General features: G+C 37.4%; 4 protein-coding genes across 4 annotated transcripts; 1 reads left to right on the top strand and 3 right to left on the bottom strand.

Moving 5' to 3' along the window:
* Nucleotides 1–4613: 4613 nt before the first annotated feature.
* LOC115443728 (suppressor of hairless protein) lies at nucleotides 4614–18703 on the bottom strand. The gene is made up of 4 exons (XM_030169256.2): nucleotides 17352–18703; nucleotides 16412–16656; nucleotides 7777–8002; nucleotides 4614–7180 (listed from the first exon to the last, which is right to left on the bottom strand). The coding sequence occupies exons 1-4, from the start codon at nucleotides 18183–18185 to the stop codon at nucleotides 7004–7006; spliced, it is 1482 nt and encodes a 493-aa protein (XP_030025116.1). The 5' UTR covers nucleotides 18186–18703; the 3' UTR covers nucleotides 4614–7003.
* Nucleotides 18704–18884: 181 nt separating this feature from the next.
* On the top strand, nucleotides 18885–23701 carry LOC115443726 (DNA repair protein complementing XP-G cells homolog). The gene is made up of 7 exons (XM_030169254.1): nucleotides 18885–19174; nucleotides 19248–19423; nucleotides 19993–20201; nucleotides 20349–20544; nucleotides 20610–22488; nucleotides 22590–22873; nucleotides 22955–23701. The coding sequence occupies exons 1-7, from the start codon at nucleotides 19087–19089 to the stop codon at nucleotides 23648–23650; spliced, it is 3528 nt and encodes a 1175-aa protein (XP_030025114.1). The 5' UTR covers nucleotides 18885–19086; the 3' UTR covers nucleotides 23651–23701.
* An 849-nt stretch (nucleotides 23702–24550) lies between these two features.
* LOC115443727 (transmembrane 9 superfamily member 2) lies at nucleotides 24551–34946 on the bottom strand. The gene is made up of 10 exons (XM_037442040.1): nucleotides 34856–34946; nucleotides 34126–34376; nucleotides 33327–33722; nucleotides 31749–31904; nucleotides 28498–28836; nucleotides 27730–27822; nucleotides 27166–27371; nucleotides 26650–26809; nucleotides 26114–26275; nucleotides 24551–25878 (listed from the first exon to the last, which is right to left on the bottom strand). Exons 2-10 carry the CDS (start codon nucleotides 34249–34251, stop codon nucleotides 25537–25539), a joined length of 1980 nt encoding a protein of 659 aa, XP_037297937.1. The 5' UTR covers nucleotides 34252–34376; nucleotides 34856–34946; the 3' UTR covers nucleotides 24551–25536.
* A 2794-nt stretch (nucleotides 34947–37740) lies between these two features.
* LOC115443734 (venom serine carboxypeptidase) lies at nucleotides 37741–50640 on the bottom strand. The gene is made up of 9 exons (XM_037442105.1): nucleotides 50525–50640; nucleotides 46768–47023; nucleotides 46284–46458; nucleotides 41507–41619; nucleotides 41103–41270; nucleotides 39544–39711; nucleotides 38893–39152; nucleotides 38215–38343; nucleotides 37741–38038 (listed from the first exon to the last, which is right to left on the bottom strand). The coding sequence occupies exons 1-9, from the start codon at nucleotides 50551–50553 to the stop codon at nucleotides 37843–37845; spliced, it is 1494 nt and encodes a 497-aa protein (XP_037298002.1). The 5' UTR covers nucleotides 50554–50640; the 3' UTR covers nucleotides 37741–37842.
* Nucleotides 50641–52251: the final 1611 nt, after the last annotated feature.

Raw genomic sequence — 52251 nt, 5'->3', positions numbered from 1 at the left:
ATGTGGTATTCAGATTTCAAATAGGTAAACCTATTGCAATCGGTGTTATTGTACTGAGCAATTTATGAACGTCAAAATCTCAGGGGGTTCACTATAGTACAACGTAATAATTAAGGTATGATTTGTAATTTCGAGTAGTGTTTTTATATTGTATAAACAGTCACCATGACTTGCTTATACGTGCCTACTTATCATGTTAAAAAACTGTCTCTAGTGGTTGCAATAAAGATATCACAAAGAAAAATATGTACTGACTACCCAATGAAATCCTATATTTATTTGCCTACAGAAGGGACTAGAATCTCTAAAGCAGTTACCAAATACAAATGTTCGAAGTTAATTTTACCATTCATTGTTATTGCTTAATCTTTTTTTTGCTCTGTAAATGTGTAAGATGTAGGTATTTAAAAAGAGCACTATAATATAAAGATAAACCATGATAACTTTAGACAAAGATCAAAGATATACGATTTGCGTCACATTATAGAGTCATAATAATAATGGTAGAAAACTAAAAAATAATAGTTTTTTCAATGGCAAGTGTGTAATTCTTAAATAAAAAGTTTTCTTAAATAGAGAGATAATTTTTCAACAACAACAAAAACAGCTAGTGGGTTTCTTTAATTGTTTTATAAAGTCATCTCGCAAATATCTCTCAATAATTACTGCTCCTAATTATTGAGAGAGATTTTATACTTTGCGTCATGAACAGAAATAAACATTGCAAGTATAGGTGTTATTACTTCTATGTAATCAAACCACAGCCATAGTAGATTTAAAAAGCTGTCTTGAATATCGATTGCCGATCTTAATATCTAGACAATATTTGCTATAGCAAATACCACTTTTTATAGAAATGACTAGACATTTATTATGCAGGAAGTCTTTCTTTCACAATCTCAGAAGAAAGCCAATGTTATTCAAATCCAACTAATGACCTGCTCGTCGACCATCATTTTGAACTCCTGATTATTTTAAAAGATTAATATAGAGCAAAAATTAAAATGTTAAAAACAATCTACATTGGATCCTCATCGTAATAAAATTATCTAAACCCAACTTCCACCTTTATTTTGTGAACCTTGTAGCTTGGTTATCCACCAACCAACACTATGCTCAACCCTCGCATAATGGAATGAATGTAGAGAGCATTGCGCAGACGTAGAATCAAGAGACTAGTTAAAATATATAAAACTACTAATATCAACAAAAACTAAGTATTTTATACCTCTGGAACATTCTAAAACTCGTTAATTTAACCGTAATGAATCTGTTTATGAAGACTCGTTCGAAAACAATTGAACATAATATTTTAATTACAAATGTTAAAATTGGGAGGTTTCCTGCGCTCAGTTCCCACGGTCGAAGATGACATGTTGGAAAACACGAGCACCGCCTCAAGTTCCCACACTCTGCATATCTCGGCTCCATAGATCAAGCTGACAGAATGTAAAAAATCAGACAATGATACAATTGTGTGCACACAGCTTTCTCACAGCACAGATATAATCGTCATACGGTTAATTGGTGCAGGTAAATGACCATCTGTCCTAGGGTTTATTTCCAAAAAGGATGCTGTCATTGGAAATCGTAATGTGTTTTCCCCAATCAGTCGATTGTCAACCGGATGCGTTACATCTTGAAGATTTTTTTAATTGATAATGTCTTTTTTCTTCAATGAATGAATGGTTACGTGCCCATAAGAATTCACGTCATAATTTCTTGTGAACGTCACCGATTGAGAAATAATGCTTTTAGTCACGCGAGAGGTTGTTAACAGTTCAAAGAATTCTTGCCGAGTCTAGCTAGACATTGTTTGTTTTACTTCTATACACAGAAAATTTGCAACTAGATCAAGTTTTTCCGAAAAGTCCTGTCTTCTGTATATTTTTTTCTGTCTATAAATTAGAATATATGCACATTTATAGCATATTAATAGGACAAGAAAGAGTTGATCCTCTTTTACTAAAGTTCAATTTGTTAGTCTGAAATACATGAATTTCCTAAGATCGCAATTTGTATCTGGCTAACTGTTTTATATTGGATGGAAATCACAGCATAGATGCACTAGTACTACTTCCTAATTATATGCAACGTTAGCTTAACACTAAACAGTACCTACAAAATATGATTATTCGCAGTTTATTCTCCCCATATTATGTAGTACCTATTTCGATGACCATTGTTGACGCTGTTGTGATGCTACATTCAACATGAAATGATTAACGACTTTAAGAATTCCTCTTATTAATGAGTAACAAGACACAAGTACGAGGATTAATCAACAGATATATAAGATTATATAAATTGTTATACAATAGGTTGCTAATAGGGTTTTCCGAATCCGGGTTGCAATTAGATACTGAAGTTTTCGTAACTTATACCTAGTACCGGACAACGAGATTGAAGATTGCCGCTAGTGTAAACCCATCTGGAAGTTCTTACGCAATATATTGATGTGAGATTTTACTAGTCAAACCTTAGCTTTGTCGTGATGCAAAGATCGAAAACTTCCTATAAATGTTAGTAACTATACAGATTTTACAACTGCCAGGCTCATCGTCCTTAGGTCTTGAGTGTTAAGTTTTATAATGCAGGATCATTTTGACATTGCGTTCCTAAATGAAATCACGTATTTATCTTCATGCACGTAACACTTTATAACAAGTTACTTGAACCGTAGATGTAAAATAAAAAAGTGTAAGTTTCGAACGAAATAAAATTCAATATAGAGTAATTTAAATTTTAGACGTAGTAATGTCGTTACTACTACTCTAAGAAAAATCGTCGCTATGGCAACATCGGACTTACAGTCAAAAATATATTCACGCAACCTCCATATTAGCATTAAATTACTATAAAAAAAAATCAAAGAACTAAAACTGAGATTTTTGGTCAAAATATTCATTATCCATGGATGATTTTTGGCAAAATATAAGCACAGGTAAAGGTGAGAATATGGTTTAATTTATTAACGCAATGTCAAAATCACCCTGTATAATTTATTATGTTAAAAACATATCGAATGAACTGATGGTACAAGATTATATAACTCCTCTAAACATGACTACCTGCTACGTACTAGCAACCCAGACGAATTTTCGCTTCCGAAGGACCTAACATGTATAATATATCTACATTTTCTAGAAGGAACTCACACTCACATGTAAAACTCCAATAGCACGATCTATTATATTCTCACACATGCCACTGTGAGTAACAGTATCGGAGGCGTCACTAGTACGAATACGAAATCAAACTATGTAGTTGAGACGTACTTTAACGTACTAACTAACTAACTAACTAACTAACTAACACTAACTAACACTAACGTACTTTAATTAGGCTAATTGCTAGGTTAGTGTTGGTAACTTAAACTTGTGTGGGAGACAGAAGGCTCACTATAAAATTAATAACTAAATTGTTTAATGACTTATACGGATTACATATTACCTATACCTACACTACCTACAGTGTTTTCTTTTCCAATCGATTCGAAACTATTTATGTTTATTTGTTTTTTCATTCACTGTGAAAAAAAATGTCACTCGGAAGTCGTTCCTCGCTAATATTTACGTAAGATGGCAAAAAACAACTCAACTTGCAGTTGCTTGACTTTTCTCTGCCGCTTTGTCTTTATCTTTACTCAGAACAAACTACCAAAAATGCGCACAAATTGTTGCCTAACTCATTATGTCGATACAACCACTTTAAATGTTTGATAATTAATGGTCAATATATCAAAAGTCCATCAATTTCTGCAATAAATTCGATAACAGAATCTGGATGATCTGAAAATTTTCCTAAGGCTAGCCTCTCGTTATTTAGACTGCAGGAATAGGCCCGTTTTCAAAGCGAATCTATTTGATATCAAGGCCTTGTACAATTTATTTCAATTTTTATCCCATCCTGGTCAATCCTGTAATTAAATAAGAGTTATTTTACCCTAAAACAGTAACGAAGTGGTGACAACCAGATTCTCGTCGGTGTTAACATTTTCTACCATTTAAATTCATTAAATAATAATCCATCTTATGCAGCAGTCATCGGATGGATACTGCACGAGGCGTTACCATAGATTAGCGTACAAACTAATTAAGCTGTGGTCCGCCTCTGGCCCGCCCAATTACACATTTATGATACACTACAATGATCATATGTATTTAATATTGCTTTATTATGCTGAAATCTCGACTAACAATGGCGGATGGGTATAAACCTGTGATAATTATCTGAGGTCAAAGTCGACGGAGCGGAACTGTATGTAGGGGAAGACACTTGTTATAATCATGTGAAGAGTTTTCGTAGACGTTCCCACAGACTTCGAGGCTCGGATTAATTCTGATTCATACGTAATTAAACATGCTCAGTTTTCCGCAAACAATATCAATTCTATGTTCACTTGAGTACTGACGCCTTGATGGGTTAGTATTTCTTGATTTTAGATTTATATTGTGTATTTATTGATATTAAACTATTCAAGCGTATTGATATGTCTGATCTTAAATTTTTGATAGACATTTTACTAAATATGTTGTATGAGTAACTTATATGTCTTAAAACATGTGTGTTAAAATGCATTAGAGTATTTTAGGGCTCAATAAAAATCTGTAAATATTTAAATTCAATTTTATTAAAAATATTTATATTTCAAAATCCACTGCTCCGTATGTTCGCTTAGTACACAGAATGTTCACAATATTTTTGGCGAGCATTTATTTTACATCATTTACAAATATAGAAATACCAAATGTAAAATCATAAAATGTAAAAGTAAACAATTTGTCATATGACGTGTTGCTTATTATTTTACACAAATTGACGTATTCTTTAAGTCAAGTTAATACTAATTTCATTGTAATACTGTAACTTTACCAATTCCATAATATTACATCGTATTTAATGTTTCGCTACAAAAATATTGATATTTTTTGTACTTCATATTACACTTCCCACATGGAATGTACGAAATCACACATTTCTTTTAAAATTACACATCAAACTCATTGTTAAAGTGTAAACATTTTATAAAAACAAATTATTCGTGTAAAATAAATATGATTCCATTCGATATTTGAAACAATGTGTTAAGAGTCTAAATACTAACTACAACCTATATTGTTCATTAAAATCTCGATAAATATACATACGTACACAGACACAGCTAATGTCATTGATCGATCCTTGATCAGTATATTATCGCCAAGAAAAATATTTAATAAATTGTGCAAATTGAGACTAACTCCAATAACTGACAAATTGAAACGGTATAATTAAATAAGTGTAAGACACGGTTACAATAAGGGGATATTTTGAGTAAAATAATAACTTATTTGGTTTCTCCTTACAGTTGTTAATATGACTTAAGTTTCTATTATTCTTAATTTATACAAAATTTATAAGAAACGTACAATGCTAAATCAATCTCTCTATGAGTCTTATATCATTACCCAGACGTAAGCTTATTATTTAGTTATCGTAAAATTAATAAACGCAATGGCTTGTCATGGTTTTATACAGCTATTTGGCCCCAAACAAATCCGAGACAAAGAGATCTCATTCCATGGAATTATTTATAAAAACATTATATTTTATAGGCGTAAAAACGCTGTTATAGGAACATCTCCTTGAGTAACTCTTTGACGTCAGCCAAAAATATACATACCAGTACAAAGTTGGTATTTTGTGACTAAATTCATGTCACAGATAAAATAGGGCATAGACAACACAATCTGTATTTATTAAATCTCGTAAGAATAAAAAAATGCGCAGTGTTGCAAACATAGACGTGCAAAACAATGCTTTAAATATGGACATATAGTCGATTTATAATGTAAAATAAAAGATCTTTTTTCAACATAAAAGCTATTTTTACAAAATTACATTATCCTCTGGAGGCCCGGGAAAACATTGTCAATAGTACATCTTATTTTTATTGCCAAAAAAGTTTCAAATATATTTCATGAAGCTTCAAATCTCTTAGAGAATACTACATATATCTGCAAGTAAATATGTTAAGAAAATTGATTCAAATATATTTCATGAAACTCATTCGATTCCAAATCCCTTAGAGGATACCTATATATCTGCAGGTAAATGTTGAGTATTTAGCCAGGCCCTAAGAGTAATGTAACGAAGGTCGTGTGCCGGTCACACCGCGCCACGCGGCCCGTCTGAACACCGACGCCTTCTCTTTATTGTACTTATACATGCTCGTTTTACCTAAAACTACATTTCCCAAGCAAACTAATAAAATCTCCATACATCCGAGTCATTAAAAACAATTCCCACGATATGTTTTATTGTTCTCTTAATAATAACATTTTGGTGTCATAATTTCGGTAAATTAACTCGTAAACGACATTCGGACGAATGCCGGTTCCTCTTCCATTAACCATTTTTCATAAGCGAAGCAATTGACTCGCGAATGTTACCTACATATAATTATAATAAAGCTCTCTATATTCTATGTATTATAACATGATCTTTAAAATTTACATTCCTAGATTATATAGTTTGACACATATTTTTTTATTAAATAAAATCTCTTATCTGCCTTTTACTAACGCTATCACGATCCCGAAAACAAAACGATTGCTAAAAAAACCACCTTAGCTAGAAGCTACACTCAAATACCACATCTTAAAATTGATTCTGTGTCCTTTAAAACTACAGTTTAAGCTTTCACGCTAAACATCAAAGATCATGCTATGAACAATAGACGTTAGGCACTATAGAATCTAAATTACAGTCACTCACCACGGTACTAGTATAAAGTCTTTCCACTAATTAGTTCACAAATCCACGGGAGAGACGCACACGTGTCACGAATGCTTTGGACGAGTTTCTGTGGACACAGGCAATGTCGAAAACCTACGTGGCTCCACAGGAAATTACTGTAGACCACGTGTTTCAACTCAAAGTATCTGATGAGGCACAATTCTGACGTGTACAGGACACGGGGTGTTCACTGCAGGCTGTCGTCAAGCCTGCAGTCCATGGGCTATTGCAGCGTGTTGTCGGGCAGGCGGTGAGTATCGTGGTGCCAGCCGGCCGAGTCCGGCCGCATCACGTCGTCCACGGAGGGACATACCGGCCTGGGGCCAGGCTCCGGGGTGTAAGTGAATGTCAACCCTGTGGCGTAGATTATACCGTCGTTTCGCACCAGAGACACTGGCACCTGAAGTAGGAGAGATCATGTTGTCATTGTCTTTAAGGATATTTAAAATAAATAATGCTATGTTCATCTGGCTGGTAATTAACATTCTTATACTTATCTTTCATAATCCCGCACACATAAAAGTCATTCATAATTACACATTAAATTCCGTTATAAATCCATTAGAAAACAATTATTAAAACTATACAATTTATTTTGCGTCTAAAAAAATGAATACGTTAAAAACAACGAGCAAAATAGAACGTGGAAAAAAGCTAACAAATGCCCGTTGACATACACATACTCGTCTACAATATCTTTGACGATATACTTGTACCCTCTTATTCATAAACGTTATTTATCGAAGGACACAGAGCATTGCTGTGATAACAAGTCTGTTTTATCTGACAGCTTGCAGTTTGTTCAGCTTTGTTTATCTGACAGCCAATTAGATTAAGTTGTATCTCAATATTAGCCAATCACAACGGCCCTTTGCCTACGCACTACGAAGGCTGCTATGCCGTCAGCACTGAAAAACAGACTTGTTATCACAGCAATGCTCCGTCCTTTGATAAATAACGTCTACGAATAAGGGGGTTAGTCTATAACCTTCTTACCTGCGTAGGCTGTCGCACCCAAAGCCACTGGCCCCTGAATTGCGATATATCTGGCACTACGCACAGCATGGATTCTGCGCAGCGGTACATCGTCTCCGCTTCCACGTCTCCGAACCACACCTGCAGCGAGGGCGTGAAGTTATCGCCAGCCAGTTCTAGCATCGCCACATCACCTCCGCCGTTCAGGTTTAACGAGTGTACTAGTGGTACTGGCGTTACTGGCGATCTGTTGACAAGGTTTAAGTAATTAATATAATAGCAAAGAAAATTGTCATAGTTTATTCATAGACAATTACTTATTAATTTTAATAGTAAAATCCGCAAGAATCGCTATAGCCCACAACACCATCGTCGCCAAAGTAAAAGCCATAAGATTTTTTACATCAACTTTATAATTTAGACAGAAGCAACAGTAATTTTGACTATTACTGAACCTGTGACAGAGAAGATGAAATTACATACAAGCAGCCCAATTTTGAATTATGTTAGTAGAATCTGGAAATAAGGTCCGGGAGAAAATAGACATATTTTTTAAATTATGCGTTAAATCTATCTAATGCATACAGGAAGAGATAGTTGAAATACGAGTGGTTGTTTGTTTACATTTAATGTTTCCTTTTTGAATATGCATTAAGTTCTAAATTTTAATAAATTTATGAGCTAATGGTGAGTAAAAACCGGCATATTATTTTATTTGTTGTGGCTGTGCGAGTGCAATTCTCATGAAATAGAGTTTGGTGCTGCTCGCAGATTGGATTTGCGGGGAAAGGCGGCTTTAGGGAGAGACGAACCGGGCAAATGCCCGGAGCTTTGCGTTTACAGGGGCCTCCCACGATGCCTTGGAGGACCTTTTTTACCATTTTACCGGCAAAACTGTTAAAACCGGGGATCTTTTTTTTGAATGCTCCGTGCAGGACCTAACGTCGTTCATTTTGCTTTCGCCTGGGGCCTCGCGTTGTTAAGGCCTGCCACTGTTGGCAGGGTTGATCAGATAAGTTTGATATCCGACACGAATGGTGACACTTTTAAGAAGGAAAACTACTCTTATGTATATTATGATAATATGCGAAGGTAAACCAGTAGAAGTCGTTTTTTTTGGGATCACCATATTTATTAATACAAATTTATGAAAATTAAAGCTATTACGTATGACACGTTTATTTTATACATAGCGCCTTCGGTCTTATGCAATCGGATATATTTTCCTAGTTTCTCTAGTTAATCTAGACAACACGGGGCCTATGAAATGTTAAGTTAGCCAAATTCGATCTCTAGATGGGACAACTCAGTGTCTGTAATAATATTTGCGTAGTATCGAATTGAAATGTTTACGTCAGTACATAAAAATACCCTATATGTAAAGCGATATTACGCGATACAATGTGATAAGGGAAGGAAATTATTTACAGAATACTGGATATAGTCTGTATGGAGATATAATATACCATAATATATCAAACATGGGACGAAAAACCCGGCATATTCAGGATCGTTCCGAAGAAGCCAATGTATGGACAGTGGGACAAGCGGGCATATTTATTGCGACCTTATTCCGCCTTTACATTTGTTGGTCATTTCGACCATATATATGAACATACTAGCTTTTGCTCGCGGCTTCGCCCGCGTGAAGGAGTTTTCCGAGACAATTTTTTTCCGACTTACTTGATTTGTATCGTTATATCATGATCAAATTAAACAACATCATTATAAAATTGTAGCCTATGTGTTATTCTGAAGTTAAACCAATATTACTGTAAAGTTTCAACCAAATCCGTGCAGTAGTTTTTTCGTGAATGGGGAACAAACATAAATCCATACATCATCCTCACAAACTTTCGCATTTATAATATTAGTAGGATATTTAAACTAAATTTACATCCAGAAACAACATAATCATTTGCCTTTCGTGATAAAATCCCAATTATTATTAGATCAACTAACGCACATTTTTATATCTTAAATTCGCACACGATAAGAGTTGACGATCTGAACAGTTTCGTGGTACATTCCCACATTTAACACGTCACACAGTTATCACTGTGGGAAGTGATACAGGCGCATTACACATTATTACACCAATGACATGCGGGTATCCCCACCGGTTGACGCTTCCTGGCATGATAAATATGTCCAGGTCATTTAGATATCGTATGAAGTATAAATCCGTTTTCTCACGAGATAAACCAGCTTCTGGCCAATTCTAAGGGGTGTACAAAAATTTAGTAATTACCAAATCATTGTTAAAAGGCACCTGCGTTACCATCAAACAATATTTAAAATTGTTAATAAAATAAAACATTTAGACTTAACACTCATTCGCGGAAAATAGTAAGCGAGAAGTTGAACTATATTTATAAATCTAAATAAAACTAGTTTTCAAATTTTATCCCGGTTTTTTCATTATAACAACTGACAAACATGTACTCAGTCTCGCGAAAAGCTAATATTCCACAAAACCCCATAGAAACTATTTGCTATTTTCGTAAACAAGTGCTCTGTGATTCTATTCTTAAACTACCCTATTTTTTTACTAAGTTATAGCGTGGCAGGGATAAATTACTATGTAAACCAAGAGGTCTCTGGTTAGATCTCAGGCTTAAGGATTTTGTGAAGTTATTATACAAAGAAGGCAAAGAAGTTAAACGTGAGAAAAATTGAATTACTACAAGAATTTGGGTTCTGTGTAAACTGTAGTCTACAAAATCGAAGTCTGGCAAAATGTTACAAATATTACTTCGAAATTAGTAGAGCAGCCTCATGTCTAACAATAGTACAATTCAATACAAAGCTTATAAATTCAATCAATATTCTGCAGAACGTATCATTACTTGAATATAGAGAATCGAAGGGCTAGTAGCCAATTAACGACACGCAAGACTTATAGTAAGGAGTTATGCTGTAAAATAAGAAAGTACTTTTGCGATAAAGAATTTTATCATGAAATGCTTTAGAAGGAACATGGAGCCAATCGTCCCCGTGGTAGCTAGATAAAAAGTTTTGAAAACTGGTGGTAAACCATGATATTTACACGGAGACAATCCTGCACTTCGCTACGCTGCTGTTTCTATGGATAAGAGAGAAGGATTCTGGAGTAGTGGCGAAGGGTCCATATAATTCGACTCCTTCCGTCTTCCTTTTATGTACAATTTATGTGGAATCTAATTATCATTAGAACAATATGCAGACCTCATTTATGAATATTAGTGCCTATATGTTGTGTCGGGTTCCCTTTTGGAAATTTTCACCTTTCGCGACTGTTGTGGAGTTTTTGGGCATATAGCAATTGCAGAAAGAATTTAACGTATCTAAATACACATACTTTTGCGAAACATATATGAGTGAGATTGGATTGTCAAAGCTCATTCGTGTTAAAATATTTACATTTTTTTAAAATAGGTTTTGACATTTGGATAAGGTTTCCAATATTAAATTAATTAAAATTATATTGAACAAATTCACTGTAACCTAATTCTATTTAAAATTTCACTTGCTTTATAAATTGGAAATATAATCAAGTACGTAAAGCGTTCGTTTATCAATCAGAAATAGAAAAAGGAACAACATAAATAAAAGTTTATAGTAAAAACAAGTTATAAACTAACCACAGGGGAGCACTACGTGCTGTCAAATTCAATTGATAGCGACAGATTTTGGACACAGGAAGAATGTGGTTTGCGGTCGCGATTGCGCGTGTCAAATATAAATAATAGATAGGTTCTTATCACAACACCAGGTTCTAGCGTGAGATAAGTTATTGTTATAGTCTCATTAATAAAATGTATATTATTTCTTTGACAATTTCATTGTGGATGAAGTCTTATAATTTACTACCTTTTACTCGCATCTCCGCTCGCGTGTAGTAGTTCTTCCAGGATATAAGACCCGCTATATATTTTTTCCCGGGATGGAAAATAACCTATGTCGTTTTCAGGGTCTCAAAATATCTCCAAATTTCTTTGAATTCCGTTGGGTAGTTTTCGAGTTAATTACGTTCAGACACGCAGACAGATGCAGCGGGAGACTTTGTTTTATAAAACATTTTTTAGAACTTTTAAGAGGAACAATTCCGTCATACATAATTGTTGAATAACTTTAATCGTTTAGGCGGTACAGGCAACGGAAGCGCTTAAAATAAATAAATTTTGCTCGTTTTTGCTACATTTTCATTGATGCTCCGCTCCTACTGGATTTGTTATGATGTTATATAGCCTATAGCCTTCCTCGATTAACGGGCTATCCAACACTTAAATTTTTTTTCAATTCGAACCAGTAGTTCCTGAGATAACCGCATTCAAACAAAAAACTCTTCAGCTTTATATAATAGTAGAGAGTAAATATAGGTAACTTTTGTACAATGATATTCTCTATTCGTCTATGTATAATTTTCAAAGCGAAATAATGATTGTAGCGGTAAATATTAAACTAAAGCATGAAGACAGTCTCAGGTTATTATTCATGCTAATTTGCTAGAATCGTCTTTCTCTTTTTAGCCGATACATAAAAATCCTAATACGTATTATATATGCAAAAACGCAAATTATACCTTTTGCAATTGATATAAAAAGTATGATCAAAGAAGGTGAAATAACAAAGAAATGTTTCAATGCTCAATTATTACAAGGATTATAATATGTCGAGTATATGCATCTGTTTCTATCGTCGATGGTTGTTTAAAGAGGTCGATAGAGGAGCAATCGTTCGTGCCACTGAGAGCTATTCAGCCGTCAGCGCCAAGTGATAAGTGACTAAACACATGTTAGGGCGATCTCTGTCACAGTTCCCTTTCGAAGTGGACGCGGTCCGTTTATATTCGGTGTTAAAATGACTTGAACATCTATTTACTATGGTTACAATAATGTAAATCCTATTTCTCTAACAGAGGAATTGTTGCTTTTGTCTGTTGACACCATAACAGTATTTTTATCATTTCACTGGTTAACAAGGATCTATGTTAGTTTTTACTTATGACGGAAACATTTGATTAAAATTTTCCATATTAGTAAAAAAATTGCTTGATTCATGTTTTATTTATCTTTCCAGATTATTGGATTTTTTTTCTGTAAAGATATAATATATAGTCTTGTGAAAAATATAATTAACATTAACCTTGTTACAATATGTAAGATTTGCGAAGCATAATATTATAAACTTGACTGTCTGTAACCATTGAATTTCATTGGCAGACTCGCGTGCTTTTTTATTGTAGTTTGGATAAGTAACGTATGGCGAGAGCGTGTGTCGGAGTAAGAAGGCAAACACCAAGACCTCATATCTCTCGTTGGTCAGTCGCCCGATATAAACCTGGCTTTACTCGATAACCCTAGAGAGATAATCTATTAGATATTTTAAAATTGTTTTCTGGAAAATTTTGGGATCGACCATTACTCATGTATATTTTATAATTATATAAAAGCTAGTGAAAGACTGGTAGGTTAGCTAGGTTAGGGCTTTTATTGTCCTCACCGGTGAGGCTCCCGACGCGTGTCTCCCTTATTGTTTATTTAAAATTACATATATATACATCATTTTATATCTTCTTTCCTGCCAGCCCGAGCTGGCTTCTTTGTTTACTATATTTTTCATTTATTTTATTTTCAATATAAATTGTCTTTGTTTATATAAGCTAATCTAATTAAGTAATAATTAAATATTCTCATGTACCTTGACTTATCATAAGTGCAACCATGTTCACCTACGTGATGAATAAAGCATTCTATTTATTTTATTTAATTATATACTCCAACATTTTTATTATAAACAAAACCTATTGGGAATACAATTCACATCTAAAGGTGTTATCTATCGATTTCCAATGTCTATTATTAATGGACCCTCCTGAATTAATATCGTTTTTATAGCGATTAAGTTAAACGATTGATTGAAATGTTACGATATTAATTAATTGCTTATGAAACAATGTGCATTTTTTATATATTCTCGATAAAGAAATACTGAAATTAAAATGTCGAAGTAACAAGTCAGTTAGAGACTGCGAGACTTTTATAAGCAAATGTTGCGTATTTGAAAACTATATGAAACACGACGCAATTAGCAATTAATATATTGTTTTTTATTAGCTTATTATACAGACACCTGATGGAAAGGGACTTTTTTATTGCTTTGAATGACGAGACGAGTTTGCCGTTCGTCTGATGGTAAGCGATACGACCGCCCATAAATAGTAGAAACACCATCCAACACTTTGAATAAGTATTGTTTGGTATCACACTGCGCTCGCCACCCTGAGACGTGAGATGTTAAGTCTCATTATGTCCAGAAGTTACATTGGCTACAATGTCCTTTAAACCGGAACACAAAAGTGACTACACACTGCTGCTAGGCGGCAGAAATAGACATTGCGGTGGTACCTACCCAGACGGACTCACATATGAGAGACCTACCACCAGTAAAACTTTACTCCCATAGTGTATAGTCAATGGTACTTTAGGAATGCCAGAGACACAACAGACCCGCTGCCTGCTGAGAGGTGTTAAACATAATTTTTCAGCGTCGTTAGGGGATAGAACACTCAGGGAACAATGAAGCTCGCTCTTCAATTCCTATTAGCACATGAGAGGAAATAATTAGTTGAAAGTGAACCGTAAAGAGTACCAATAAAATACCACCTTAAAATTATCAGTAAATAAGTACATTAAATAATACCTTATTTTTGTTAGTATTTGCTTAATACGTTTATTAAAGTAATCGTTATTATTTATAGACTGCCTCGGTGGCGTAGTTGTACTGCATGCGCGGTACGGCAGCGCTCTGAGGTCCTGGGTTCGAATCCCGGCTCGGGCAAAGTGATATTTGGGTTTTTCTGTTCAGTATCAGCCCGGAGTCTGAAATTTGTGCCCGATATGGCGATAGGCTCGCCCCCTATCACATCATGGGACGGAACAAACTTGGCGAAAAGTGGGTGCCATGGTTGCGCCTCTGCATACCCCTTCGGGCATAAAATGTGTGATGTTGTGTGTGTTGTGTGTGTGTTATTATTTATTTATTTAGCATTTTATAAACTAATGTAAACAGGTAGGCTTAATGCGATGTATTTTTTGTTAGTTGTTTTTCCAAGTTTATTATGGTAAATAACTTTTAATTTGATCTTCGGACTTGTTTGTGCAATTAATTTGCTATTCGACTAAATGTCGATTTATAAAGTAGGGATAATTCTTACGAATTTCTGACGTAGGCTGTTTTGTTGCTATCCCCGGTGTTTTTAGCCGAATTGACAACATGTTATGCGATAGTTATTATTCGATATATGCGATAGTTTTTATTCGTTAAAAGTATTAGGATTACGATATAGCTTTGGTTTAGTTGTCGATATAATTCGATATAATTCTTTATTCTTCATGGTGGACTTGACGCTCTAATGTATTTTTTTTTATTTATTTAAGGCCTGGGTTCCTAATCTGGGCGCAATTAGCCCCGCGAGGTTTACAGGTAATTCACAGGGGTAACAAAGAACCTAATTATAGGATCGTAAAATAAAAAAAGGAACAGAGCTGACATTAAAGTTGTAAGGCTGTTGCGCAATTTATGATTAATGAAGATATTCGAATTTGCTTGTATTGTTTTGATAACATGTTGAAGGCAGCGTGAAACTACTTTTCCACATAGAACACAGGGGTAATAATATTAAAAATATTAGGAGCCCCTGACTTAAAGTCTTTGTAATGAAATTTGATTTTGGACTCATGGCAATATTTCCATTCAATTCACGTAATTATTGTGTTTCCTTGTTCTAATTAATTAATTTATTTATAAAACTTTCTAGAGCGATTCACTCAGTCTGTTGATGTTATTTGTGTAGCATTTTAAGAGCTTTAGTTACAACAGACAACCAAATTGTTATTTATAACTGTTTTATTTTTATTGCTTTGAAGACGAGCTTGCCGTTCGCCTGATGGTAAGCGATACGACCATCCCTTAACAGTAGAAACACCATCCAACACCTTGAATTATAATAATTGTTTGGTAATCCACTGCGCTCGCCATCCTGAGACATGAGGTATTAAGTCTTATTATATCCAGTAGTGATGGTAATATTTTAAATGTGTGTAATAATTTGAGGCTGTGAAGCCACCAAAGTAATGTTTAATGCGTAATATAATTAGTATTATGTGATTTACTAATCTTGCGTATTATTAACATTAACACGAGTTTATGAAAACTTTTGGATGTATGTAAAATTTTTTTTTTTATTATTTGACTGGTGATTGATACATCTACAATCAAGTGTTAATATGATGTAACCGTTTATTTTTTTTTACAAATAATTAATATTGAAGTGGTAATAGCCTAGTTGGGTGTGGTACGGACTTCCGAAACGAATGTCCGCAGGTTCAAATCCCACACATCTCTGATTTTTCTAAAGTTGTGTGTATTCTTCGTGAATTATCAATTATCACTTGCTTTAACGGCGAAGGAAAACATCGTGAGGAAACCTGCATACCGAAATAATGTAGAATTTTTGAGAGTGTGTGTAGTCTACCAATCTTCCCTAGGCTAGTGTGGTAGACTAAGGCCTAATCCTTCTTAGTAGTAGAGAAGGCCCGTGCCCAGTAGTCATACAGTATATAATACAGCTGATATTATTATTATTAACATTATTAAATGATAAGATACATACCTAACAGGTCCCATTCCTTCATAAAACTGATATTCTGCTTTATCGGTGGATATGATGGTCCAACAAGCACCATCGTTGATCATCTCTTTGTTAGGTTCTTTGGGACATGGAGTCGCCTGGAACTGTATGATCCTCTCCTGAGATAGGCAGAGATACATCCGCTCCGTGTCTTTCATGTAGAATGCACACTTATGCAGCTGGGAAACAGGATCATCTGCCTCCAGGAGAGCCATTTGTTTGTCCACCTACAAAAGTATTTATATGTTTATAGCCTTGAATATGAAGTCTTCATATCTTAAAATGATTAATAAAGAAATATTTTCTTTATTGTACTGTAATGTATGTAAAATATACAATATTTCTATGGTTCTATACTTTAACATATAGTATTGTTCAGAATCTGACTTTTAAAATTTCTGGAATAAAACCATTTTTTATTAATGTAATTATTTTATGATAACATGAATGCAATGAAGGTTCATTTTAAATAATAAGGGACAAGTTTCTCTATATAGTGCTCAGCCAGGGCAACAAAGTGGCTAGTGCTTAGACTTTAATTTCTATTGGGTTATATGGTATCCAACAACTAATCATTTCTGCATATATAGCAAGTCAAAATACTTTGTTATCAGAATCATTTCTTCTTAGAGCTTGAGTGATGGGTAATTTATTACTTGTTTGTAATGTAGCATGCTGTAAGATGGGATTTTTAATTAATTAAAAAATAAATAGTATATTACATTTTCCAAAAAATCAAAACAATCTTTATGCACATCTTTGGTCAGTTGTAATATAATTTTTTAGGAAAGTTTCTGAGTTGCATATTTATTTAAGCATGGCATTTTTAAGATTTAAAAACATTAGATTGTAGTGGAAAAAGGATTCCATACCTAATTTGTTCCAATAAAGGATAATTTTATTTGTATATTTGAATATTTACCTTCCTTATTATGAGCCTGGGGAGAGCCATGCCAGTTACAGAACAAACCAACTTCACAGTAGAGCCGTAGTGGACATATCCATCCCTCACGGCAAACTCCTCCGATTCACTCTCATTGTCATCCAGTAAGTGGATAGTGAACGCTCCCCATTGTGTGGATGATGCATGGAAATTACCATTCTCCACATGGAGGTACCTCGTAGACACCGTCTGTGATCTCAGTCTGTTGAACAGAGCAACTTTTGTCCCACTAGCAATACACAAGTCAGCATTTTTCAATGACTGCTTCTTCTTTGATGGCTTTGAAATTACTTTTATTCTTTTGCTATTAAATATACCAATATCATGCCCATTACCATAGAACATTTTGACTGACAGCATGAAATGCTTTCTTTTATCAGAATCTGATATGTACAAAGTTTTAGCGGCACAGTACTGCTTGCCATTGTTAAGGTCCAGTTGCTGCATGTCCTGATCGGAGTTGCCGATGCCAATGAAGGCGCACAGTTGCGCCGCCTGCTCGGTTTCACCCTCGCGCAGCATGCGCTCGCGCCGCAATCGCCAACCGTCACCAAACAAATAGATGCACGGCGGCGGGCAGAAAAACCGCTTTTCATTACCGTATGATTTCTGGGCCACTTTGGCATGCAAGATAACGACCACCATATCGGAACGGTCTCGTAAATAGCGCTCCATGGCCTCGCGTGTCAGGCGGCGCTCCTCGGGGCGGTAAGCGCCGGCTCCGGGCCCCGCGGCGCTTGCGTATCGCGGGTAGGCGCCCGCCGGCGCCGGCGGCGACGCGCCGCCCGCGCCGCCGCCGTACTGGTGCGGCATGCTCGCCACGGCTTCGTCTCACCGCGCGCTTGCCTTCATAGCCTCGCAGCCGCCCACGACCTGCCCCTATCTCGAGTGCTCGACCCTCTTGCAAAGCATCATTCTTTTTCACGAATCCGAGGGGAGCCGCGTTGCGTCCGACCCTTGCTGATTGCAAACGCAGGAGGGTCGCTCTCGAAATCGATCGCCGATCGATTGATACGCTTTTCTGTTATTCACGCTACTAAAAATTAATTACGGTGAGAACTGGCACACATTTCATTCAAAAACACCTGTTCGACGGCGGAATTTTCGGACGGCTCCGCGTTGCACTGTGCCACTTTGTTCTTAATTTTATTTTCGCGCACTCTTTTGTATCGTTTCTTAGCAAACTGTCGTTAATAATTTTTCACTTGTTTTTGCCTGAATGTTGATAAAACTTGTGTTTATTCAAGCGAGTTTATGTACGACAACGCCAGATAACCGAGCTGTCAAAAGCGACCATAGACACAAAGCGCGATGCGAGCGTGTTGTTGACTGCACGCGCGCGAATTAACAATGAAATCGAATCGGTTTGATGCGAGGACGCTCGACTTCGGTGCGCCGACTGACAGACGGCCGGTCGTAGGATGTGGGGTTACGCATGGGGCGTGAGAAAATAAAGTGTGGGAAAGAGTGGGCGGTCGCGACGTAGTAAAACATTTGATATGTTGTAGTGAACCGCACTCCGTGCGCCGCCAGTGGCGAACGTTTCCGTTGTGGTTGTGTGCGTTGTGAATACAGTGAGTTCACAGAGCGAAAAGGTTGCGATGTGTGAGGAAGAGACCGACGATTGACCGGAGATCTCGTGGGAAACGACCTTTGTTATGTATATATACATTAGTGTAAACAAAAAATCTGTTCTGGAATTTAATCACACGCCATGGGAGTCACTGGACTGTGGCGGCTGATAGAGCCGACAGGGAAACCCGTGCCGGTTGAGACGCTGGAAAACAAAGTTCTTGCTGTTGGTGAGCCTTCGCCATCACTTTAGATAATTATCGACGAAAAATTGATAATCAACATAATTAATTATACCAACAGATATTTCGATATGGTTGCATCAGATGGTGAAAGGATATCAAGATGCAAAAGGAGCTCCTATTGCGAACGCACACCTAATGGGATTGTTTCAACGCCTTTGTAAACTTCTTTACTTCAGAATAAAACCTGTATTTGTATTTGATGGTGCATTTCCAGATTTGAAAAAAGAAACTATTGTAAGTTTTTTTTTTACTCACCTACCTTCTGATTATAATTTGTGACAATAGGTATTCATACATACCTACCTAATCTTCACTGAGTAATCCTGAAATTCCTTGGTTATGAAGAACATGAAAACACTTCATGACTAAACTCAGTTTAAGATAGGTATCCCCTTAATTCTAGGTTGAATGTCCAAACACATAACATCTTTTTTGTTATTAATATAAATGAGATCAGCGAATTTACAGTAACCTAATAAAATGAATAACTTCTACTTTAAAGAAAGGAAATATAGAAATTCATTTCATGACTGCACATAATTTTATCTTTATTATCAATATTTCAAGGATAATTTGTATACATAATACCTATATGATGCCTATAAATTTAATAAATATACACTGTTGAGTATCTTTTTTTGTTGGTCTTTAAACTATATTATATTTGTCATATTATTGCAATTGATAACCATCATATTTATTACCGTCTTATACAAATATTGGATATAGCATTGGCACCTTTTGTTAATGGTTTCTGTTATATATCTATATTTTATTGATCCACTCTTCTTGTATCATTTTAGGCTAAAAGACAAGACAGTAAAGCAAAATACAATTCAGAATCGGAGAGACTTAAAAGAGAGCTGGCTCTTATTTTGAGCAAGAAAACGGCTATTGGAAATTTGCTAGGTAAACAAATATCACCAAAGAAAAGCAATAATGTGGCACAAGATGCAGATGATTTATTCAAGTTGCCTGCATTACCAGAAAAGGAGGAAGAAAGCGAATCTGAGTGAGTTGATGCATTTACAAGACAGTAAAAAAATTGATTACTACAAATGAATAAATGTTAGCCATATTTGTTTTGATGATGTGATAAGCCCCCATATAATACATTTACTTTATATTTTAAGTAAATTAATTATTTTTTTATTTTTAGATCTGAAGATGAGCAGAATTCAAGTGGATCAATAATAGACCTGCATTCAGTTGAATTGGAATCGGAGAAGTTTAAAAATTTGCCAGTTAAAGAAAAATATGATTTGCTCATAGAATTAAAGGAAACAAGAAAAATGAATTCATGGGGAAAGCTCCACGAATTACCAAAACAGAGTGATAATTTTTCTGATTTTCAAGTGTGTAATTTTTATTGATAGTTTTTGGTTTATTTGATATCTTTCTGTACAGCGGTTTGTTACAGATGCAGAGATTACTTAAAAGAAGAAAGCTACAAGAATGTTTAGAAGAAACAGAAAAAGAAATGGGTGATGGTGGAATGTCCTTAAATGATCTTGAATCTTTATTGAATGAAGAAGGAATCGACACCAAAATAGAAACATTACCAACACGAAGAATAGCCTCAAATAATAATACCAGGTTTATACTTATTAATAATGTTAAACAGGCTTTAGCAGATGCCAAAAAGAAAAAAGAAGAAGAAAATAAAGCTAGTACAAGCAAAATTGAGGAAGTTAAGGCAGAGGTCACTACGACCAAAGCAACACTTAAAAGGAATGAACTAGACGAAGATTTAGAAAGAGCCATAAAAATGTCTTTAGAATGTGTCAATGAGGCTGATGTTAGTGTAACCACTTCTAAAACTGATGATTCTTGGACATCGTGTCTTACAGACTCAGATTACTCGGATTCTGATGAAGATGATGGAATGGAACAGCCAGATATGTCATCAGCAAAAGCGTATATCATGCAATACAGCGATTTCACTAATAAAGCCATTGATAAATTAGTAAGTGGTGGTAAAGTTAGCGAGAAAACTAAAATCAAAATACCTAAGATTGATGAAGTCTTAGACGAAATTAATAGAGAAAAGTCTGTCATATTAGATAGAATAGAGGTATTATCTGATGATGACAATACTAAACAAAATAATGAGATTGTAGATATCCAACAAGATAAAGTCGTTGAAGATAAGATTGCTATAGAATCAAATATTACCGTAAAAGAAGTCAAACAAAATAAGTATTTTAATACAAACGACACAATTTTTTTATCTGACACTGACGACTATGAAGATAATAAATTAGATCCTAAAGCAGATGAAAAGCAAGATTCAGGTTCAATAAACTTACATACGACGATAAACGTAGAACCTCATTTAAAAGATACATCATTGGATGAGACTCAACTATCAGTTATATGTCTCGAAAACAAACATCCAGAAGTTGTAACTTTAGACAGTAGCTTAGAGGAAAATGAAACACAAAATTCACTGATTATTTCGAGTAATAAATCTGATTCCGAATCTAGCGATGATGATTTCGAAGATGTTAGTGAAATGGAATCAAAACCGGCGAAGACTATTGTGCAACTAACATTAAATACAGATGCTGTACTTGATGATGATGATATATTTGCTGATGTTTTTACGAACACTGAAAAACCACCTGGAAAAATATTCGAACACGCGGAAGTCAATGAAGAAATAACGATTACAAATACTGTGAACAATGTGAAGGAATTAGATGTTGTAACGGAAGGTGAAACAATTATTACAGGCACAGAAAAAATAGTAAAAACTTGTGACACAATGCTATCAGAAGTTGATAACGAAATAAAAGATCAGATTGTTAAAAACAAAACTCTATCTAACATAGACACAATAGAACAATCTAAAAATGTAAATCCATCCATAAAACCATTAAGAACCGACGACAATACTTTGGATACCACCCCTCCAAGTCATAATGACAAAGTGATTACTACTACAAAAGAACTGATATCTAAGGAACAACTTAATTCTATGGCCAAAGAAATCCAAGTTGTGGAAGACAATTTGATACAAGAAAAAGGTCGTTTGGATCGTGTTGGTAGGAATATAACAGAGCAAATGACGAAAGAAGCTCAGGAATTGCTTCAGTTATTCGGTATTCCATACATAGTAGCGCCAATGGAGGCAGAAGCTCAATGTGCGTTTCTCGAAAGTGCAAAATTAACGGATGGCACAATCACAGATGATAGTGACATCTGGTTATTTGGTGGAAAAACTGTTTATAAAAATTTCTTCAACCAAAAGAAACATGTACTTCAGTTTTTAGCCGATAGAATAGAGAAATCTTTTAGTGAGTATTTTATGATTTTATTGCTGTATATTTTACTTCACGTGATCAATGTAATGTTACAAATATTAATTACTTTTAATGATTAAAATCATTGTTAACAGATTTAACTAGGGAAAAGTTAATATTGCTAGCTCTACTCGTCGGAAGCGATTATACAACAGGAGTGTCGGGAGTGGGGCCCGTAACAGCTCTGGAGATCTTAGCAAACTTTCCATTCAACAAAAAACAGCTGAATGAAAGTGTTCAAAAAAGCCGCTACGCAGAAATGGTCACTGGTTTGGAGGAATTTAAACGCTGGGTTAGAGGTGGCAAAAGAACTGATAACACAAGCCTCAAAAAGAAGTTAAAGAATGTCGCTTTGACGGAAGACTTCCCGAGCGTGAGGGTAAGTTGACCGATATTCATTTTCGATTTAATCCATATTTTCCAAATTTTCCAACCGTAGCTAGATGAATTATATTTCCAGGTGGTCCAAGCATACCTGGAGCCGAATGTAGAAAAAAGCGATGAGAGATTTTCCTGGGGTGAATTGGACATTACAATACTTCGTGATTATACCAGAGCAAAATTCGGATGGTCCCAAAACAAATTGGATGAAATTATTAAACCTGTCCTAAAAAGGATTACGGAACGCAAAACACAAAAGAGCATGGATGATTATTTTAAACGAAAAATAGAATTTGAGTCGCTAGAGGATCAAATGAGCAAACGGGTTAAGGCGGCTGTTCAAAGAATGGGCCCAAGCTTGGACATTCCCATGGAGGGACAAGCTCCTACTGAAGAAAGTCAAAACGTAGGAAAAAGAAAGCTATCAAGAACTCAGAGTGAAGGTGGTCGAAAAATCAATGTCAAGGCGGGACCCTCTAAAGGTAAAAAGAAAAAAGGTTGTGAAGAAAGTGTACTTAACGAGCATGGCGTTAAAATTGTAACGGATGATGTTGAAGGTAAATCAATTTTCGACATCAAAATCCCGAAAAGTGATCGCTTCCAGGAGATCATTCCTCAAAGGGAAAAAGATAAAAAGCATTTGCTAGAGAATAAATTAAAAGCAATTGAGATGTTTAGGAAAACAAATATTGATCGTAAAAAGAAAACCACCAAGAGAAAACCAATTCAACCAAAGGCAGATGCAGAACTTTCAGAAAGCAGTGATAGTAATTAAGATATTTATTTCCTATAGTTATAAAAATAAAATACCATTTTAAAATAGTCACTTTATTGTTTACATTTATAGTTTCAAAGTAACCACAGTATTATGGTTTTTAGTTAGGATAAAATGATATTAAATTTAAAATCATGCGATTTACAAGCTCAATGAAGTTTTAGTAAACTAAGATAAGCAACTTCATAAATGCTTTTTATCTGTGTAAGACTGAAGGCGCAAGCGCATATTTAAATGTAACGGTTTTGACGAAATACGTTTTCCTACCTACACGTTCACCGTGCGAATACTTTCAGAAACACATCACAAACTAAGACACAATTTATTGCTTTATATATAACTTTATTACCAACCAAAATGTTTCCATCAAACAAATTGGAACTAATCACTAGTTGACTTTATAATGCAAAGTAAAAAATGAAAAGACAAGCATCACGGATGTAGTAATTCAATTTACAAATATTCAACTTTAATAGAAAAACACCTCTGTCTAAATATTCCAATGTGATAGTTACGACTGTAACACACAAATTTCATACAAAACGAGTTTAAACCTTATTTCATAAGTCATAACTATTTTTTACAATCCTTTTTTTACCGAGGGTCACATTTAAGTACTAATTTTGCTAGTAACCAAATTCTAGTCTGATATAACCGCGATCTAATCCTAAAAATATTGTGCAATACTTGATATTACAGAAGACAAACAATAAATAAACTAATAAGCCTTCCATTCACAAAAACTTATAATACAAATAGCGACTAAAGATAAATATCGAGGAGCCTATCGTTCCATGGCCATGCTAGTAACTTCATTAAATAGTATTGCCCATAACAAATTCCAATTTGAAAATGTTGCCAGTCAATATGCACCTCTATAGACAAAAAATACAATTAAAAGACGATCATGAGACTATCAATTTATTTATAGATATATTTTATACAATTACATTAAATCACGTGGGCAGTCGCTGACTGCCGACATTCATAACGAACCAAAATAGGTGCCAACAGTAACCACTAGGCTAATGTTACACGTGTGCGATATATTTATACCGTCTTAACCGTAGTTACCGTGTGGCGCCCAGCAGTTCATTGTGACTGGACTCACAAAACAGCACATTCGCAGAAGCATTGGTACGTAAATCTCATACAACCGCGTCCATCGCTACATTAAACATGTAAAGGAGGATTTCAATATAAGATTGTAGTTTTCAATGGGTCACAGCATCATAATTATAGATTCAACTCTACGATATATTTGTTAATTTCGGTGATCAGAAAACTAATCTTATAATATTTTGTTTACTTTATCGGATTGTTTTTATTTGGAAAGAACGCGATGAAATATAGCGGATATTTATGAATCACGATGAACACATAACATCCATGTGTTTTCCTTTGTCCTATATTTACAATATAATTCAGTAAGTTCTACTGGTCGCTTATTTCTTGTTAACTTTCTTTGGAAATCTAATCTTGTGCAATTTATTGATTCACCTTTTAGCGTCTTGAATTAAAGCCCCTTAGTTCACGCCAGCGTATTCTGACACGGGACCAATAGTCTCGACGCTCGCGGATTCAGGGCAGGAGCATAAGCTTTTTTAAGCAAAACTATTTAAAATCTTATTTTAATAAACCTAACGTTCGTATTTCGTAGATGTCGTTTATCGGTAGGGAAGATATATGCTGCCTCAACAGTATGTTGGAAATGGTATTAAACTTTAAAAAATCGTATGCCGTCCTGTGCTGCAATGTCGGCAAGCATCGGCCTATAAAATTCTTAACATTAAAAGGAAATTATTAAATGCCGTTTCATTCTAAACATATAAAAATCACGACGGACACGCAAACGCAGTACCAACACTATCACAATCTTATCCCAACTAATCAACTTTAACCACACTGTAGATCTTTCTGACGAACCAGAAACACGCCATGAAACCGATCGTTCCGGTGAGAAGGAAGAACAAGAAGACCATGATGAGCGTATAGCCGAAGTACAGGAACGTGGAGGCAGCGTCTTCGATGTTCAACTTGGTGACGAAGTAGTGGCAGCAGTAGATAAAGAGGTAACCAGCGGTAGATCCTGAACTGAGGAAGGCCCTCCACCACCAGTGGTAGTCTTCGGCGCAGAGATGGAAGTAGCAGAGGAGGATCGTCGTCTCGGAGCAGGTGATCACCAGGATCACGAACACGAGGAAGAGGAAACCGAACATGTAGTACATCTGGAAAAAGACAAAATTATGAAAGGGTATTATGGAATTCAGAACGGATGTTATGCTCAATCAAAACATGTATTTAGTATGACTGAAGAAACAAAAAGGTTTGTTCTATGGCCGAATTCAAAAACAATCGTGGGATTCAATAAACGAAGTGAAAAAGTAGCAATTAGAATAAATTTATCTTTGGAATCGACCATTCATGAAGTAAGTTAATATTGGTTATAAATTATAAACTTACCTGGCTGGACCATAGCGAGTTAAGAATGAAGAACAACTGGATGAAAATGCAACCGAATGGCAGAACTCCGCCCATGACAATGCCGGGGATCGGCTGCGTGTACAGAGACTGCTCGGGGATCTGGCGGGGAATCTGGTTTGTGCGCACTGGGTGGTCCAGGATCTGAAGAAAGATCAATACTATAATAATATGCGGTCATTATGAGGGTACGTCTCCAAGTACTATCTAGCGGATGGTAGGATATTTGTATTCGCCTCTATAGTGCTCACTTTAGGAGTAAAACGAACCATAGAGGCTCTCGTAATTGTCGCATTCCTGGATCGGTCTGTATTCGATTTTGAACAGACCGATATAATTGTGTCTGCTGAGATAAACTCTTGATAATTAATACTCTATTTGAACGCCACTTCACCTGCAAAAGTGTCACTTTGCCTCACTAGTACAAAACCCTAGGTATGGTAATAATTGTTCTAGTTACGACATTGGGTATATGTTTCAAATGGTGCATTCAAAAACATATCACTATTTCAACCTACCCTCTTTCTAAATCCGAAGTAAGCGCCGATGAAGGTGAGCGGCACGGAGACCCCGAACCACAACGCCAGCAACGCCACCAGCGTGGAGAACGGTATCGCCGCCGACGAGCCCTTGCCCCACAGCACCAGATTCATTATGAAGAACAAAGAGAACACCACACTGAAACAAAGGAATTTATCCATTACTCCTTGTATGCGGTGGGTAGCGGAGTTTGTTATTTAAAAATATAAACATCAGCTACAGGATACATAAATACACTTATGGTTTTTTTTATCGAATAATATGAAAGATAATGGCATGGTGAAATCATACCTCTTTATTCATACTCGTGCCATTGATTTGATATCAGTTTAACATCAAACATTTATACTTAATAATATCTATGTATAATCTTATTACCTTTCACTGTTGAATGTAAGCCTCTGCAAGTGGAAGTAAACCAGCCAGGATCTATCATCTACCCGCCGCCCTTTTCAAGACAATCGATGTTAAAGAAATCATATCAACGAACTCACCCCGGGCACACCATAGACGTGAGCAGTATGTTGCTCTTCCAGCGCCTGCCGCCGAAGCTCTTGTAGATCCTGGCGCTGACGTAGCCGGCCGTGGCGCCGAGCAGCACCCACGCCACCAGCGCGCACGTCATCAGCGCGCCGCGGTTCGCGGGCGACAGGAAGCCCAGGCACGCGAACGCCAGCGTCACCAGGGTCATGCCAAATACCTGGGAACGGGGAACATGCAGGTCTTCTAATTACAAAGTTGTCAATAGAAGATTTAAAAACCATTTGGATAACAAGTAAACATTACGAATTTAATGACTATCAAAGTGAAACTCGATATGGCGCATTTACTAAAGTTATCATGTGGTTATCCTGTAGGTGTATCTAGGCACATTTTTTTTTACTGACAAACTATAAATAAAAAGTGTTTATTTTATTAGTACAAAACATCTAATACGAAGGAGTTATACAAAACATAATTTTCGGAGTCAAACACCTTCCTTATGGTGGCCTGGCATCTTGTTTATGACTTGACATTTTAATTGTTAGTTAACTATTGGAAATATATAGTCTGATTACCTGAGAGCCAGATCCCAAGAACACAGCAAGCAGCATTCCACGCCTCGGCGGCCGGAACACATCGCCATGCACCAGTTTCCAACCGAATTCCTCCTGTAAACGACCTTATCGTAAAAACAGGTCATTTCAAACACGCGGTTTTAATTAATTATTCCATTTTAATTAATGAAGTTTGGTACCGATAGTATAAATATATAATATTCAACTTCGCGCCACAACCATTTGGGTTCAGTGTTAATACGCACCATGCAGATCTCGTGACCCATTTTAAAAGCTCATGTAGTCGACTGTTTTTATCCCTGTTCCATCAATAAAAAGAATATCGAAACGACATGAGCCCGATCATAGTGTATTGACCTTAATAATAGGATGCGACGATTATGGCGGGACAGCTATACGAATTGGTTATTAAAAAAGGAACTATTTGTAATTATTAACTGTTTTATAACTTTTGCGAATGGATATTTTATTATTAAATATCAGCACTTGTATTACTTTTACTGGTGGCATATCTGCATCTGCCCAGAGAGTGACTACCGTACACATGGTGTAAAACCAGCCATTAAGGCACACGTAAGTCTGTCGCGTTCCAAGATCAGTATATGTATAGATATACATATGCTCTCAAACAAGCCCGTATCATTGTCAACTGTCATGGGATAATCATCTCTCATCAGTCGACACTCGATCAAGGCCCCACCTTCTATACCGTTAGGTGCAGAGGAATCATTTTACTGTATCCGTATGAAAAAACCATCAGTACATTACCTGAGCGTCTTCACCGCACTCCATCTGATTGTACCGCGCGATATCCTTATGCAAAGTCCTCAGCAAGATCATCGCCACCATTCCACTAAGGAACAACACTATGACCAACGAATTCAGTATGGAAAACCACTGGATGTTAGTCTGGGGCATAGACTCTAGAATGTAATCCCATCTGGAAGACCATTTGATGGTGTTGTTGTTAACAAAAGTGACGTTGTAAGTGTATATGACGTCTAAAGTCTTGTCGGAATCTAGACTCGTTGGTATCTCTAGCGGATTGTTGCGAACGCTGCAGTCAAGGTGATTCTCGTCCGTGTGCTTTATGCTGGCTGGTGTGATCTATAGACAAAAACAATGTCGTTAAGGGTTAATTTCAAACAAATAAATCAATGGTAACAATGAACCAATCAAAATAAGCGATTATGAGTATGTCAAACAAGCTGTTGTGATTGGTCTATTTTTGCTGTCAGTCCAAAGATAGCTTTTATGATAATTTATTGCAATCAACAATAGGGTACCGGACTCATTTTTGTTCTTTACTATTATCAAATATTTACATAATATAAATTATAACACAGAAGGAATTATTAAAATCCGGTAAAAAATCAACAAGTTATAAGTCTTTGAATTTCGGTGGAAGGGGTAATTAACAAGAAACAGAAAAGAGACGAAATATCCACATCTGACGTCATCGGGAATTACGACGCGTGCGAAAAAAAGAGATGAAGCGATATCCCCACATCGCGCCCACTTCTGCACGTTACAATATTTTAAATATGAATTACTCGCTCATTTTTTAACCAATTGTGATACAGTTTTCGCAGGAGTGCTTCTTTTTCGTATTATTAACCATTACATATAGAAAAATGTACAAAATCAAGCATAGGCCGGTCCCCTATTACGCCATCTGTTAAAAATACGAACATGACGTCACACTTTTGACTTTTTTGTATAGTTGATCTTAAAAACTACGCAACGCTTTTACATCTACAATACAACATAAATGTATGTATTGCAAAAACATCTCGTAGCACTAGTAATCAGATGATGCAAGCTTTCATTATGTTAACCTCATTAACATTATATTATAAAAAAGAAATATCCTTAACAAAATACGAAATAAGATAAGTGCGCTCTTGAGAAATTTAAAGTATGATGCTAAATTTATGAGGTAGAATGGACTCAAAATTAAATTCATAATTAAATTTTCGAGCTCTTTACATACATTACAACCTAATCAATATTCGTGTAAAGATCCATTTGCTTATTCTCATGACATGAAACGTTCTCATTGCAGTAGCCAGTTGCCACGCGTTTAACTGTATCCCTAACAAATAAATCAGCATGTCAATGCAACTACTTTAGCAATATAAAACAAAACACATTTACATATTTTGTATAACATTGATGTCTGCTTAACGGTCGATAGCTTGTTTTGTATTTGAACCCTCAATGTATTAAAGTCACATAAAATGAGGATATACTACTCATAAATAAAGTAAAGTTTTGGGTATCTATTTATTTTCTATCTTTAAAAAATATTTCGTCACATTAGTTGAACATAATTAAATATATTCTTTAAAACTCTTTTTCACAATATTTAAACATATCTTATGCGAAAACATGAATCACACTTATTAAATTATGATCCTAGAATAGCATGTTGGAAATGTCAACGAAACTATGTTTTATAGCGATGTACTTATTTAAAGGCAGCTGATTAAACTTTCATGATCTTTGCAATACGAAAATATTGACAAATAGTTTTTTAACCTTTACCATAATTTTTAATTTAAGGATTAATTTAGATCGACTTTTGTAATACTCTGGCTATAAGTTGCGTTACCTTTTGCGAAATATACTTACATAACTAATATTTTAACTGTAAACAATATTACTGTATTAGCAATTAATGATAACAGAGCCAATTTGTTATTTTTTATCAGCCATGCACTTTATCGAACAGTAACAATCAATATCATTTCTAAACATTATCTTTTACTCTATTATAATCATTTGGTTACAACTTTAGATTATCTCTTCAAATAAATACTTTTTGCTTTTAAGATTCCACCATTTTAATCACTTAACAAATACGATAAACATTATTGTCATTGCAACAAAGATAACGGTGCTTTGCAGAATTGTTTTAATTAATTAATAATTTATTGATAATAGAATTAGGGCATTCCAAAATTAAGCTCAATGAACTAGGTATTTAAATATATTTTGTGATTGCTTCCATTAAATTGTTTCAACTATTCTATTGGTATTTTCTTTGAAATGCATTTATGATTTAGCTAAATTCAGTCAAAGTATCAGAACGGAATTATCGACGTATTGAGATCACGGAAGATGATAAAGTAGCGATATGTATTTGTACCACATTAACAAACCTCACAAAGACATTCTCATAAAAATACATTGGTTTTAAGTATTTATAAAAACAAGTTTATGATAACCGCTACTTATTGAACTGCCTCTGTGGCATAGTTGCATCACGGTACGACTGCAGAGCCGAGGTCTCGGCTTCGATGTCCGGGTCGGGCAAAGTGATTTTGGGTTATTCTACTCAGTAACAGCACGGCGTAATATGGATACACCAGTTGCGCCTCTGCCTACCCCTTCAGGATCGAAGGGCTTAGGTGTTTAAATATGCAAACTAACGTCGCATATTTCGATATTTATTGTCTATTAATATTTAAACTATTCGGATTACATTTGCGGCCACGCACGACCTTGTATCCGTTTATATCGGACTACTTCATTATTCAGAGCACATCAATCGAATGCGCTCAACATGTATACTTGTCCATAACAATTATCGCTATTTGTTTTGAATACTTTGAGAATTTAGTAATCAATAAAGTGTGCTATAAGTTGGTACACATTGTAGTACTTGTATAATGCTTATTTGACTACACTAGCAATCAAATGTTTGTTTGAAGAGGAACCTAAAATATTAAAGAGTCTCCTTATGTTTTCTTTTATGCGACTAATCCCCCCCAGGATTGCGATATGAGTCCCGTCACAAATGTCGTTTGATTGCGATTGATAGAGAGAGCACCAGCCCAGTTGCAAGAGTCACAAGTTGGTCTCTTGACCTATCACCGTCAACCAACATGAATAGTTGTGCCACTTCTGGGATATTCTAAGGCCATGATAAAATTTAGGTTTTCACAGCCACTATACTCGTAGAGTTATATACCGTTAGATACCTATATAAGTATCATCATAAATTTATTTCTCACCTTAGCCGATATGATCCGCCCGCCATTGTCTCGGAATCCAACGCCCAATTCTTCATCACCGCCACTGTGGTAAGTGATTTCAATGTCGACGTGATTGAAGAGGTAATAGGATCCGACTTGCGCCGGTGATACCTTCACTATCGGCGAACATGTGTCCTGAGAACAAGCGTTTTGTATTTATACTAAACAATTTATAGGACTTTAAGGCTTGGTGATCATAAGAACTAAAAAAATAAAAAAAAACATTTTATTGCCAGTCACAAAATCCATAAATAAAACCTTTCCGCTTAATGTCATATGAAGTATTGGAATGCAGATATGTTGAACCTTATTACTTTCTGGCAGCTACAAACTCTAGTCCCCTTTCATTCTTTAAAAATTCATATGTCACACATCTATGCATATAATATGAATTTATACATTTAAAGAAAAGTAATAAATAAGAAAGAGGATGACTAAAGAAGAGTAATAAAAAATTTCAGCAACTTTTAGAATTTGATACTGTTTGTTTTTCTGTTTTTTAGCACACATCTCTGAATTTATTGAACGAATTTCCATTTAGTTTTCACAGGTCAGGAAGAAATATTAAAATTTGGTATCAGAAAAAAGCTATATAGGATCATGCCATGGGAAGGAATTTATTTAAGAACACATACACAAAGTTGTGTGAACAGCCAGTCTATATTATAACAGTTTGATGTTGCCAATGTGCACATGGATTGACTTTAAAATTTGCCCACTACTTTAAAGACTGCTATCCTTGCATATTATGTTTTATAAGACATGCAAATATGTTAATTTTTCAGTTTTTATACTTCTATTGTAATTTCCACACATAATTTATAACTCAGTATTCTAATATACCTGTCTAAGTATGCCAAGATTAAAAATATTTATTAAAAACTTTCACAAACTACTCTCACATCTCTGCAGTTTTGTGGTCATTTTTATTCTGTTTATTAACATATTTTCACTTAAACTTGTAAATAGTAATATTATTATTCATTTATTATTTTTTCTTTATTGATATTGCAGATTTATTGTATCTAATGACATTAATTATAAGTGACACAGGATTAAAAACAAAAAAGCAGTAAAATATACTATTTTACAATATCAAAATAAAAAAGTGAAAGAGAATATACTAAAAGAATTATTTTACATATTTTGAATATTATTAAAATTTATTGCAGTAGGAGAGAGTGTATGTGTTTTTTTTTGTAATTAAAAATCTCAGGCTGTCCTTGCTTATAGATTCTGTTATGTACACATTTAATTAAATCAAAATCCAAAAGACCGGCTATCAGTCTTAGACAATGTGAGTACTTTCTGCATAGACTGATCAGTCATCACCTAATTTAAATAAAATATGTAATTGTAAAATGAAAGTAGATATTGTAACATTGACTTTTCAGATGACCTACACCTCAGTCTGCCCCGTGACCAAGGCTGCATTCTTCAAAACTTCAGATGAAAAATATAATTTAAAAACCCAAAACCTATTTTATTTTCATGTCTTACTCTTGCAAAAACATAAAATCCTTTATCCTTTTTAATATCATTATAAAGATCACTTACCATATCCCTGCGAACTTGGCAACCCATCGGGAATCCAGTGCTGCAATAAACCTTCCCGCTTTCATTAATCACATAACACCATGTGACAGGCATGTTGTCGAGAATCCAGTGGTGTTGGTAGTACAAAGCCATGCCCATTTTCAAGAGGTTCAGCTTTTTAATGGAGTCCGTGTCAGATCCTTTGTATGTTTTCTTACATACTTTCTTGCAAGTAACCTTCTCTAAGAAATTAATTTTGTAAGGGCTCGGTCGGATTCGTTCGCCAAATACCACTTGGCCGAGGTTCTCGACTGGTGACTGGCTTTCATCAGCAGTGCAGAAGTCAAAGTGGTGGTATTCAAACGGTATGACCGACTCTTCTGTGTTGAGTCTGTTGACGTATAGTGGAACTTCATTCTGCAAGAGATGGTTTTTATTTTAAATTTTCTGTGTGTAGTAAATAGTTTTGTATACATTCCTTATGTTCTAGGTACCCATTTTTAAATAATAGAATAGGATTTTTTAAATGCCTACAAAGTTAATAGTAAATTTTAAATAGACGGTTTTTAGATATCAAACGTATTTCCTGTCGCTCTTATCGCGTTAGTACAACAAATTAATTATAATAGTACATTCTGTAGCAATAGAAATTAACCATTACTACATTTCAAAATACACAGGATTAATCAATTAGAATGTTGATCATCAAAGATAAATTGTTGAAATACGTAAACCGGCAACGAATACAGCCATTACAATGCGTAGGAAAACGTTTACGAGAATTTTCAAGGGTATACCAAATAACAACGTATTATCTCACCTTGCACGATGTACGAGAGTCTTCGCTAGCTTTACAATAATTCACGGGAGCCAAGCCGGGTAAATAAAACGCTCTAATAGGCGTTATGAGCAGCAATGCGCAAACCACATACGACTGTAAAGACATGACGTGCTGTTTTATTACGACTTCCGTCCAAACTATCCGAGTTGAAACTAACAAAATTCACACACGTGATAACGCGAAAACTACATAATCGTTTCCAATACGAACTGTTGATCAATATTGAGTAGCAGTGTTGCCAGGGCCCTTGAGTCGTAAGTTACGTTTCGTTTCCTGAAATGTTACATTTTTGTTGCAAAAGTTACATTATTGTTTTTTTTTTAATTTACGCGTTTTTGGGCAAGCATTTTTGTAGCTGCGAAACCGCGGGGACTCGCGAAGCAGGAAATGTGCGCGAGCACACACAAGCAAAATCAAATTTTAATATATGCAAGATACGTTTCATTTTGTCATGGCGAGCCATCTCTGAGTGTGATATGGAGTGAAATACTTTTTAGACCCGCCAGTTTTAGGTGTGTTCAATTTGGATGCGTTGAATAGAAATGCGTTTGTAAACTGTTTACAATAAAAATGTTGTATTACAAATCTCGTTGTTCTCAAAAGTTACGAAAATTGTCTTAAATATAAAAATTACTTACATGTTACGCGAGGGGGTCAAAAGTAACGAAAAATGTAAGAAATGTAACCTTCTGGCAACACTGTTGAGTAGTTATTTAGAATTTTCTGTTTTATTTCAGTAAATCTTGCGCCTCTTGACCACTCGGAAACGTCACCACTGACAGAGTTGCCAATGTGAAAAAAAATGACAATTATCAACAACGTGAAATCGATAAGTTAAATCATCGACTAATTTAAAGGGTATGAATATAATTTTAACAAATCATTTGTTTCATAATATCATAATAGTATATTTATTACACACAATGCAATATTACGTATTTTAAGCTCATTTTGTTAACACTAGTTGAGACCTATGAGGGATTACTTCGTAGAATACCTACCAATTTATTTTGCAAAGTCATTACTTTATGGCAGCTTGTATGCAGGTTGGTATGATTACATGGAATTAAAACCGGCGCGAGACTGAGGGCGGAAGTAAAAAAATTATGCTTTATTGGTTACGAGGGTAATTGGCCTATAAATAAATACCGCTAATTACCATAATTTTGCCGCGCGCCCAATATTTATCTAAAGTAAATAAGAAATAATACTTATCTCCTTCAATTTATTTCGTTAATTAACCAGTCTCCATTTTAGATTATTCATCTATCACATCCATGTTACTGTCGTTATGTTCATAACCAATGACGTTTTACAAATAGACGCGGCATACACTAACAAAATGGCACAAAAAAACGGCGCACTATGTGCTATAGTCACGTACCTGTCCATATAATTACCAATTGGCTCGAAGAAGGAATAAAAAGATGCAGCACACATTCGTTAGAAAAGGATATATATACATCGACAGTTACGTAACAACGTTAGTGCCGCACGCTCATTGGCCAAAGCGCGTGTGACCTACAATCAGAGAAATTTGGGGAAAATTGGACACTTCATTTTAATAAAACAATTTATTGTGTGAACAGAGAAACATTTATTTTAGACAGTAAGGTGAACTATATAAATAAATATATTCATTGCTTTAAATGCTCTATATACGTAAAACTAGGTATACAAAAATTCTTTAAGATATAATATATCATCGTCTCCATCATAAAACTCTAGTTATTTAGCGCCAGCGTGTTTACTTTATATAAACTTCAAACAAACTTAATTTATTCCTTTTTTGTCTTTTATAATCAGTTTTACAATCTATATTAGTTTTGTGTGCGAAATGTAAGCGAACATTAATGAATTTATCTATAACAGCGCGGATAAGGTGTAATCTATGATTAAACGTCGGGTTGTGCTCTAAGGAATGAACATTTAAAGACTGAAATACGTCGTTACAACTTACAAACGATTTAAAAATCCGATTTTTAATAATTTGAATATCTTTGACATTAGGAATGATTATGTGACCTTTTGCTTTAATGTGATTTTTAACATTATTTTTGGTTACGTATATGTCACTCTCTAGGAAATGATCGGAACAGACAGTAGAATATGTAGTTAGTATCCAATCATTCTCACACCTTTGAGTTCTAATCACACACAACCATTTTTCTTTTAGCAGTCAATCTTTAGGGATTCTATAATTCAAACAAAAGCAGAACCGTAAATATTTACAAGTATTTGATGTATTTTTTAAATTAAACTATTACCTAAATACATGATTTTATTTCATACCGTGTTATTATATTATAAAACAGAAATAGTAGGTTTATAAAGCCTGAGACAGTCATTACCCATCTTCCCTAGCAGCTCGCATTGACATGGCGCGAGCGTCGACCGCCGTCGCCATGACAGTCGAATAAAATTCATTCGGTTTATTTGATAAGTTAAATAGTGTATAATTACACATGAAATGAAACGTTTATTTTCTTTTATAGTTGCTGTATAATTTGTACATCGTCTAAAAACACAGGAAGGCATTTAATTAATAGAATACAAATAGGTAGTAAGCCGACTAGCCGCGACAGTGGTTCGAGGTTGACTAAGTGAACGTCGGGGAATTGCCTTACTTTCGTCTTGCCAGTATTGAGCTCGGACAACGTATCTATGTAATAAAAACATCTTAGTTCATAACTGCATATTTTTTTATTGCCATCAAACAAATCGGAGTATACGGATTCAAGAGTTGCGATAAAACTAACCAAATGAGTCATTACAATTTATTTAATTCAAACTTTTTTTTGAATTTACGCTATAAAGTATTGATAGTAGTACTTACTGAAAAATATTGATGAAGGTAAAACTTGTCACTTTTTGGTCACTTTTATCACAACTAGTTTTTGCTTGCTATTTCTTCCGCAGAGTATACTACTCGTGAACAGTAGAAATCTCATATGTGGATTTGTTATCATATTTGTTGCCTCATGTTTCATTTCTTATTTTTCTGCCTTACCTTATTTTACCTACCCTTACCTTCTTATCCGAGATGCTCGAACATAGTTTTGAATGTATGACCTTAAAATCTATAACCCTTTACACTTCGATTAGTCCAGGGACGAGTAACAATAGTTGTAAATTATTATTTGTTTTATTATATTATTACTTAAATATTTAGATCTTTTTCTTTAAATTGTTTTATATTCTTGTATGCAGGTTGCCAATAAATTATAATCTTAACATTGCCTATAAGTAGGTATTCCACGTCCTTAAAATTTCTTAAATGGCTAATTTAAATTAAATTTCTACACTACAACTAATAAGCTAGATTTTTTATCACGAGGTTTTTCATTGCCTATACGTTTATTATGACGTAAACGTGTAATGTAATGACTAATGGCAGGCTACAGAATTTAGCCAAATATTTTAAATCCTTTAAAACTGTTATTAATACATGCATTTTTGGAAAATAAAACTTTTTTCTTATGTTGATTGACGATATTAATATTAAAACTTCCGACCAGATCATAATAAAAGACACCGGTGAAATTACCTTATTATATTCAAAATTAGGGTACCCAAAATAATAAAACAAGGAAATATAAAAAGAGTTAAAAATATTTTACTACTAATAATATTACATGGCAAATATCATAGCAAAAAATCCAGTAGTCGCTCCACAGGCGCACAATAACGAATTAACTAGTTTAGTGGTGGCTGACGCCTTCGTAGCAAGTTTTTTTCTGCATCCACTAAGCTATTAGTGTCTTCTTCTAATGAGATTCCTCGCGCGAAAGCTGAGATGAGACCCAGCGCCGCGGCGGACTTGTCAGCGGGTACCATGTGGCCCGCACCCCGGACCATTACTTCTGTTAAATTACCAGCTACTTTGTAGTACCTGTAGAAAAATAAAGTCATTTTTACCTTACTTTGTATTAGCCTGTAATGTAATCAGATCGGAATATATATTAATATTATTGATTTGCAAATCTTATTCAAGAAAATAATAGTCATATTTGGATATAAAGTAAATGTACCAAAAGTGTGATTAAATTAATCAATAATGCAACTCACCCAGCTAATTCGTCGTTGTGGTACCACGGTAACCGCCTAGCTTTTGCGTACTCTGAAGATCCAGAGAAGGAAAGCGAGTCATACGTATTCACAGAGGGATGGTATGCCACTATGATGTCCAGGTGACCACTGCAAATTTATACAAGTAAAATTAAAGTAAATTGTGGAGAAGATACTGAGAGTTTATTGCAATATTTTTATTTTGAATAAAAACTCGGATATTTTTTTATTAAAATAGCTAGGAGGGTGATCTATGCAAAATCAACAAAATCTAAAAGATTAATTACTTATCTTATGTATAATGTGATATATAAAAGATAAAATTCATTATGCATGTGGTATTCAAAATTGTGAGGACAGATGATGTTGTATATCTTTACATAATTTTAAAAGTGAATGTTATGAGAACATCGCTAGTCTAATATCAGTCCTTTAATAATAGCAACTTTACAGCAATTTGTGGCTCTCGCAAAATACTGCATAATATTTCACTGTGCTCACCAATGAAATCAGAAGTAGAGAGACACTATATACAATAATTACATTGGTTGCAAACCAAGAAACTATAATACAGGGCTAATGCTACTTAGTTGCGGTAGTAAACGAAGAGCTGAAGCCTAATCTGCCAGTAATATAGGAAGAACTAAAAATAGTATCCAATAACAAATAGGTACTTACTTGTAAAGCATAACTTTGTAGTTCTCAAGAAGTTCTTCAAGCCACATTTTGGCACTTCCCATGAAATCAGGTACTAACTTCCTGTAAACAACGCCTATGGACGTGAAGTTAGTGTTGCCAACGTGCAGGGCTCTTCTGACTTCCTCTCTTTGAAGGTAATCTGAATAAACTCCGTCAAGGCTGGTTTCATCTTGTAAGTAATTGTATAGATTTGATAGATGCGATTGTGAGAGGAACAGCTGGAGGAGGTAGTTGTAATACTGAAATAGAATAAGAATCAAATATTGTAATCATTCTTTCCAATCCGACACAATCGTACTGTAAGACTACTCCGCCACCGAGATAGTCCCCGGGTCGGGCATGTGATGTTGAGTTTTTCTACAGAGTATCAGCGCGGAGTTCGATATTTGTGAGTGGTATGGGTATAGGTTCGCCCCCTATTACATCATACTACGGAATACACACGGCGGAAAGTGAGTGCACTAGTTGCGCCTCTGTCTATCCCAGCGGGGATAAAAGGCGAGAGTGTTACTTACATTATTTTTATGACCTTCGTCATTTCTAAATAGCTTCGTGCCTTTTGCATCATAGAATATTACCTTTAAAAGATCACAGATATCAATTAAAAAAAGAATTAAATAAAAAACTTACAGCATAAGCCTTCAGCATCTCTCCATTGTTGATAAACTGCACGACTGCTGTTTCTAAATGGTTCATGGAATTAGCGACCCCATCGTCCACGAGTCCAACTTCTCTGACAAAGTAGCTGTACCTCTGTAGAGACAGCGGGTCGATAAATCCATTCCCGATTGCTAGACCCTGATAACAGAAAATATTTTTATTGTATTTTTATTCTTTGTTCGCATTATTTTCTAAAATTAGTGGGAATCTATACTCTATACTATTATATAAAGCTGAAGAGTTTGTTTGTTTGTTTGTTTGAACGCGCTAATCTCAGGAACTACCGGTCCAAACTGAATTTTTTTTTTGCGTTTGATAGCCCTTTGTTCGTGGAGTGCTATATATCATCACGCTATGCCCAATAGGAGCGGAGCAGTAATGGCTAATCTCAGGAAATACCGGTCCAAACTGAATTTTTTTTTTGCGTTGGATAGCCCATTGTTCGTGGAGTGCTATAGGCTATATATCATCACGCTATACCCAATAGGAGCGGAGCAGTAATGGCTTATCTCAGGAACTACCGGTCCAAACTTAAAAAATCTTTTTGCGTTGGATAGTCCTTTGTTCGTGGAGTGCTATAGGCTATATATCATTACGCTATATTCAATAGGAGCGGAGCAGTAATGGCTAATCTCGGGAACTACCGATTCGAAGTGAAAAATTCTTTTTGTGTTGAATACTCCTTTGTTTGTGGAGTGCTCAAAGTCATATATCATCACGCTATGACCAATAGGAGCGGAGCAGTAATGGCTAATCTCAGGAACTACCGGTTTCAACTGAAAAATTCGTTTTGTGTTGGATAGCCCTTTATTTGTGGACCGCTATAAGCTATATATCATCACGCTATGACCAATAGAAGCGGAGCAGTAATGGCTAATCTCAGGAACTACCGGTTTGAACTGAAAAAATCTTTTTGTGTTGCATAGCCCTTTGTTCCTGGAGTGCTATAGGCTATATATCATCACGCTATGACCAATAGGAGCGCAGCAGTAATGAAACATGTTGCAAAAACGGAGAAAATGATTAGTTTTGAGAGCTTCCGTTGCCTCCGCTGCGTAAACGGTTAAAGTTATGCAACAATCATGTATGACGGGATTGTTCCACTTAAAAAGTTCTAAAAAATATATTATAAAACAAAGTCCCCCGCTGCATCTGTCTGAACGTGTTAAACTCAAAAACTACCCAACGTATTAAGATGAAATTTGGTATGGAGACAGTTTGAGACCCTGGGAAGAACATAGGCTCCCGGGAAACTACTACTTTTATAACGGAAAACTTTAGCCTGAAAAACTTTATAACGCGGGCAGAGCCGCGGGCAAAAGCTAGTTAAATTATAACTTTGCATTTCAACTTCTTGTTAATAAACGTTCTAAATATTTTTACATTTCACTGCTTTCTAAAAATTACTCTCCTGCTCTATATGTATACTCTTTTCTGCGTTCACATATATATTATCTTTCTATTTACTATTTCGTTCATTGAATCCAGAAGAAGTTTTAAATTAGAACATAAATAGACTTGCTACTTACGTGAAGATTAATCGGTTCGTCTTCATTTCTGTTCCAAAGAATCTGAACACCAAGTGACGGAATGTGTTTGCCCGCGTACGATTCACCGGCTATCGTCAATGGAGCTTTACGAAGTTCAGGGAACATTGTCAAGAACTGCTGTAGAGCTGTATATAAATTCTCTCCAATCTGAAACAACACGATATAGAGCATTGTGTATTTAATATTTTATGAAGTCCCACTACTGAGTAGTAGAATCGTCTACGGTTAAAACCACCAAAATTGTAGACTTTTTAGTTATTTTTATTGACCGAGATAATCAATATAGCATGCATTCTTATTAAAAGATTTTAGTAAGTCTTTAAAGCATCTCTATATAATAAAACCGTAGTCACTGTTACGAAATCCTTAATAAATGTTCATACCGTAGTTTGGTTTGTTGCGTAGCCTCTGTCGTCGTCAGTAAAACTGAAGCCTGTGCCCACTGGGTTATCAATGAATAGCAAAGAGTGGTTCTTAGCCCAAGAATACTTCATTTCTGAAATATAAAATTAAAGTTTCATTTCTTATGTTCGAAAACGCATTTTATTTCAATTCAATCATGTAAAAATGTTGTTATTTTTCTACCTTAATCGTAAAATTCTCTCCCCCACCTACTCTCTTGCCTGCTGATGATGCCGGCTGGACAGTGGTGGGGGCTAAAGAGAGGACCCGACGCACGGAGCGGCGGAAGGCGCAGCGGCAGCGCGCCTAGGAGAGGAGCGTCGCCAATATGCTTCGCGCCCCGAAGTCCGCAGCTGTAGTCGTCACACTACAGCCGGAAGCGGTAAGGAAGGGCGTGACGTACGCGGACCTCCTTTCCAAGGCAAAGGGGTTAATCAACCCCGCGGAGCTTGGGATTGCTGGGGGGTTGCGGTTAAGAGTAACCGCAACCGGAGCCCGGAAACTCGAGCTCCCGGGAGCCAGCAGTGGCCCGGCCGCGGACGCCCTAGCTGCAAAGCTACGGGCGGCGTTTGATGCGGCCGAGGCTAGAGTGTCCAGACCCGTAAAGAGCGTAAGCTTGCGCATATCGGGTCTGGATGACTCCGTCACGGTGGAGGAAGTGGTGGCCGCCATTGTCGGGACTACGGGGTGCTCAGCTGAAGAGCTGAAGCCGGGAGCCCTACGTCCCGACTATGCGGGTATGCTGGCCATCACGGTCAGCTGCCCCGTGACGGCGGCCAAAGTGGTGGCTGAGGGCCGGAGGCTTTTGGTGGGCTGGGTGTCGGCGCAGGTTAAGCTGCTCGAGCCCCAGCCTCTGAGGTGTTACCGATGTCAGACCGGACATCACGTCGGGGTAAGGTGCACCTCGGAGGTCGACCGCAGCGCGCTGTGCTTTCGCTGCGGTCAGCCCGGTCATAAAATCGGCTCGTGCACCGCCGACAAGCCGCACTGCTTAGCCTGTGCGGCGGTTGGCAAACCAGCCGAACATCGGGCGGGGAGTAGAGCCTGCGCCGCTCCCGCCAATACCGGGGGCAAACGCCGGCCCACGGCCTCCACTGCCGCTTCCGCCGCGGCTCCCGCTAGCGCTGCCGCTGCTACTTCTGGAGAGAGCGCAATGGAATGCCATTAATGGCCCCATTGCGCTTTCTCCAGGCGAACATCAACCTCTGCGCCAGAGCTCAGGATCTCTTGCTCCAGAGCATGGCGCGGTGGTCGATTAATATCGCCGTGGTCTCCGAGCCGTACTTTGTCCCGCCCAGGAATGACTGGGTGGAGGACCTGAGCGGCTCGGTGGCCATCATCGCGTCGGCCGCCGCCGGTACCCTGACCCACGAGAGGGTGAAGAGGGGCCAGGGTTGTGTCGCAGCTCGGTTCGGAGGGATAGTCGTAGTGGGGTGCTACTTCTCTCCGAGCCGAACTCTCGCCGAATTCCACAACTCCCTCAGGGAGTTGAGTGACGTCGTCGTCGAGTACGGTTCGCTTCCCGTCGTCGTGCTGGGGGACTTCAACGCCAAGAGCCAGGCTTGGGGTTCCCGGTACACGGATGCACGGGGGCGAATGGTTGAGGACTGGGCCTTGGAGGTTGGCCTGGACGTCCTCAACAGGGGTTCCGTCGCCACGTGTGTGCGGATACGGGGTGAGTCCGTGGTGGACATTTCGTTTGCCAGCCCCGCATTGTCGCAGCGTGTTGTCGACTGGCGAGTAATGGAGGCGGTGGAGACGCTGTCGGACCACCGGTATATCCGGTTCGACGTCTCCACCGATCCCTCGAGCGCGCCAGTCCGACGGGCCCCAAGTGGTCCACGTTGGGCGTTGAGACAGCTGGACAGGGAGCTCCTCCTGGAAGCCTCCATCGTCCAGGCCTGGGTGCAAGCACCGGTCAGGCCGGACGATGTGAATAACGAGGCCGACTGGTTCCGGGAGGCTATGTCCTCTGTCTGCGACTCGGCAATGCCCCGAGTCCGCCGAAGCCAAGCGCGGCGCAAGGTGTACTGGTGGTCGCGGGAGCTGGCATCGCTCCAGGCGGCGTGCTATGCCGCGCGACGCCGGTACACCAGGTACCGCCAAATCCGCATCCGGCCTGTGGATGCGGTGGCTCGAGAGGCGGAGCTATACCAGGGGTACAGAGACGCAAAGACGCTCTCTCGGGCGCGATTCTAGAGTCTAAGAATCGCGCCCACCAGGAGTTGCTGGAGTCTCTTGACGCAGACCCGTGGGGACGTCCTTACAAAATGGTGCGGAGCAAGCTCCGCATCTGGGCGCCTCCACTGACGCAGAGTCTCCGGCAGGAACTGGTCGAGGGCGTCGTTGGCGCTCTGTTCCCTGCGCGAGGGGAGCACGCTCCTCCGCCCATGGCTCCGCCTTCGGCGGCGCCCGGCATGGACCACGACGACGACGTCACTGTTCCCGCGGTGACCGGGGTAGACTTGAGGGTGGCGGTGGCCAAGATGAAGGCCAAGAACACCGCCCCAGGGCCCGACGGCTTGCCTGGAAAAGCCTGGGTCCTGGCCTTGGGGGCTCTCGGGCCTCGACTTCAGAGGTTCCTCACGGCATGTTTGGAGAGGGGCCAGTTTCCACTTCGTTGGAAGACGGGGAAACTGGTCCTCATCGCGAAAGCATGGGCGCCCCGCGGACAGTCCGTCCGCATACCGGCCCATCGTCCTGCTCGACGAGGTGGGCAAGCTCTTCGAAAGAGTTATTTCAGACCGCCTCGTCGAGCACCTGACGAGGGTTGGGCCGGATCTTGCGGACAGCCAATTTGGCTTCCGCAGAGGGCGCTCTACTGTGGATGCCATCATGCGCGTGAGGTCTCTCGCGACGGGGATGCTGTTTCCCGGGGTAGGGTCGTCTTGGCGGTGTCGCTTGACATCGCCAATGCCTTTAATACCCTGCCCTGGAGTTGTATCAGGGAGGCACTCCGGTATCACCGGGTGCCGGCCTACCTCCGTCGCGTTGTCGGGGCCTACTTGACGGATAGGGCCGTCATTTACCCCGGTCGCCAAGGGGAATGGATCAGGCGAGAGATGTCGTGCGGTGTTCCCCAGGGTTCGGTTCTGGGGCCGCTCTTGTGGAACATCGGATACGACTGGTGCTGCGCACCGACCTCCCGAGCGGCGTCAGCGTGGTATGCTACGCTGACGACACGCTAGTTTTGGCTCACGGGGGGTCGCATCGGGCGGCGGTCGACGCGGCTACAATTGGGGTTGCGACAGTCGTTGAGAGAATCCGGCAACTGGGACTCGAGGTGGCGCTGCACAAATCCGAGGCCATGTGCTTTCATGGCCGGGGGAACGCGCCACCTCCGGGTCTCCAGATCACGGCGGGGGGGGGTTCACATCGGCGTCGGGTCGACGATGAAGTACCTGGGACTCGTCCTCGACAGCCGATGGAACTTCAAGGAGCACATCCGCCTTTTGGCTCCCAGGTTGGTAAAATTCACCTGCATAATGCGGCGTCTTTTGCCAAACTTGGGGGCCAAATGCTCCCTGCCGGCGGCTCTACGCAGGAGTCGTGCGGTCCATGGCCCTGTACGGTGCCCCGTATGGTCCGCAGCTGTGGCGCGGCGGCAAGGCCGCTTTCTGAACGCGCCACAAAGAGCGATGGCCATACGGCTGATACGGGGATACCGCACGATCTCCTGCGAGGCGGCGGGCCTCCTTGCCGGACTACCGCCATGGGGTCTCGAGGCGAAGGTCCTTGCGTCACTGTATGTGTGGCGCGGGGAGGCGCAGAGCCGGGGCGTAGCTCCGCTACCGCGACAAATTGCCGCGCGGCGGACGGAGCTCCGGCAGAACCTCATGGCAGAATGGCGACAACGACTGTCGCAACCCTTGGCTGGGCACGCCACGATAGCGGCGGTAAGTCCCTCTTCGAGGTGTGGCTGACGAGACGTCACGGCGTCCTCTCATTCCGGACGACGCAGGTACTGACCGGTCACGGCTGCTTCGGCAGGTACCTGTATCGGATCCGGGTGGAGGATACGCCCGCGTGTTTTTACTGTGCGGATCGGCCGGAGGACACGGTGGAGCATACGGTGGAGGTGTGCCCAGCTTGGGCTGAGCACCGCCGTGTTCTCACAACGGCCATCGGTGGCGGAGACCTCTCGCGTCGGGGCCTGGTAGAAGCCATGCTCCGGGGCGAGAGAGTGGGACGCAGTCACCTCCTTCTGCGAGGACGTGATGCTCGCAAAGGAGGTGGCGGAACGAATACGGCGCCAAAGCGCCCAACGTCCCATCCGCCACAGCAGACGCACAAGACGCGGGCGTCGAACGTCTGCTGAGGATCGTCGGCCTCCGTAGGCGCGGACCGTCGGGTGACGAGCATTGGGTAGCTCGTCGCCCGAAACACCCCAACGGCCCGTGTGTACGGCGCGTAGTGTTCCACGCGCGCCTCGAAGAGCAGTGTCAGCATAATTTTCGGGGCCCTTTAAGGCCGGTGCCTGCCTAGGTCTCAATGCCACCGGATCTTGGACCTAGGCACATAGGCAAAGGATGGGAACACCGTAGGTTCTTAGTCAGTAAAAGTCTGACACGCTCTCCCGCCCATCCCAAGGCGGGAGATAGTCAACTGACGATTTACCTACGTAAAAAAAAAAAAAAAAAAAAACGTAAAATTCTTGAATATGATCGTTAAACATTACATACTAAGTATCTCAATAAATTCTTCCAAATAACTTGAAAAAATTACGTTTTTTGAGATATTAGATTCGTATACTGTTACCATTTAAATCCATGTTCTCGCCGACGAAGAATGGTCCTATTTCAGTAAAGAGGCCGTACAAGGATGATGCGCCAGGACCTCCTTGGAGCCATATTATCCAAGGCGTCTCTTCCACTGGTTTACCAACAACCGGGAAGTACCAGAACCAAAGATTGGCGTTATATTCTTTATTTACCTAAAAATAATACAGGCTACATATTTTTTCTTATTAATAAATATTTAAATAGCCGCACCGATTCTAAATGTTATAACAAAGTTATTACATACTTAATCAATAAAATTCTAAAAAATGTAGTCGACAACCTGACATTTTATCCAAATTTTCACACATAAATTTTAAACATGTTTATAAATAGTCGCGGTCAATAAATTAATAAAAATTCTTATTTAAAAATCATAAAAATAGAATTATGAATACGTTAAAATAAAATGTATTAATATTATAACCATGTGACATCGATGTAGTCGGTTGTAAAATAAATACCGTCAAATATCCTGCATAGCTCTCCATATCAGGCAATAAGTAGTCGGGGTCAACGGCCGCGGCCGCCCTGGCTTCTTCTATCTTCTTCTGCTCGATGTACGAAGTGAGAAGGAGAGGGGAGCCGGCGTCGTAGCTCATCTGGGCTCGCGCAGATTTGTAGGTCCTCTCCATGAATCTGAGGATGGGCTCAGGAGCCTCACCCGGAGGTAAATCCGGGAGGGGTGACCGATCGACACCCATCACTAACTGTAGACATCTGTAACGAGCATTTATTAATTTAAAGTATGATGTCAATATTAACACGAAGTATGTTTGTCTTTTTAAAGACTAGTGTTTCGGGGAAAAGTGGACATACGGAGCGACATACTTAGTCGTGAAATAACGACCAAGCCCTTTAAATAAAGATTAAAAAAAAACACTAGAGTAGCGACTCAATTAATAATGTATCCGTACATCGAAATAGTGTTATTAAGTGTTTTTGTTGAATATAGTTAATTTTTTAGACCATCAAGTGATGATGATTTGACATACCGTGTGAAAGTAAAATACGAACCGTTTATAAATCTGAGTATAATAATAAATATTTATAAAGTAGTTTTACCGATTGCGATCAGTCATTTGCATAATATTAATATATAGGTATCCAAAAATGATATAATTAGTAATACCTCAAAAACTTATAGATATATTTTATTAATGTCATCACCAGAATATTTTGATGTGAATTTCGCGACTGTTTATAAAAAAGGTAATTTTGTGATAAGATAACATTAATTTGCAGGAGTTACACGCTAGATCAAATCGATAATATTACGTTACCCGGAAAAGATTAGAGATTGGTTTTATGACCTGAGGTTTCATATGGATTGGCGAATAAATTAGATGCTGATCGCTGACATTAATGTGAGATTATTTAACATACATATGTATATTATGACGGAATGGTAGTACGGAGTATAAACTCCTGAAGATAAGGAAGAGTATATTTAGGCCGAATTTATTTCTGTCTTATGATGTGACAGAAATGGCCACCGTCCTACAGTGCACATAGACTTTCTAAAACAAAATTTCATGCATATTATGATTCCCAAAACTGGTAATCGAAATCAGGTCCTTATAGATTTCGGAGCTAAAACGTTCTACCACTAACAGTTGTTTGCAAGAAACAATTCCCATTTTAATCTTCGATCTAACCTCAAAATAAACCAATAAAAATACGTCATTTATATAAGCATGTCAAATAAAACTATTCTGATCAGTTGATTTTCGCGATTGAAAAAAGCGTTTGGAATCGATAATTGAAAACGTAGTACATTATTATTATAAGTAATCAGATTTCTTAGCTCTAAAATAACATACCTAAATATAAAACAAGACCAAATATATTTTAGTGTGAATTCGCCCTTAAGTCTAGTTCACATTGCGCTAGTATTTTATTTGAGTCTACTACAACATTTTAGGATTTGAGACACATTTACCCCCTTAGACGTTATTTATCTAAGGACGGAGCATTGCTGTGATAACACGTCTGTTTCTCAGTGCTGACGGCATGGCAGCCTTCGCAGTGCGTAGATATAGGGCCGTTGTGATTGGCTAATATTGAGTTACAACTTTAATCTAGTTGGCTGTCCGATAAACAAAGCTGAACAAACAGCAAGCTGTCAGATAAACAAAGCTGAGAAACAGACTTGTTAACACAGCAATGCTCCGTCCTTCGATAAAAAACGTCTACGAATAAGGTGGTTAGTCTCTAATAAACGCACAGTCCAGTAATCCTAGCCTAATCCGAAATGAGCTTTAGTACAGGTCAATTGTTTTTCTACCGCGCTAGACATTATACCCGAGCCGTATGCGATTCTACGTAATCGGAGTAATCACCGTAATTACGGTCGAAGACCTTTCCCAGGGCAAGCGGTTTGAGCCCATCTTCGATTCTCCACAAACAATTTCTTCACAGTTAATGGGTAGCGTAGCACTTACTTAAAGATTGATGGCATAAAATGTTGCCGATTACGAATAAAAAGGTTTAATGTGAAATAGTCTTTTTTGGTGTTATTTTAAATACAATTTTTTTTGCACTTCGTTTTGTTACACTATAGATATTATATTATTCTTTGGCTCAATAACTTCTATCAACAACTCAACAACTGGACCTCAAAGATTTTTTGTCAAGTTTGAGTGAAAAAAAAACTTTATTATTATCATTATATTTAAAAAATGTTTTTGTTTTCTGTATCAATAATATCCCGGTACTTCTATCGTTCTTTCTTTTGTCTATTAAATTATGTATTAATAAAGTAATATTTACTAATAAAATAATGATAATGATTACGATAATAATTATTAGACTTTAACGTTAAAATTAATGTAGAGTCTCATTAACTAGTTTCTATAAGTGAAAATATGAGCGCGCATTGGTTTTTCAAAAACAGCTACTTTTGTTTCTTATGAAAATTATGACGAAATTTCTAAAGGTAAGGTATAAGGCATTATGCAGATGATAGTTAAAATAAAGAAGATGTCAAGAATATGATATACAGCTCTAGGTCACGCCATAACTTGAGAACAACGTTCAAAAGCTTCATACGGAAATAAATCTTAAGAAAATGCTCAGAAAACATCGCACGTTTGTCAGTTCACACGTTTGCTGAATTTGAGTTTATCAATATCAGTTTAGTTGCCAAAATGAAAAGAAATGAAACGAATAGCTTCAGTTCGAATTTAATATTCACAGCAAAGACAGGACGTCTGTCGGGTCCGATAGCAGTATAATATTTGGGATATCAGTTAATAGGAATTGATTTTATTGATACACGTTACGAAATAGTGCCTAAAAGGTACATTAATTGATTGATCAATTAATATGAAACCTTTATTTTGAACCACATTATTTTATAACACCCTATGGATTCTCGAATATCGCACGTCGACTTAAATAAAATACAGTATCGGTAATATCTAAAGATAATGTAATCCATACTTGAATGAAGTTACGAACATATTGTCTTATGCTGAAATATTCAACTATTTATTCAGATAAGTATATGAAGACTGTATTCGCATAGTATTTAGTTCTACATTTAATAGCTATTCCCACGGGGATAATTGTTATTTAGGACAAGCGGATGTCCAAAGTGAATGTACTTGGATATGCAACTTATCCGTGCGGTGGAAGATTTATGTGTCGTAAGACTTAGAAAGTAACTTTACGCATGTTCCCACGCGCTCATACGGGTACACAGCACGTACTGTCGCCGGCAAAAGCGATTACTTCACTTACCTATTTACTACTTTTACGCGTTTCTGTTAATTTTCAATGAATCGCGTTTAACGTTAGTATTTTTCCTAATCACTATTTTGGAAATTTGTTTTTTACGTCAAATTATTGATTTAAAAAAATCTTGAGTGACTTTCTAGAAATTTGTAATTTATTTATAAAATATGTAGTATATTATGCTTAATTATTAATTTCCGATTATTAATTAAGAAAATAAATTTAGAAATCACATACACAATATTTAATCGATGTTTTGACTAAAATGAAATACTTATTAAGTAGTACAAATATATTTTTTACCTTTCACCGACGGTGAATGTTATAGAAAATTTTATAAGTAATTTGGAAAAAAATAATCCTACGTAACTCCATTTTTTTATATCTTTGCTAATCTACAATTATTTATAAATCAACACACAACTACTTAGACATCATCACAACAAAACCGATACTCCTCCGCGAAGTAAATAAGTCACTCACGTGAACAGCGCGCACCACACAAGAGCCATCACTGAAGGTACGTTCACGGAAGGGTCCAGTCGGCAAGCTCCTCCGCAGCGGAATGGGACCGGTGTCCTAGCGACTGGAACCTTGTATAGTCAGTGGCTCTCCATGTGCACTTGAGCCTTGAACTTGGATTTATCTCGATCTCACGTACAGGATGCTCCGATTTGCTTGTTTACGGATAAACAAAGCGATTTTGTTGGGTTTTGTGGTGTTTTAGGGGGATGAGGGGTTTGTTGACAAATTGAATAAGGTTTAGATTTAAAATAAAATTTGAGGTGATCTATATTTTATCGTAATCAATTTGGTAAAATTTACAATTTTAATTACTTGGGCATATTACATTAATATGTAAGTCATAAAAGCAGTAATTATAATATATTTTCGGATATCAAAATTTTAATACGCTCCATTTATAAATAGATACTTCATCTTAAACTTATTTCTAAATTCAGTAAAATATTTAAAACGCCATATTTCCCCCATAAAAATACCACCGTAGAACCAAACCATGGCTACACACACGATTAACATATCCCGATGCGTGAGTCATTTGGTAAATTCTAAGAGCAGCTCATAAAGGGACACCCTGTGGAAAGTGTTGAACAGGTACGGGGTACCAATGACCTGTTTAGCATAATGACGCTCCCACGCTCCGACATTCGCGATAGATTCTTGCACGCTCACAGATGTGATTTGCTCTATATTTAGGATGTTCGTAGTAAAACAAACATCGATACGATACACTCATTACGTGATCGCAATCAGCAATTGCGTATTAAGATGATTTTGATACAAATGAATTGATAACTGAATTTCCCACGCTCGTAAAAACCTCCCGAGTGTAGTATCGCGGTTTTTTTCTGTATATTTCCAAACGATTAATTTCGGTATGCGAGCTCTGTGTGAGATTAATGAGTCATTGCGTTTGGTAAAGCCCGCCGTTTGTCCTGTAATGTATTTTAATTTCACAAGGAACAATGGGAATAATGCGCATGCGTTATTCCACATTTATTTACAGGTGATAAATGAAAATTGTATGACAATTTCAATTACGAAAACATTTGAATATCTCGCTATCTTATACACGATAGTTTTTCTAAATTTCTCAGAATAGTGCATCTGTGCTGAATAGACATGTAGATCGTTGCCAATCTTGTTTTTACGACCCAAGGTACATCTTTATTGCCTATGCTATCTCGCTTTTCCATCTTAAAAGGCTACGCTGAGATACTAGCAATGTACAAGACGTTTTAATTTATTTTTGTTCTTACTGTCCTGTGACTGTATTTGTGATTTTAATAAGGTCGAGGAAATATGGAATGTATTTGATGTTCTCAAAATAGTAAGTATAAATGATATTCTGTGTGTAAGTTTGTTTCCTGTCTTTTATATTTATTGCTAAAGTTTAGTTAAGATTACTTGGAAGGATATAAACACGTCTTAAAATATTGATACGAGTGAATCAAATACTTCTGACTGAATAATTTGCATTGCGTCGTAAAAATAATATTTAAATAATTTTATATGTTGCAAAAGCTTCATTATTTACGACGTCGGGTCAAAACCATGTCTTATACAAGACACTAGCGAGATTAGATCTTCTTTATCTCTTTATTAGTTCACTGCCTGGTTGACCGAGTTTTGCTGGGTACGCAGCTGTCGCGAAATATAACCGTAAAAAAGGTTTCTTCCGATCTTTT

This window comes from Manduca sexta, chromosome 23 (assembly GCF_014839805.1).
Source record: "Manduca sexta isolate Smith_Timp_Sample1 chromosome 23, JHU_Msex_v1.0, whole genome shotgun sequence".
Classification (NCBI taxonomy): Eukaryota; Metazoa; Arthropoda; class Insecta; order Lepidoptera; family Sphingidae; genus Manduca; species Manduca sexta.
The sequence above is the reverse complement of the archived record's forward strand: the minus strand, read 5'-3'. Positions and strand labels throughout refer to the sequence as shown.

Bases quoted from the DNA above. Each gene is read 5' to 3' on its own strand.
- LOC115443734 (XM_037442105.1), bottom strand. From the start codon at position 50,553: ATGGCTCTTGTGTGGTGCGCGCTGTTCAC. The intron at 41,620-46,283 runs GTAACAGTATAC...TTTATATTTCAG, and splicing joins CGAGAACATGGATTTAAATG to AAATGAAGTATTCTTGGGCT. The intron at 39,712-41,102 runs GTAAGTAGCAAG...TTCTGTTATCAG, and splicing joins ACGAACCGATTAATCTTCAC to GGTCTAGCAATCGGGAATGG.
- LOC115443728 (XM_030169256.2), bottom strand. From the start codon at position 18,185: ATGCCGCACCAGTACGGCGGCGGCGCGGGCGGCGCGTCGCCGCCGGCG. The intron at 16,657-17,351 runs GTAAATATTCAA...ATACTTTTGTAG, and splicing joins CCAGGCTCATAATAAGGAAG to GTGGACAAACAAATGGCTCT. The intron at 7,181-7,776 runs GTAAGAAGGTTA...CTCCTACTTCAG, and splicing joins GGGTGCGACAGCCTACGCAG to GTGCCAGTGTCTCTGGTGCG.
- LOC115443727 (XM_037442040.1), bottom strand. From the start codon at position 34,251: ATGTCTTTACAGTCGTATGTGGTTTGCGCATTGCTGCTCATAACGCCT. The intron at 33,723-34,125 runs GTGAGATAATAC...CATCTCTTGCAG, and splicing joins ACTCTCGTACATCGTGCAAG to AATGAAGTTCCACTATACGT. The intron at 25,879-26,113 runs GTAAGTTTATAA...GTCTTTTTCCAG, and splicing joins ACTCGCTATGGTCCAGCCAG to ATGTACTACATGTTCGGTTT.
- LOC115443726 (XM_030169254.1), top strand. From the start codon at position 19,087: ATGGGAGTCACTGGACTGTGGCGGCTGATAGAGCCGACAGGGAAACCC. The intron at 19,175-19,247 runs GTGAGCCTTCGC...TTATACCAACAG, and splicing joins AAACAAAGTTCTTGCTGTTG to ATATTTCGATATGGTTGCAT. The intron at 22,874-22,954 runs GTAAGTTGACCG...TTATATTTCCAG, and splicing joins AAGACTTCCCGAGCGTGAGG to GTGGTCCAAGCATACCTGGA.